Consider the following 67769-nt stretch of genomic DNA (forward strand, 5'->3'; position numbering starts at 1 on the left):
AGACGGGGCGGGGCCGGGGCAGGCTGTCACTTCGCCGACGTCCGGCGGGAACCTGCGGGTGGTGAGGAAGATCCGTCTCTCGGCCCGGAGCGACGAGGAGTCCGGGGGGGAAGAGCTCAAGCTAGCCTCGCCAAGGACCCAACACTGGCCCCCCAAACACGAGCCCGTGGACCGGGAATCCTCCCAGGACGAGGAGCTGGAATCTCTGACCTCAGAACCGCGTGGAGAAGACCTTTTCCTGGCCGTCCCCGCGTTGCTTAGCAACGGAGATTCCGAGGGGGAGGAGCTAGGGTACAGGTCCGGTAGCAGCGACGGACGACGTCGCTCACTCAGGAACCAGAGAAAACCCCGTGTGCTAGCCCTGGTCTCCGGCCGCAGTCCCTCCTCCCCTCCAGAAGGGGGCAGGCTGGAGCACAGGCCCCTGAGCCAGCGCTGGAGCCTGGACAGCCAGGATGGAGACAGAAGGAGAGTGCCTCAGATCGAATCCCCCCGAGGCGTGGGCAGATGCAGCCACCCGGTGCTGCGTTCTCCCAGAGCCAGCCCCAGGGAGCACCTGAGCAGCCTCAGCTGCCTGGACCTCACCTCCCAGGGGGACCGCCCGCGCTCCCGCCTCAGCGCATCCTCCGACGACCCCGCCCCGACGACCCCCGGCCGCGCCCCGTCCCCCGCCGACAGCCTGGACTCCTGCTACACCTACACCGTCAGCTCCCCTCGCGGCCACGCCCTCCGCGGCTCCCTCAACCACGACCCGCGCCTTTCCAAGTCCGCCGCCGACCTGACACGCAAGACCCGCCCCCTCATCAACAGTGGGAAAGGAGAACACATGGGCGTGTGGAAGGTTAACCGGAGCAGTCTGACCTCCTCGCTCGCCTCCTCCTCTCTCACGCTGGGCAGAGGACCCAGAATGGGGGAGGTTGGACGGATGCCTTCCTGCCCAGGGCCCAGGGACTCCAGCGCCCGCCGCCCCCAACACTCTGGGATGGTGGGGAGCCCCAGCAGGGTGTCCAGGTCTGTCTCCATGTCTGTGATCGACGGATCTTCTGAGGAGCCAATCAGAGGTACGGGAAGGGGCGGTGTTTCTTGTATTGAATATGTATCTTTTTATTTCAGTTGAAGGGGTTTTTGGAATATGAGCGTGTTCTTGCTCACAGGTAGTATGGTTCGGTCTCCACATCTGTTCTGCTTGACATGAACGTCACCATAGAATTTATTCTCTCTCTCTCTCTTTCCAGGAAGAGGAGAAAGGGGGGAACCGACGTTGATAGAGACGGAGGAGGAGGGTGACCCTTCATCCCTCCAGCCCTATGCTGGCTGTTTGATTCGTCAGTTCGGCAAGCAGGGCTCCGGGCGTGCTGACTTCACCCTGCCCAGCGGGGTGCACGCCACGCCCCAGGGACAGCTGTTTGTGGTGGATTGTGGGAATGCACGCGTCCAGGTGACCGACTCACGGGGCAACGTCCTCCAGCAGGTGACCTCCGCCACGTCGGAGGGTTCGTCACGGCGCTGCCGGAACTACTTTGACATTGCCGTCAACGCCAAGGGCCTGCTGGCGCTGAGCTGCGCGGCGGAGCGGGCCCTGCTGGTGTTCAGCCGCCACGGCCGCCTCCTACAGACGTTCGGGGGGTCGGGGATGGGGGCGGCGAAGGACGAGCTGGAAGCGCCGCGCGGCGTGACGGTGACGCGCCTGGACGAGTTCCTGGTGGCCGACATCCGGAGGGGCACTCTGGTCGCTATGAAGCTGGACCCCAAGACGGGCTCCCGGATGGAGCGCACGGTGGTGACGGGCTTCCACCGGCCCTACCTGGTGGCGGCCTGCCTGGCCTCGGGCTTGGTGGCGGTGTCGGAGAGGGGCAGCGAGACAGGACGCGAGCCCTGCGTCAAGGTGCTGGAGCCGGGCTGGAACACGGTGAGGGTCCTGGGGGTGTGCTCGGGCATGGGGCCCGTCCTGGTCTGCCCCTGGGGCATCTGCATCGACGGGGAGGGGAACGTGTTGGTGGCGGACTGGGGCGAGCAGCACAGGGTGGTCCTGTACTCTGCCCAGGGGGCTGGCAGGGTCGTGGTCTCCCAGAGGCTGAGTAGCCCTCGGGGCTTGGCTCTGCTGCCCGAAGGACACCTGGTGGTGTCGGACAGCATGCACCACTGCGTTAAGATCTACCAGTACAAATGAAGCCGACTGGATTGCACTGTGGACTGGATGGGTCTACTCAGGCCACGCTTGCAGTGCTCGTCAATATGAGAGGACAGGATGAAGTCAGGGTTTTGGAGGGGCAAGTGAGGATGAGCCAGCTCGAGGACTTGCTGTGATTTGAACTAAAATGTATTTAGGTTCATCATAAATTAATACGTTTTCCTCAGCTAAAACAGGATTCTTACTTGGAAGTAACTTTTGGTGTGTTTTTTTGACCCTATGTTCCTATATTACTGATACTAGACACTGTAATACCACTGGTACTGTAAAAGTAATATTCCTGTTAGTACTGTTGTACCGTATGTAATCTAAACATTACTTTCTCTAGTTGGGGCAGTTCTATGCTCTATTTTAACCTTGTAAGAGATGATAGGCTGAAATATTACCTGTAGGGGTCAGCATTGAGATAACAAACACTGTCAGTCATGAAAACAGCGGGGTTTGAAGGACATTCTTGCTTTGGCCCATAACGTAACTCCATGTGTATTTACACACACACACACACACACTGTGGTCAATGGCTCATTTGGTATGTAACAAATGTTTATTGTCAGTAGTCAGTTATTTCATGTTTTTTTCTGTTTTAACTTCTGACATTTTAAAATGTATTTTATCGTCCATGTAATAGGATATTATCACTGTTGTGTGAGTGTAAAGAAATGCTGTGGTTGTCTGGGCTGTCACGGTCCCCAAGTATTTCTGGAATCTTGGGGACCGTTCTAGTATGTTAACACCAACTGTTGACTCAAACTAGACAGTCCCCCAAACTCAATATGACTTTCTGTCACAGGAAACAAATTCTCCATTCAATAAAATATTCATTTTGACGCTTCATTTTGACGCTTGTCAGTGCTCAAATGAATTGAGGATGCGACTTCTCAAATGGCTGCCTACATTCTCTCTCTTACCAACGGAAACAGCTGAATCATGCTGTTGACTGACGAATCTCTCATTGAGACATCTGGATGGTGTGTTTATCCGTGGGATTATTGGCAACATATTCTCATAGCTATTAATTGTACCCTAAAATAAACCTCGCAGTGGTATGACACATAAATAAGCTGATGGTGTTTTGAGTTCACCGTCTGCCTTCAGAAGATTGCTATGTGTTTCCTAAGATAGTTGTGGATTACCCCCAAGACTTCGGTTTTGTGTGGATACTGAGTTTGCAAACGCCCCGAGGGCTAGCCTACTGAAGCCGTCTGTCTCCCAACGGTTTTCTCTCTCCCCGTTAATCACCACACTACTTTGCTACAGCACTAGCAGCGTGTGAAAACTAAGAAGTTGTACAGGCCAGAATACGCTAGTTTTTATTTAGCCTACTTTACCATGGTTGGAATAATTTATATCTAGTGTATATAAATGTTTCTGAGTTTCATTCGGTTAATATTATTTTAAACATTTACCTAAACTGAAGGATTTCCGTCATCATGTAAAATAAATATTTATCGCTGCATACGCAGTGTGGCTTGAAACGTGTGACCTTTTAATTTGACAATGGGATTCATTTTTGTCGCAGGTTGAAGCCTGTTATTATTCAGACGGTGAAGTGTGAGGTGAGAGCGTGAGAAAAATGTGTGACAGTGGTTCGGCTGCTACGGTTACATGCCTGTGAAAGGGGAAGAACTCATTAGACAAACCGGTCTCACCTGTTGCTACACTTAATGTTTACTGTAATCTTCGTACAGTAGGGCCTTTTTTCAAGGTATTTCACATGACTCCTCTTTCTCGTTCTATCTCCTCTGTCAGTTTTTGTATCCTTAATTTAATTAGGCCCAATATGTAATTTATTGTTCGTAAATAACTTTTCTCTGCACTCTGCCACCAATGGATGGCCTCCATAATGGTTTGATATTCAGTTTAGTTGATGAATTATGTACGAATTGAGTTCACCAAACCCTGATTGACCGTCAATAGTTACATAAACCACGTGATGTGCTGTCTGACACTTTATACGTGTTATATACCCTATTCTACCCGATAGGCATATCGTAAGTTGCCTTTTCAAATACACATAAAAAAGTCATCTGTATGCATTAGATGCCAATCTGAATGATTCATGTCTAGCTTCCCAGTGGGTGCACGCACACACACACACATATATATACACACACACACACACAAACACACAAAGATCAAACACAGCCTCCCAGCGAGAAATTCCCTGCAATAAACATTTCAGTACTCTATCTCAAATTCAGACTTTATAGCCTAGAATTTAAAGTGCAATGATTGCACTTTATCTGCCACACCATGACAATCACTGTCTGCGGGGTAGGGAGGGAAACAGATTTACAGGAAATGGGAGATGCACCAATTTGCCCCAGGGGGCCTGTGAAGTCCTTCTGTGGAGAAGTGGCAGGCAGTTCCCAGAGGCCTGTGTGTAACCCTCCTCAGCACACAGCAGCCTCTGGTTCCTGCCACCTCACATCCTAACTGACAACTCAACAGCATCGCTCGTACAATATTTGCTTCTCACTCCCATATAGACTTGAGAAAATGGGTTTTGAAGTGTGTGTGTGAGTGTATAATGGACTAGTTCTCCTCGCCTTCCTACACGCAAAGGAGTGGAGTTGGCATGTCTGGAGTCGAGTGGAAAGCAGCACGTGTTCCCCCTTGTCTAGTTGTCGGCGTAAATCACATAATATGTGTGTGTGTGTGCGTTTTAATGAGAATAAGTAGGAGCATGTGTATGCGTCAGCATGTTTACAGTAGGTACAGTGAGTGGGCGACGGGGGTGGGTGCCTTCGTAAAAGGAACTCGCCGAAGGGGATTTGGATGAGCTGTGAGGAGAGCGGTTGAAACAGGGTCATAAAGTAGCAGCAGCTTCACAGTGGGTTGCTCCCAGACTCGCCGACTTCAGCTAATAAGGGCCGAGGACACAGAAAGGGGCTGTTGTGGTGAGGAACGCCTGACGTTTTCACATGTACACAAACAGAGCTGCTATTCTGCCTGCAGCCTTCATGCAACTACACTGTCTGAGGTCTGGAGCTGGGGGGGAAGTCATGTCTATACAGTCAAACACTGCTCCTGGCTGTCACGGTCTTGCAGCAGAAAATCTAAGTGATGCTGGTGGAAGACACAGCCATGTTTGTTGCTGTTTTTAGGTTCCTATTCTCATTGAATAATTGAAGTGGCCAATTTGTGTTGATGTGGGATTTGTAGTTTGTCTCTCATGTTCACCTCAGAAGTGAGGACAGTCCTCTCTCCTACCCCCCCCCCCCCCACACACACACACACATGGACAGGGAGGCCAGTTCCTGTAACAGTTAGAATCAATCCTCTTCTTGACAGTCTGGCACCAGTCACGCCATCGAATCAGCCCAGCTCTCCTCTCCATCCCTCTCATGTCTCCTCCCTCTGACACAGTCCTGAGGTTGGGGGACGGGTGGGTCTGGATGGGGGGGTCTGGATGGGGGGGTCTGGATGGGGGGGTCAGGGGGGTCTGGATGGGGGGGTCTGGACGGGGGGGTCTGGATGGGGGGGTCTGGATGGGGGGGTCTGGATGGGGGGGTCAGGGGGGTCTGGATGGGGGGGTCTGGACGGGGGGGTCTGGATGGGGGGGTCTGGATGGGGGGGTCTGGATGGGGGGGACAGGGGGGTCTGGGTTCCTGCCTCCTGTCTGTGCAGCTGGTCTGGGAGCTAGCCCCGTCTCTCCTTTCATCTCTGCCAGGGTGACGCACACGCGCTATCTATAACACCTACAGCTTTTTCCACAGGTGCAAGTAGCTTGATGCAAACACACACGCTCACTAACAAGCTGAAAACCCTCTCATATTCCACACACACCCAAAGTGTAACTCCATCAGAAATAATTGGTCACAACGTCAGTATTAAACATAAGTTATGGCTCCATCTGCCATTTTAATTAAAGAATTCCATTAAATATTAACAAGTGAAAAATAACAGCAAAAAATTAAGCACTTAGGTCAGACATGGGGTTTAAAGTTATGACGATGCACTTATACCTCCCTCTTCTCAATGTATCTTAGGAATTTATGGTCCAAGTCATAATGCTTCCATTCCAACCCATCTCTGTCACACTGCAGACTGTGTGCTGGTGCATTTAGCGCCTGCATCTTTTATGGTTTACGTTGTAAACCCAGAGTTCAGACGTGGTCATTGATTACAGGTCAGGTTTTCGCAGGCTGGTTTTCGGTTGACTGTTTTTGATTGGCTGGAAGCCAAAGATAAATGTTGACACAGCCTAAACTTATGAAAGCAACAAACATCATATGTTCAGGGTCCAAATACAAGATACTCAAAGGTTTGATAAAGGTCAAGGCCACAAATTAGAACTAATACTAGGATAATAATAGTTTTAAAAAGTCCCAATCATTTCAAAAAGCAGTTCTTACAAATCCAATTTGAAGAGTTTTGCAGTGTTCCAGTTTGATCGTTCAGTGAGAGCCCTTTTAGAACAATCTGTTACAGCTCTTCAAATGTCTGCGAGACACAATCATGTAGAAAAGTTTTCCTTTTGTTGAGAAATAAGTAGTTTTCCGGGTTTACCATCAAACTTCCGCTGTGAAGCCAGGCCGGGTCATGTGAATTGAGAAACAATACACAAAGGTGACAAAATAATGGGTTTTCTTTGACAGGGGAAAAGCGAGTATCATGGGGTTGTCAAACAGTCTGTGGCTGGCTACTGTTCCAACACTCTCAGGAGGGAGGACGGGTGCTGTGGGCGACATCACCACTCCCCTTCACTTGTTCATGGACACAATGCCAACACACCACTGCAGACAACAGACTCTCTGTGTGTCTGTGAGTCTGTCAGTCTGTTGTGTTTGACTGATCGAGGGAGGGAAAGGGTTGTCTCCAAAAAGTGTGCATATAAAAAGCTTGGTGTGTGTGTGTGTGTGTGTCTGTGATTGAGTATGGGATGTGTGTGTGTGTGTGTGTGTGTAAGCATATGTCTGCTGACAGCTGCCCGGCACACAAACCAGGCAGAGGAAGGAAGCTGAAATGTAAACAGCTGTGATGTCTTTGAGTTCCTCTATTCTTCCTCTGGTCTGCTCAGGGAGTACAGGGTGGGGTGGACTGAGAGATCCCTTCCTCTCTCATCTGCCCCTGAAGAGCGATTATCCATGCCCCAAATGGCCCCTTGAACTCCAAAATGTCCACCCTAAGACAAGAGAAGGCTGTTATTAAGATTCCAGCGGGTTTTCCCAAACATACCACCGCCACGGACACTCTTTTAGGGGTCACTGCCACCCCAGGACAAACTGTCAAATATGAGTGATGTTGAAACTAAAAAAGTGAAAAGTTGCACATTGGTCTGTCTGTGTCTGGAATACAAATACAGGGTTTGGAATAACAGAGACTATCGTCTTTCTGAACAGACAGCTGTCTTTCAAGACATGCAGATTTTTTAAGAGCCCAATTTGTACAAAGGCAAACATAAAAGTTTGATGTCAATTCTACATGTTTACACTTACTGCTTGGTAAAGTCATGAATTTTCGGAATTAATGCTTGATTGAGAATTCACTGTTCATTTTCTTTTTGCGCATTACAAGCCAAAGTCATACCGTGTAAAGCTTTGTTAACAGTTTTATAGGATTTTTAATGCAAAATCATTGTGACTCATTGTTACTGTACCCTCCCTGTAAGTACCTAACCATTTAAAAAATCCTGCTGAAGGAAGAAAATTAAAACGATGTTGACTGGATTATAAAAAGGTCTAGATCACAGCTACTCACTCACAGGTTCTGGGGTCACAATGGAGTTTCTCTCTTGTATAAGACTGAGCTGGTGGGGCCTTCAAACTGCAGCTTGATGGCCTGCTTCAGGTTGAGCTGTGGATCCATAGTGGTCATGGTAACCATGGCGTCCTCCAGCAAGGCATTGGAAGGTGACATGTCAGAGTTCAAGCTGAAAGGAGGAGGACAGACGCTCTTCTGCGGCTCGTCCCAGGCCTCGCCCTGGTGTGGGCTCTGGAGCTGGAGGGGGTATCCCAGCGGAGGGCTTTCCCTGATCTTGGAGGCCCTCACTGGACCATCGTGTCCAGGCATCACCCCGAGAGAGGCCATGACCGAGTTCCACTTGCCTGCTCCGAACTGAGCCCTTTCCTCCTTGATGAACTGAGCCCTTTCCTCCTTGATGAAAGTGCCGGTTTGAGGCTTCAGCTTGTTGGGATAGTCGAAGCACGGCAGGAAGCCTTTCTGGAGCGCGTCGGAGTTCTTGTCGGGCTGGTGAACCGAGGCGCTGACGGTGCAGCGGCTGGGGGGAGGGCTGGCCTTGGGGGGCTGAGCCCTCCGGCTGCTGCCGTGAAGGCTTCCGGCGGCGGAGCCCGGGGGAGGGAGGGTGGAGGGCCGACTCCGGCTGCGGGGCAGCGAGTGCTGCTGGATCTGCTGGGTGAAGCTCACGCTGTCCGCCGGCACCGTCTGCACCGTGGCCTGGGAGTGTCCGGTGGAGGTGGAGGTCTGGGAGCTCTGGATGGAGTGGAAGCGCTCGGTGGAGGAGCCCGGGGAGGACGCGGAGGACAAGGAGGCGCCCGCTCCTCCTCCGTTCTGCACGGGCGCTGCCGTGCCCGGGTCGCCTCCGTTGCTCCCCGATCCGGCCAAGGGCCGGGTCTTTGCGGCGGGCCACTGCGGCGACGGCAGGGGGCCCGTGAACGGCTTGGCGCCGTAACTCTCCAGCAGCCGTACGATGGTGGAATGTCCCCGCTTCCCTGCCACTTTGACGGGACTGCGTCCGTAATTGTCGACGTGGTCGGGGTTGGCCCCGCGCTCCAGCAGCATGGCGACGATGTTGGCGTGGCCTTCCTGTGCCGCGATCGACAGCGCCGTGGCGGCTTGGCGCCGGCAGGCCAGATCCACGTCGGTCCCACGGGTCTCCAGGAGCAGGCGGCCCACCTCCGCATGCCCCCTCCAGGCGACCGAGTGCAGGGGGGTCCGGCCCTCCGTGTCCTGGGCGTTGGGGTCGGCCCCGCGCCTCAGAAGCAGCCCCACGGCGTCCACGTCGCCCTGCCAGGAGGCGGCGTGCAGAGCCGTGCGGCCCTCGGCGTCCCGGGACTCCAGGGGAACCCCTCCTTTCTCAATGAGCAGAGCCGCCATGTCCAGACGGTTCTCCAACACCAGCAGGTAGAGGAGGGGACGTCCTTCTGCGTCTCGCACGTCCGTGTCGGTGCCCCGCCTCATCAGCAGCTCCGCCGCCTCCGCGTGGCCCTCCAGAGCCGCCGCGCTCAGGGCGGAGTGTCCGTCGTACGCCCGGTGGTCGATGGGCGAGCGGCGGTCCAGGAGGAGCCTGGCCGTGCCGCAGTGGCCCTCCTGCGCCGCCAGGATGAGCGGCGTGCGTCCCTCCATGTCCATCTCGCCCACCCTCGCCGTGCTGCCCCGCTCCGTCAGCGCGGCGCACACCGCCCGGTGGCCCTCGCAGGCCGCGGCGTGCAGCGGCGTCCAGCCCATATCGTCTTTGTGGTTCTCGTCCAGCCCTCGATCCAGCAGGGCGCACACCACCTCCAGGCTCCCGCGTGCCGCCGCCAGGCTGAGCGCCGTCCGGCCTTCCCCGTCGATGCCGTCCACGGCCGCCCCCCAGAACAGGATACGCCCCACAGTGGCGGCGTGACCCATGGCGGCTGCGGCTAGCAGCGGAGTCACGGCGGAGGCGTGGGGTCCGGCGCTCTCGTCCACGTCCGCCCCCGCCTCCAGGAGCAGCTCCACCACCTCCTCATGGCCCTCGTAGGCCGCTAGCAGAAGGGGCGTCATGCTGTCGCGGTCCCTGTGACCCGGGTTGGCCCCACGCTCCAACAGCAAGCTCGCCACCTCCCCGTAACCTTTGACCCCGGCAGCTGTGGGCACGCAGAGAGCGGCCACCGAGAGGGCGGTGCGGCCGTCATCGTCCGCCAGGCGCACGTCCGCCCCGTGGTCCAGCAGGATCTCCACCGCCTCCCGGTGACCCATGTAGGCGGCCGCGATCAGCGGCGTGCGGCCCTCGCGGTCCGCCACGTCCACCTGTGCCCCGTAATCCAGCAGCGTCAGCAGGATCTCCTCGTGGCCTCCCCACGCCGCCGCCCTGAGCGCGGTGCGGCCCTCCACGTCACACCCGTCCACGTTGGCCCCGGCGTCCAGCAGGAGGTGCACCGCCTCGGCGTGGCCGCCCCACGCCGCCGAGCGCAGCGCCGTCCAACCCTCGCTGTCCGCGTGCTCCAGCACCCTGATCGACGTCTTCAGGTCCTGGTCCCGAGCCCAGTCCAGGACGACCGTCAGGGCCCGGACGTGGCCCTGCCGAGCAGCCAGGGTCAGAGGCGTCTGCCCCTGGTGGTCACTAATCAACGGGTCCGCCCCCCTGGACAGCAGCAGGCGGACCACGTCTGCCGAGCCGGCGTGCGCCGCGCTGGCTAGGAGCGTCCGTCCGTCCAGGGGGTCGGTCCTGTTGACACTGACCCCGCTGTCCAGCAACACCCTCACAGAGTCCTGCCTCTCCAGAGCCCGTCGCACGATGGTGCCCCCTCCCCCCGCGCAGTGTATGCCCACACTGGGGCTTCCGTCCGGGGGGCACGAAGGAGGAAATACCCCACTTTTCATCAGCAGCTGGAGGACGTCCTGTCGGACCAGGACGGGGGGTACGGAGGCAGGGGAGGGGATGCCGAGCCTGGGGGAAATAGGGTGCTCCCTCGGGATAACGTTGGGGGCGAGAGGGGGCACTCCTGTCCACAGCATCCACAAAGCCAAGAGACAAGTGTTGTCCTTATGCATTCCTGAGTTGATGAGGTGAGTTCCTAGCTGGCAGGTGTCCTCTGTGTTCAGGGACCGGCTCCTCAGAGTGAGAGCCATGGCCAGCATGATGTGACCCTCTGCTACACTACACAAGTATTTCTGAGTACAGTACTTGACGTCCGTCAGCCACTGTGCGAAGCTGGCGTGGAACAGCAGCTTACTTCCCCCTGGGCCGTCGATAAGGAGCGTGGAGAGGGTCTGGAGCTTCCTGTGGAAGTCCTGAACGGTGAGGGAGGTGTCCTGGCTCCAGACTGCCGTGAAGAGCTGCTGGGGGGTGACGGGGCGCGCGGAGGCCAGCAGGACGTTGAGGAGGGGGCGCACCTGGAGGAACAGGCCCCGGGGGAACAGCCTCTGGCACAGCCAGAGGTAGAGGCCGTTGAGGGTTCCCGGGATGTCGCGGATCTCCCTGAGGCCCACCAGGGCCCCCGCCACGCCGTCCAGGACGCGCTCCAGAAACAGGAAGCAGCCGCCGCTCTTGATGTGCAGCAGGTTGAGCATGTCGGCCGTCTCGGGGGTGAGCTGGCGCCGCAGGGAGCCCTCCTGGTCCAGCCGCCGCAGGATGTACTGCTGCACGTCGCGGACCGGAGGAGGCTTGCGGAGGTCGTCCAGGCACAGTTTGCGAAAACCTGGCGAGGAAAGAAAGGGAAATGTGAGAGGGGAGGATGGGCACGGCAGAGTGCTTTAAGAATACCTGCTTTACATTTTTGTGTTATGTAAAAAATACAAAAACACAAACATTTGCTACAAGCAGTACTGGTTACTGTATCTGATGTCTTCCCTGCCACCCACTGCATTAGACTGCACTGGAGGATTATAATTGTCTGTGTAAACCCACTGAGTTTCATTTGGTATCTTTCTAAATAGTCTTTTTTTAATTAAAAAGAGAGGTAACCTTTCCCCAATACTGAAAGTAATAAGTGAAAAGATAAAACGGAAAATATCTTAATTAAGTCTTTGGAGTACCTTGAAAACACAATTATATTAACAGGGGGAAATAAACTGCCTGAGCAATTTTGATATCCACAAAACACATCCATAGCACATTTTTCCAAACAGTACAGATAAGATAATGCTCTCCGGGGATGAAATGGTGTAACTATGTTTCATGTTTGTAATAAACAGCTCTGCAGAATAACGCCGTCGGCCAAAAACCCGGGAGGTGGACGAACGCCCGCAGAAATACCACCGTTTCCCACCGAGAGCAAAAACGATGTCGTAAACGAAGACCTGATCCCAGATGTACCTGAGAACATCTTGCAGACGGCTTTATTCTGGCGCCGTACAGAGCACACCAGGAGCAGCCAGCTGGGGAGGAGGTGCTGGTAGGAGGCCAGGAGCTCCGCCACGGAGCCCACCTTCCCAGGAGCCTCCGCGCTAACGGCCCCGTCCCCGCAACCACAGTCCAGGGCGTCCACCACCACGAACACGGTCTGGGCCGGAGGAGGGAGGTCCAACAGGGGCCCCAGCACTGCCCTGGGGAGAGAGAGCAGGGTTAGGAGGGTAGAGGCAGGTCCTGGGGAGAGAGAGCAGGGTTAGGAGGGTAGAGGCACTGCCCTGGGGAGAGAGAGCAGGGTTAGGAGATAGAGGCAGGTCCTGGGGAGAGAGAGCAGGGTTAGGAGGGTAGAGGCAGGTCCTGGGGAGAGAGAGCAGGGTTAGGAGGGTAGAGGCACTGCCCTGGGGAGAGAGAAAAGAAGAAGGAAGGAGGCTGAGAGCAAACAGATACAAAGTGGGACAACAGATACAAAGAGGGCAAACATATACAAAGAGTGACAAACTAGGAGAGAATAAGTTGGTGTGTGCTGACCGGAATGTTGCCGGCGTTGCGTCATGTATGGGAAAAGGATTCGCTGTGGAGGAGGCAAACCTAATTACATCAGTCCCTGTCTGAACAGTGCAAGAGCTTGACTGACAAGGCTGGTGATGAAATGCACACCAAAAAGGAAACGCGGTATCGCCGACGCCGTTTAGCCCAATGTGTCATGAGTGTGAATATGTGACTGAATAGGTGAGTTATTCCTCTAGATATTACTGCCCCGTTCACCGGAGTGCGGCTGTTTGAACCCATCCTGCTCAAACAAGCCTTTCCAACCCCCAGAGCCCTACAGCCTCCCGCCTCCTCTCTCCTCTCACAGAATAGGCTGGAGTGGAGTGATTGACTGGTGACTCAGGGCTGAAGAAGGTTTGGGCTTTCCTGTTCCTCCCTAGGTACACAGACACACACAGCACGGAAGCTCTCACACACACACACACACACACACACACAGACACACAGACACACACAGTATGGAAGCTCTCTCACACACACACACACACACACACACACACAGACACACACAGTACAGAAGCTCTCTCACACACACACACACACACACACACACACACAGACACACACAGTACAGAAGCTCTCACACACACACAGACACACACACACACACACAGTATGGAAGCTCTCACACACACACAAATACAGTGTTGAGCACCATTACACAGCACAGCAAAAATGAAAGTAGCTGAAAAGTAGAGGAAAGGTGGTAACACAGTTGATAAACTCAACCAATCAAAGACACTGAGGCTTTCCCTAATCAATATAATGATCCTAATCACAATTCTAAAAAGTGTTTCCCTGTGATTCTCTTTTCTCTGTCAGGGATGACTTGTGACTGATTTCTCAGTGCCTGCTTTGTACACACAGCCAATCAAAACAAATGACAACCATTGCAGGATTTATTTACACGAAATCCCTTCGCATGAATGAGATTGTTTCTTCTGCTGTGTTTCAGCATTCTGTTTCACAGATACTGCAGTTCACATAGAACCATTCCTGTTGGTGCCTGTAGGTCAAGATATCTGAGGAGAAAATCTATCAAAGTATAGCTAACACAACTTTCGCAACATGAAATCTGAGAGCTTACAGACAGATTAAGCCTTTTACCACGTTTATCAACGTGCATGTTTGTGTTTAGAACGAAACATGGAAGGCTTCTCTTTCACTCAATTCAAACTTTAAAAGGCAAAACTTTACAGAGGAAACAAAGATGTATCCATTATATTTCACATGCCTCTGGACTAATTAATTACTCAAGACCGCTTTTAAAACAACACCCTTGTCTTGGGCTTCATGGAAAAGCACTAAGTGCACTTTAAGAGTGGATTCAAACCTCCGGTCTGGGCCGCGGTCCAGAGCGTGTCTAGGTGCTGGGCTTATCACTTGTGTTGTGTGCTTTGGTAATGAGACAGAGTGGACACACCCTACCTGCCCACACGCTCCTAGCGTTGAGAGGAGGGTGAAGAGCCCTGTCATTGACTCACCGTGCCTCCTGCCCCATCCTGCCCTCGTGAGCCGCAAGTACACTTTGACCTTTGAACCCCCGCCTACACACACAGGGGCTCTACTGTGATTGGACGCGGATGTGGATAACGGAACTACAGAACAACTTTGCCTCCACAGACATAATCTCGATCCAAGCAATACATATCAAAACGAGCGCACTTAAAGAAAGCGTTAGCAGAGAATGGTCCTGTGGTTTTAGAAACTGACGCCAGCGTGCGATGGCCTCCCCTGCCTGGACGACAGCGAGGGGGGGCCAGACTTATTCTAAGTCCTCAGAGGAAGCATCCTTTGAGCCGTTGTACGTACCCCCCCCCCCCCCCCCCGTACAATAAACAACCCTTGTTAAACGTGAATGATAGTGTTTACCAACGTTAATGACTCTCTGTCTACAGCCATCTGTTTATAGCTGCGGAGCCCCCTGTACGGCCCTTTCAACGCTGGCTCCAAACTAATGTTTCATCTGTGTGTTGACCACTGTTCACACGGCAGTGTCTCAACCGCAACCACTTTCCCCCACTGCCGCTGAAACCACACAGCTCCCAGCAAGAGGGCTGGCTGGAGGACCATGTGGAATGTAGCCTTGTATTTCACACCAGGGATTAGCAAACACAGAAGGGGAGTGTGAGGGTCTACAACGCTTCGCAGAGTAAACACAACAAGAGTGAGAGAGAGAGAGAGAGAGAGAGAGAGAGAGAGAGAGGGGAAGAGAGAGAGAGAGAGAGAGAGAGAGAGAGAGAGAGACAGAGAGAGAGACAGAGAGAGAGGGAGGAAGAAAGAGAGAGAGAAGGAGAGAGAGAGACAGAGAGAGGGAGGGAGAGAGACAGAGAGAGAGAGAGATGGAGAGAGAGGAAGAGAGAGAGAGGGAGAGAGAGAGGGACCTCGTGAGACCAGCGACTTCGCTGAATGGTACGGAGTCGGCCGCGGGACACATTGTTCACGTCTTTGTCCTTTTCTCTCCTCTCGCGCTCTGAAAGGGCCATGTCGTAAATAGCATTGTGGTGTTCAATCAGACTGGAGGCCTATTGTAAGTGTGCTGAATGGCTTGTATTATAAGGGGAGAAATAAATAAATATAGAAGCCAAGGAAATGGGACAATCGCTGGCTTTTTCCTGTATGTGTCCGTCCTGGCTGTCTTTGTTGGTCTGAGAGCCACATGGGCTTGAAGTTTGTTGAATAGAGCGGATATAAAATCTGTTAATCGATTAGTGCTGACTCCAAACACCTGGAGACTAACAAGGCTGCTTTGATGACAGCCGTACGAATCTGTTGCCAGGTCTCTGCTCAAGCACATCTGTTTGCATCGACCGCTGTGTCGGGTGAGAGCAACTCTTCCACCCGCTGCGTGACAGCGCTACCTCTGAGGTGTATTCATCTGTCCATCACTAAGCACCACGGTAAAAACAACCCTGAAAATCGCTTCAGTGAAAGCCGGGTTCCACCAAAAGCACTCAGGATGAAAAAAAAGGATGAAAGAAGAGAGTACGGTAGAAAGACAGCAAATAGGCACAAACCTTTTAAAGGTGTCGTCGGGGTCCCTCTGGCAGTGCAGGGGCTCCAGAGCCGAAGCCAGGCCGGCGTGGCCCAGGGCGTCCCTGTAGGCCGGAGGGAGGAGCGGCGAGGCCCGCAGCTGCTCCACCAGCCCCAGGACGAACCTCCACAACGCCACGCTCTGCTGGTCCTCCCACTGGCAGAAGTGGGAAGCCAGGCAGCGGGACGCCAAGCCGGCCCCGCGACCCGCCTCCGAGGTGGGCCAGACAGCCTCGGTGCACAGGGCCGTCTTCCCAGCACCGGGGCCGCCGGTCACCAGCACCCCTGGGGGGCGGCCCGGGGTCGAGCGGCTCTCCAGGCAGTGCCGGAGCTTGTCCAGGGCCCATTCCCTGCAGTAGAAGCGCCGCCCCCGGAGCAGGCTGGTGCTGCCACCTCCACTCATCGGGCCCTCGCTCAGCGACCGCTGGGACACGACAACACGCCAGAGGCCGGGGCGCCGCTGCCCATGCTCCGCCCCAACGCCTCTGTCTTCCGATCCGACGTTTTGTGGGGGGGGGGGTTCGCCGACTTTGGAAGACCCGCAGCCCTGGAGACGAGAGTGTGCCCTCCTTGATCGTGAAACCCGGGAACTGCTGAGTCGAGCTCCTCTTAGAGTTAGTGTTTCTCCAGGTGTCCAATCAGAGCCTCGGGGTCAGGGGTTAGTCCGAGGGTGAGAGGTTATGGAGACTCGTCTCTCTTCTCACACAGGTGCTTCCAGTCAGCTAGAGTGCCTCTGTCATCTTGACCTTGTCCTCGGGTTAGACATACCGCACAAAAGAGCAGGTCCACGAGTTGAGCTGCCACACGCCTACTGACTCATACACACTGCCGACACTACTCAGCCTGAGAAGGAGAGAGAGAGACACAGAGAGACAGAGAGAGAGAGAGAGAGAGAGAGAGAGAGAGAGAGAGAGAGAGAGAGAGAGAGAGAGAGGGATTAGAGGGAGAATGTTTCTCTTTTCCTAGAGATAATAAACTGCTTGTTTTATCTCTCTCCTTACTCCCTGCATCCCAAGACTGTAAGTGATTCTTGCTCGTTTCTCTCTTCCAGTTTGCCTTTAAGTTTCTTCCTTCTCACAGTCCCTCCGTTCTGTCCAAATGGAATTCCCTCCTCTTTCACACTCCCTCCCTCCCTCCCTCTCAGCTGCTCTCCGGTTTTTCTCGTCCTCCTTTCCTCCTCCCCTCGATTTCTTAGCATGTCAGGACATGCACAACAGCAGATAGGCATTTAAACTGAGAGAGAGAGAGACAGAGAGAGAGACAGAGAGAGAGACAGACAGAGACAGAGAGAGAGAGAGAGAGAGAGAGAGAGAGAGAGAGAGAGAGAGAGAGAGAGAGAGAGAGAGAGAGAGAGAGAGAGAGAGAGAGAGAGAGAGAGAGGCAGCAATACTGCTTGTGAGATAGAGAGAGAGCGCGTGAGAGAGAGAACATATGGAGTGTAAGGGATTCAAAACAGAAGGTTTGAGAAGGAGGGTCTGGAGTCAAAGACAAAATGTTTGGAATCAAAGTTAATCCACAAAAGCATGCCACAAACGAGGCTTTGGCGCTTCTTCTTTGGGACCTGATATAATAGTGTGTATGAGCTGACCTGTTTAAATATGCTTAATGGTGTCATTACCAACCAGATGTGCTAAACCTGTGCCTTGCATTACTGCATGGTGGGGTAAAGCTGCAGAACCCGGGGCTCTTTCTCAGCTGCTGACGAAGGCACTTGCTCACCGTGTAGCATAAAAAGAGGCTGACTGTGCTGTAATTTCGTCTACTAAAAGCAAGTCGGTTCGAGCCGTTTGAACAAGCGTGCGCAAGACGCAATAGAGTGATCGAGTGATTTCACACAGTCGGCTATTCAAGCTGACACCTTGGACTGGTCTGTGCCATTTGTGGAAAGGTTAACTGGTAGGTGACAGGCTGTAAATTAGCCCCATGTATCACTTGCCCTTCTATCCATCAAACTAAATCAATCGATAAAAGACACGTTACCAATCAAGTATTGAAACGCAGAGTTGGGGCCGAGGGACTCTGGAGTGAATACCGCAAATTTTTGGGATTACTGAAAAGAGGCTTCTGAAGAGCCGAGACTGATAGTCGCCCGACATTCTTGTCGTTTCTCTTGCCCTTTACACGACCCTGCTATTTCTAGTGTTCGTTTCTCTCTGGCGTGTTAACGACACCGCACTCCTGTTCAACTGAGGTAAAGGATGGACACCACAAATAGATTTCGGCTGAACACGTCTCGCTTATCTCATTTACATATTTGTGATCCACCTCAGATATTTCGAGCCAAAAACCGTGCATATCATGTTAACTGTCTTTGACACCAGTATAGTAATACATGTCACAAGCTACTTATTTCGAGATACATTATTATTAAACTGAATTACTTGTAGTATGACAATGCATTGGTCTCAAGCAAAAGTTGCGCCTACGGTACTATCCGAGGGAAATATCCCAGCTTGCATTGAATTTCACAGGCGGGCTACAGGTGCTACATTAAGTGCTGACATAGCGATGGCCAGAACAGTTCAAACGAACTGCAACAATACGCTACAATGTTAGAAATCCTAATTAAAAGGTGAAACCTTGACAGAAAATGTGAGTACCTTAATAATAGGCTTGCTTCTCGGAACCGTGGAGACAATCTATTGTATTGAAGCGCGTGGAGAAGCAGTTCCGTACACCTTCTTCGGTTTTTCCGAAACATTCCACGAGCGTTCGGTTAAATGACGCGCTACATTTGTGTTGAATTAGGTTATAGGCTGTTTCAAAAAGTAGTCTACGTGCATGCTATAACATATTCCTTCGCCCTCTTCGACAACCTTACTCGTATGTTATAGTGTCATAGATACGTACAACAGTTCCCCCTGTTGAAAAGAAAGCCGCTGGACAAATCATACACATGTAGCCTATTTCCCTGTATTGTTTTGGAGAATACCAACTGTCAATTTAAATGACCATATTCGTGAAGTAACAAAATGCGTTTTTGTTTGTTCGTATATTTTCAGGTGTGTTTGGATGCCCCCGTGCGTGCGGGTTCATGGCATCCACTGCTCTGCCCTCCTCCCGGCTCTTTAACCATGTAAAAATACCCAGATTATGTCACACAAGGAAATCCTCTGTTTTTTTTCTGTCCGTGTGAGAGAGACAGGATGTCAGGCATGAATAGAGAGATCCGTGGAATGGAAAGATTACCCCCAGTCTTCCTACACTTACAAAGGCAAACACACAAATGATTGGGGGTAATTGTGAGTTCCAAATAGGCTACACTTAAACCAACAATGACCCAAACCTCAATATATAATGTATACGGTATACCTACCTAGACGATTTGGACTTCCAACCAGTTATATGTTGTGTTCTAGTGTTGTGCCTTAACATTTATTTATGTATTTATACATCTATGATTCATCAACAACAGCTCTGCCAGAGAAATAGATGTAGGAGCAGTTCACATAAAGTCTTTGCTCATTTGCATAGTGTCCATTTGAGCAGTTCGATATATTTTTATGTATCTGCCTTGGGTCTTGTTCCAGCCTGTTGATGTACTGTTCTGGAGTGAGCTTGGGTATTTTAGAAGGATGATTTTAAGGATTTCTGACAATGAAATGCAATGGTGTTCTAGGAGAGCTCAAGATGGGCTTTCATCCTCCATAAAACATTTTGATTTCATTAAAATTCTGTTTGTTATATTAAACTTTTTTTTTTTTTTTTTACAAAAAATCTGAACTCTTCAGTATATCTTAACTTTGCCTTCAAAGCTCCCTTGTTTTCGAGGACAAAGGAACTCGGTCATGAAATGGATGAAGCCTATACTCTGAAAAGTGTGATACTATATGTTAAATAATGTTTGCATTATATCACAGAAGAAAAATAAAGAGCTTTGAACCTGTGGGCTTGGTCATGCAAATATGAAGGAGATAAGGATCTTAAACTGCATATCAGGTCAGTTGTGAATGTTTTCTGTTGCCTCGCAGGTCATGGCCTCTACATATTGATTGTGTGCTGCTTATGAAAACATATAGAAAAAGAGACAAACTCAGCCCTTAGTTGTGTCTCACTCGGATACTCCTATTTAGATTTGAACAGTGCATCGTTATGTTCTGTATAATCTTGTTGTTATCCCAACTGCCATTTTATTTTGTATTCTAAATCCCCTTAGTATTTGCTAGACTTTGTACATAGTTTGTACACTTTGTATATAGTTAAACCACATATTTAAGTTTTAAGATATGTCTATATGTTTAATGTATGCACCTTCCTGACAAAGTAAATTCCTTGTCTGTGCAAACTTTCATTTCCCTTTCTGATTCTGAATGAGAAAACTGTAGCATACAGTAATAATTTGAATGACTTGATGATACATTAAGCACTTCAAATGCAGATGTTTGAGTCTACCAAAATGGAAGAAAAACAATCCGCAGCCAGAGGCAGAGTGTCTTCACTACACTGCCATGTTGCGACAGTGGGGCAGAATCTTCTATGTCATCTCTCACACAGCTTTCATCCATACTTGACTCTGTATGTCACGGTCACCTTCAAAGATGCACACTGTGTAGCAGAGCTGGTAACCATGGGAGCACTCTCCTCTACTGGAGTCAGACCTGGAAGAGGAAGGGTTTGACTTTCAAACTGGAGCTGAATCTGAGGCGATGACTTCAGTCTCTGGGACAAGACGTGACGCTCCGGAAACTGATCCGATCAAGTCTTTCAAAGGTTCTTTTTCACCCTTTATGTTTTTGCCATTCATCAGCAAAGTTATTTAAAAGCGGTCATGACGCAACTATCCTTACCTTCTCCCCCGAGTCCACCCACCGACCCTTTCAAACAAAAAACACTCGATTCCCTTTCAGATAACCTCTGACACGAGGAGCCCCTCTCGTCAGTGAGACGTCAGTCTCCACCCAGACCCCTGACCACAACCCTGAGCCTTAACTCGGGTATAAAGGTTCATCTCCCAGTCAGCACACCCTGTATCCAGTTCAGCTCTCCAGGCCTCCTAGACCCAGAGACTCGTCCACCATGCTGCTCCTCCAGACTCTGTGTCTGGGCCTGACTTGGGCTCTCTCCCTCGCCGCTCCGTAAGTTGACACATCCTCCTGATGCAGTCACTGACATCTCTTTTAACAGTTTTCTTCTCTCGCTCTCGCTTGCTTTCCTCGGTATTTTTCTCTGGCTCAGTAGTAGAGAATATGTGCAGATCGAAAGTTTGCAAGGTCAAGAATCTCTACTCAAGTGTCTTTGGATAAAAGCATATTCTGGATGAAAACATTCTTGATCACAATTGAAACTTTCTCATGGGTCCGTTTACAGACTGTGTGTATATACATATATGTACATGTATGTTGAGCCATCATCATTTGTTGGTCATTGGAGTCAAGTCTATTGACTTTTCAAGACTATGGACTGTCAACACTTCACTCTGTGTCCTGGTTATTCAGACCAGGATATTGATTGCTCATGTTCTCTCGACAAACATGCCAACATGTTTAAAGCGCAGAATCGTTCTGTGTACAGTTGTATGCATCTTATCTGGTCAACTCTTCATGACTTGCAGTACATGAACAGATAACTGGGTAGCATTTAACATCAAAACACAAAGCAGGGAACATAACAGTTTTTCTATCAAAATTATCTAATGACTTGGACAGATCATTGCAGAACCTTGTGTAGGTTATGTTTTGTAATGATGTTCATCATATTTTGTTTCCCTTAGCAACCATGACCTTTCCAGGCAAGGTAAGACCTGGTGAAACCATTTACCCATGATACAACACGGTAAAGCTAATCATCATAAGAAAATTGTAATTTTGCATGGTTACATGAATGTGGTTAATGGGATTGTAAATGGTTACATGATTATGGTTAACTGGATTGTATATGGGGGCAAGGTGTCTGATCAAGCAAGATTTGTGCAAAATACCTGCGTTGTCCTTACACGACCACAAGGAGGCGGTATTGTCCCACTCATGGCCACAAGTACACAAGATCATTGATCATTCGACAATAAAGGAGGAGGCATCTACTTTGTTCAGTGTGTTTGAAGACCACAGGAGGGTGTATGGTGTTATGTTTGTGTGGTTTTGTTCTGGCCAGTTCGTGAGGTGCTCCCCAGTGACCAGGTGGACCGATGTGAAGGCATCGAGTTTGACGCTATCGCCCCAGATGCCAAGGGAATCACCTTCTTCTATAAGGGTAACGCGAGCGCCTTCATGCTTAGTGTTGTTCATTCTGAATCAGTCACAAGCCTCAGTTTATTTCTGAAAATCAACACAAACATGAATGTACTATCAAAAAGAAACATTGAAGTAAAACGCATACCAAGGTGTATGTGTTTGGGACTTTGAGACTCACCGATGTGACACCACGTCACAAACCCCATGTGTTTACATTTACATTTAGTAATTTAGCAGACACTCTTATTTTTGCATGGCACGGAATCGAACGGCAACCTTCTGATTAAAAGCCCAATTCTCTAACCACTCAGCTCATCTGATCCCCAGGTCAGTTTGTGTCTCGTTGTAATGCTTCCTGCTCTGGACCATGTGACCGGCAGGTAAGCACATGTGGACAGGCTTCCATGGCCCCTCGGAGCTCGTCAGCTCCTCCTACAAGGAGCTGGAGCAGCACCCCCTGCTGGGCGACATCGACGCTGCACTCTGCCTGCATCACGCCGACGATGCCGACCACAAGCACGTCTTCTTCTTCCTGGTACGATGACCTCATTTCCTGTTTATTTCCGCACTCCTTTCTTAAGCCATCAGTGCTCTAACATGTTACTTCATCTCATCATGTGACCTTCGGTTATCAGTGAAACCATAGAAGAACAGATGATTACATGATGGAAAAAAACGATTCTGCACATTCCCAGTGAATGTTGAAAGGTTGCTGCTGTACAGTTAGTGTACTGCCTTCACACCCCCCTCCTCTCTGTGCCCCCCCCCACCCCCTCTCCTCTCTGTGCCCCCCCCACCCCCCTCCCTCTGTGCCCCCCCCACCCCCTCTCCTCTCTGTGCCCCCCCCACCCCCCTCCCTCTGTGCCCCCCCCACCCCCTCTCCTCTCTGTGCCCCCCCCACCCCCTCTCCTCTCTGTGCCTCCCCCCACCCCCTCTCCTCTCTTTGCCCCCCCCACCCCCTCTCCTCTCTGTGCCTCCCCCCACCCCCTCTCCTCTCTTTGCCCCCCCCACCCCCTCTCCTCTCTGTGCCCCCCCCACCCCCCTCTCTCTGTGCCCCCCCCACCCCCTCTCCTCTCTGTGCCCCCCCCTACCCCCCCTCCCCTCTGTGCCCACCCCCACCCCCCTCCCTCTGTGCCCCCCCACCCCCACCCCAGGATGACAAGGTGTTCAGCTACCATGACCACACCCTGGAGGAGGGCTTTCCCAAGGACATCTCCCAGGTGTTCCCAGGGATCCCCAGCCACCTGGACGCGGCCGTGGAGTGCCCCAAGGGAGAGTGTGTCAGGGACTCTGTCATCTTCTTCAAAGGTGAATTGAACATTTACAACATTTACTTCATCAGAGCGAATTATAGCAAGTACAGGGACATTCCCCCCAAGGCAAGTAGGGTAAAGTGCCTTGCCCAAGGACACAACGTCATTTTGCAAGGCCGGAAATTGAACCGGCATCCTTCTGATTAATAGCCCGATTCCCTAACCGCTCAGCCATCTGAACCCATCCCCCATATAAAACCGTTCTTGTTTAGCACACGCTCCGTAGATATGGAAGAAGAAATTAACTTTCAATGGAAACGTTTTACTATTGAATGTGTTTTTTTGGGGGTCCCATTTCAGTCAGCCTTTGTGCTTTTCCCAGGTTCGGAGGTGTTCCACTACGACACGTTCACCAAGAAGGTCAAGACCAGCCAGTGGACTCATTTCCCAAACTGCACCTCTGCCCTGCGCTGGCTAGACCACTACTACTGCTTCCATGGACACCAGTTCACCAAGTTCCACCCTGTCACAGGGTCTGTGACAGGGACCTACCCCAAGGACGCCCGCGACTTCTTCATGAAGTGCCCCAACTTTGGTGATGTTATATATACTATATGAGAGAGAGAGAAATATGTATACAAAATCCTAGCTTCCTGTTGGTCGCTGGTGTGTAACAGTGTCCTGTCCTGCTGCAGGTCGCCTTAGTAACCACACAGAGAGGGAGCGCTGCAGCCACGTCCACCTGGACGCCATCGCCTCCGATGGCCTGGAGAGAGCGCTCGCTTTTAGAGGTCAGTGCAACCCCTGTGTGTGTGTGTGTGTGTGTGTGTGTGTGTGTGCAACCAAGCCCGCCTATAGGGGGGGTCAAACAGGTCTGTTGTCTCGGGCCTGTCAGCTGGCCTGAGTACAACCCCTGTGTGTGTGTGTGTAGTCTCACACTTCCATGAATTACCTGTCACAAAACAAACCTGTGTGTGTGTGTGCGTGTATGTATTTGAGTGTATGGTCACCTACCATTAACTACTTCCATTAACTGCCAAGCTGTCCTCCCTGCTTGCTCCTGGTCTAGGTGACTACTTCCTGCGGGAGGATGAGAGGACTGGTGACGGCTGGCATGCATTCCCTATAGCTGAGTACTTCAAGGAAGTAAAGAGCGACCTGGAAGCTGTGTTTTCCTACGCCAGCCAGCTGTACCTCATCAAAGTGAGCAAAGTTCAATAGTGGCAAAATGCCCTCACTATTGCGTTCACTGCTAAATCTCTACTAAATGAATCTCTGACATGAGGGATATATTTTTATTATTTCAGAAGGCCTACATCGTAAATGTTTGCACTGTAAAAGTCCTAGCCAATCAGAATCTATTTGTATCTGCTTTTTGAAAGCAGCTTGCTAATATAGCTGACTGCATGCTAATGTTCTAAGTTAAGAACATGCCATCTTCGACTTTCTTCAAACAGCATGTTGAAAACACTCTTTAACGATTTGGGCCATATATTGTTACCTATCGTATCGTCGTTGTGTAATCTGTGTGCCGCGCTCTGATGACAGGGTGACCAGGTGTTCCTCTACTCGTCTGGAGAGAAGTACGAGCTGGTGGAGGGTTACCCTAAACCCCTGAAGGAGGTGTTGGGCATCGAGGGACCGCTGGACGCGGCCTTTGTCTGTGGAGAGTATTCACTCCTGCATGTGGTTAAAGGTAGGCCTAGGTCTACTTTACTTCCGTTTATATGTCAAGAAACATAATGTCTGAAGAGCGCTATTATGTATGTTAATCTTAAACTCATACTTATTATATTAAGTTAAACTGCTGCAGAATGTGACACCTTCTGGAATCCCCTCTTACTTGTCATGGGCAGAGTAAAAAAAAAAAAACACTTAGAGAGGATTGCGGGGAGATTGAAGGGCAAAACTGTCACCGTCACGGTCACCTAATGATCTCTCTTGTCTGTCCACCTGCAGGCCAGCAGATGTTTGACATCGAGCTGACAGCCGTTCCCAGGGCGGTGGTTAAGGAGGCCAAACTGCCCTTCGCCAAGCTAGATGCTGCCATGTGTGGCCCTGATGGCATCAAAGTGTTCGTTGGTGCCGAGTACTTTCAGTACGCCACTCCTATGCTGTTAGCCTACAGCCGGATCAGACCTGAGCCACACAAGATGTCCCTGGACATGTTTGGCTGTGACCACTAGAGGGCGCTTGCACGCTTCAACGTTTGCACTATGATTTGCAAACGTTGATCGGTGCTGTGGTGAATAAGAATAATCTTGCAGTTATTTTATTTGTAGTTTATTCTTTTTTCAACAAGGGAATACAGAGTCATACAAGAAAATAATGAGGCTTCAGTTTGTAATTAAACATAGTCATTTATCTATACATCAATGACTTTTTTCAACAATATAAATGTCCTTAACATTTAGCAGACGCTCTTATCCAAAGCGACTTGCAGTAAGTAGGCTACAGGGACATTCCCCCGAGGAAAGTAGGGTGTAGTGCCTTGCCCAAGAACACAACGTCATTTGGCACGGTCCGGGGAATCAAACTAGCGACCTTCTGATTACTACCCCGATTCCCTAACCGCTCAGCCATCTGACTCCATGCTTTGAAGGCATTCTCAGCATTACCCAGTCAACAACGTTGGACGTAGAATGAGCCTAGACCCTGAGCCATAGTAATGAGTCCTGTAAAGGAGTGAACAGTGCCTGATTAATTGGTATGGTTTTGCATCATTTGTAAATGTTTCAATGTCATTGTCAAACTACAACAGATACTACCTCCATCTATCCATTTTACATCATGTGTTTTTCAATGCATTTGTTTTTCAATGTTTACTCTCATGAATATCACTGTCACACAGTCAAATACATGAAAGGTTTTTCAGTTGTTTCTGTCACAATAAAACCTTTAACACTTTCATGCCTCTAACCATTTTCAGACTTGGACAGATTGCTAGGGTTTGGTATCAAAGGTTAGTGATTTAAAGGCAGGGTAGGCAAGGTGCGCAAAGCGAGCTATTTTGCTTCTTTTTGACACAATTCAAACCAAAGGAGCATTGAGTGGAGGGGCAGAGTGCAGACAGGCAGACAGACAGGCAGACAGACAGACAGGTAGCCCATCGAATCATTAGTCAGGGTACCCTTTAATGATTGGTCGTGTCTATTACAGTATTGTGACGCCCACAGATGTCGGAATGATTTTATATTACCGTCAGACCTTTTGATATATTGGTTGGCACTTTCGGCAAATATGACAAAAAGTGCTTCTCAACAACATTGCCTACCTTGCCTTTAAGCCTATACATTGGAAATGCCTTGAATCGTCACCACTTGAGTGGACTGGAGTCCTCGGGGAAGGTCTGGTCAGAAGACCAGTGATATAAAACTAGTGTAGAGTATGTGGGGCCGTCCTCACACAAACATACATGAAGACTTTTGATTGTTATTTCTAAACCCTCTCAAAACCTTTGTTTTCTAACTGTTTTATGAGGAAAGAAAAAAAGAATCCACACACAGTAAAAGGAGAGGACTTTCAGATCTGAAATGTACATTTATGGATCAGAAACAATCGCTAGCAAGAGCAGTTACACCACAACCCACAGGCTCATAGCGCATGACAACTCATAAAAACAGTCTAATCCTGTTGATTTTATCCAATTTCTTGTGGGACACTGACTCAGCCAATCATATCTCAGGAGGCGTGGTCATCGTGGGGATCTGGTGATGTTCATAGTTTGCAGCCAAGTTGCAGGTTAGGCAGTAATTATTTGGCTACCTAAATGTAATAAATGGTCCCGTATCCAGCTGAAGTTCAGCATTTCAGACAGCATTTGTGTTTCAGCAGTTCACGCAATGTGATAAACCAGATTAATCTAACCTGTGTAATTGAACTCTAAAATAGGCTACAGTACAAACTAACAGCCTTTATGTGGTGTGAACAATCTAAACTCTGTGTTGAGACGTTTTTTTCTGCATAACAACATAAAACGAGCATATTCTACGAATGGCTCATATTCAGGCAGACCCAAGTGCATGGATTCTGACCACTCGACTGAACGCTCTTTGATTATTGTCTGGCAGGTGTAAGTGATGTTACCTGAGCTTGAACTTAGGTCCACAGAGCCGCAGAAAAACCTCCTGGTCATTGACTCACTTTACGTGGAAGTCAGTTACACGTAAGACTCGAATCTCGGTCTAGACATGTGGACATTTAAAACACTGACATTAATCTGTGACGACAAATGAAAACCACTCATAGCCAACATATTCTGTCAATGTTTACCTAATCTTAGTTATGTAACATTGATATAAAGGGGTCTTAAAGTACAATGGTCTGAGTTTAGTATTTATTTTTGCCTCAGCACCGTGTTATTTACCTTGCTAGGTCCTGGATGCAGACCTGACCTTACTCACTCCCTGTCGATCTTCTAGAAACTTCTTTCCAATACAAACATACACAATGATTTTCCCTCAATGCAAAATTGGACAGCATTGTATCCAATCCCCTTATCCTCTCTTTAACATATGTACATAACAAGGAAAATATGTCCAACCTGTTCTATACATAGGTTCTATAGTTTTATATTTCTTAGTTTCATGTGGTGCTTCAACATGTTACATCAAATTGTCTACATGAAGCAAAAAATCCTTTTTAAGATTAGTATGAGAAAGGAAATATTTTTTTTATATGGTTTTCACATTTCCTGCCAACTCGATACGTGCTTTGGTCAACATTTTCCAAAAATATTGATTTTATTCTCTCTGTGAAAGGAGAGTTAAATTCCTCCAAACAAGTTTCACCTTGACCACCACTCCACTGTTTATTGTTTTCGTGGGTGTCTGTTGGCTCTGCCCCGCCCCCGCCCCTCCCCCCACCCCTCCCCCACACCTGATGCAAATGTGATGGCCCACCTCAGTTTGTGTATAAAAGGTTTGATCCAGACCCAGTCAGCACACCCTGTATCCAGCTCAGCTCTCCAGGCCTCCTAGACCCAGAGACCTGTCCACCATGCTGCTCCTCCAGACTCTGTGTCTGGGCCTGACTTGGGCTCTCTGCCTCTCCGCTCCGTAAGTACACACATCCTCATGATGCAGTCACGGACGTCTCCTTTAACAGTGTTCATCAAAAGTCGATGGGCTCCAACCGTAGATAGATCACATTTAATTTGAAGTGCGCAACTGGTCAAGTGTACATGCAGCACCTGAGCATGTGGCTACTGCAGTTCAATATGTGTAGGGAGATTTAGATTCTACTGAGACTACTGTAGTTCCATACTGCATGTACCACAGAGGACTCCATTCTTGTGATAACAGATCAGACTGTTTATGATTATATGTTCATTATGTTTTTCTTTCAGACATCATGAACCCGGTCATGATGGTGAGTAGGTCTACCCTTGGTACATGGCTGGTTTCTGGCTAAAATAGTTAGAGTTGTGTTCATAATTATGTTTTGCTTTAAGTCCTTTTAGTCCTTTTAAGTCCTTATTTAAGTCCTCTAAAAGTTTTTTTTATCAGGTGAACCTAAGAAACACGATCATGCTGAACATGCGGCTGTCCTCGACCGCTGTGAAGGCATAGAGATGGACGCTGCGGCTGTGAACGAGGAAGGAGTCCCCTACTTCTTTAAGGGTAGGCTACAAACTGGAACTGAAATCTCATTCATTTTCAAGGACTTTTTCCGATTCCGTCTTGTCACCGGTTTTTGCGTGTTTAGGGACAAAATTAAATTTTTGATATTAGCAACTTGCTTGGTCTTGTTGAGATATACTAGGGAGATGCTCTAAGACCATGTCGCTGTTCTGTGCCAGCTGGCCATCTGTTCAAGGGTTTCCGTGGCAAAGCTGAGCTGGCGAACGCCTCGTTTGCCGAGCTGGATGACTTTCACCACCTGGGCCACGTGGACGCTGCGTTCCGCATGCACTACGAGGACGACAAGACCCACCACGACCATATGTTTTTCTTCTTGGTGAGGCCCTCTTGCTGCTTACATCCTGCTGATAACATATGAGTACATCGCTTGTAAGTGAACTGGTCGTGTCAGTGGTTTTCTTGAGGGTTTTGGCTGGTCGATGGTGCGGATCTGTGGGCATCTGTGAAGCCCGTTGCGACATTGCTCCTAAAAAAAGGTCTGTTGTTGCAAATAAAATGTGATTTGATCTGACATCCCATTTCATGAAAGGTTTGATATATTTCCAGGGTTGAATTTGAAGTGGGGTATGACTCAGCCCGTCCTTTCGAAATGTATTTGACAACAACCTTATCGGGGCGACATCAGCGTCTTATGCCTCTCACCTTCTGCTGCCATACAGGACAACAAGGTGTTCAGCTACTACCAACACAAACTGGAGGAGGGATATCCCAAAGATATCTCAGCGGTGTTCCCTGGAATTCCCGACCACCTGGACGCTGCAGTGGAGTGCCCCAAGGCCGAGTGTGACGAAGACTCCGTCATCTTCTTCAAGGGTAGGTCACGGACAAATGGAGGGGGAAAAAACGATGGTTGTAAAATGTGTCCTGTAAAATCTCAGTATCTCTATAGCCTACACCCAACTGTATAACATAACTTTTTTTTTTACTGTTTAACTTTGTTAGTTTTAGGGATTTTTTTAATACAAATATTTAGCAGGTTTCATGAGCAGGTCGTAGAGTTGTAAAGTTATGTTTACTGAGTGTATATAAATATATATAATCTACATATTTATATATACCCAGATGATGACATCTACCACTTCAACGTGAAGACCAAGGCGGTGGATGAGAAGGAGTTCAAGGGCATGCCCAACTGCACCTCTGCCTTTCGCTTCATGGATCACTACTACTGTTTCCACGGACACCAGTTCTCCAAGTTCGACCCCAAGACCGGCGAGGTGCACGGGAGGTACCCCAAGGAGGCTCGCGACTACTTCATGAGGTGCTCCAAGTTTGGTGAGGGGCTAAAAGAAGGCTCCGTGTGTGCGCTTGTGTGTGTGTTTGTGTGTGTGCTTGTGTGTTTGTGTGTGTAAAAGAGTTTTAGCGACAGGAGAGATTCAGAAAGTAAGACACAAAGACTAATCCAACAACCAGAGACGATTGAGGAAGGCAGAAACGTATAAAAGACTCTTAACCCTTGTGTTCTCTTCGGGTCATTCTGACCCATCAGTCATTGTGACCCACCGTCGTTTGCAACAACTTTACTGCATACAAAAACAAAATGAAGCATTTTCTTTTAACCGTTGGGCTGTCTCAGACCCCCCACATTGCGAAGGTTAAAAGAAAATTATTTTTATTTGCTTATGTATTGGGTAAAATTGGGTAAACACAACGATCGTTCGTTTTGAACCTTTTGGTCGTATGACCCGAAGGCAGCACAAGGGTTAACCAATCAGACGAGCCAAACCTCAGTCAGGTGACGTAAACGGTTCCCTCTGTGTGTCTTCAGCTGACGGTGCCGACCACGCTGACAGAGAGCGCTGCAGCAGAGCTCACCTGGACGCCATCACATCAGATGACGCAGGAAACGTCTACGCCTTCAGGGGTGGGTGTCCGTGAGTGGGGGGGTGGTCAAGCTTCACCTGCAGAATCGTTACATTTCCTTATTTCAATTGTTATGTTTCCTTACCTAAACAGGAGGAAAATGTCCAAATGTTAAGTTTCTGCAGTGATTCTTGCAGCGTACCAGCCTACATGGTCTGTAAAGCAAACATGTAACTTCTATGCTGTTTGACCCTCTCAGGCCACCATTATCTGCGTCAGGACGTAGGAAATGACACGTTGCACTCTGAAAGCATCGAGAAGGCCTTCAAGGAGCTGCACAGCGAGGTGGACGCTGTCTTCTCATACATGGACCACCTCTACATGATCAAGGTGAGTTTCTGATACACACGTGTCATGCATGTCATGCTTTCACACGGGTACACCGGCACACACACACACACTCCAGCAAGCACTCTTATATGCGCACAGGCACACAAACATATGCAAGCATACGTCGCTGAACAGAGTCCTGCGTGTGTGTGTCCTGTATGTGTGTGTGTGTGTGTGTGTGTGTGTGTGTGTGTAGGATAAGGTGGTGTTCGTGTACAAAGTTGGGGAGCCCCACACCCTTCTGGAGGGGTACCCCAAACCCCTGAAGGAGGAGCTGGGACTGGAGGGTCCTGTGGACGCTGCCTTCGTCTGCCAGGATCACCACATCGCCCACATCGTCAAAGGTAACTGGAACAGACCGACTGGCAGATACCAAGGCCAGCTCTGGTACAACCAGCTGCAATAGCAGAACAGCAATCGCAAAACAGAGTGGGGAGCACTTTACATTAACGTTAACGTTATAACATTAATTGTCATGTCACCACCCCACAATATCTATTATAGTGACATTGTAGGTACATAGAACTGCGATCCGGAGCAATGACAGTTATGTATATAACGATGCTGATATGTAAACATGACCTGGGTCACCACCGGGTCTTCTAAGCCCTCTTGCTGCTTCCTGATGACCATCCTCTTGCTCCTAACAGGTCAAACCGTCTACGACATAGACCTGAGGCTTAGAGTCCGTGTTCCTGTGGAAGAGGGCCTCCCTTTCACCCTCTTCAAGAAGGTCAACGCCGGCATGTGTGGTCCCGACGGCGTCAAGGTCATCGTGGGAAACCACTTCTACCACTTTGAGAGCGTCAAGGTCATGCTCATGGCCCGGGCCCTTCCGGAACAACACAGGGTTTCCCTGGAGCTGTTTGGCTGTGACCACTAGCTGGTGTCCACAAAACAACAGACCTATCATGGAAACGGGTCTTAGTGTCACTGTCTGTCAGGTTTCTTTCAACACATGCACCCTGGTGTTCACATACAGGAAATGCTGTGCCTAAAACCTGCAGTAGAGCTCATGTTATGCTCTGTTACCTCTGATCTGTCTCATGCCTCCATCATACTGTTTCTGCGTCTCTTGTCTCTGGCTGTCATGGAATGCTCTGCAGGGTTCTAGAGTGCTTGTTTCATGGAATGTTCTGCAGGGTTCTACAGTGCTTGTCTCATGGAATGCTGTGCAGGGTTCTAGAGGGATTGGGTTTGTGTGGTCTTTTTAGTAGATGTATTGAACCTCCTGGAGAGTCTAAAAGGGCTTCTCGTCTGATCCCACTGCTGCATTGTGCACCGTGTTACACAATAAAGCTGAAATGGCAACAATGAACACCCTTGTCTGAACAGGTCATTTGAGTTTGTGTCATCAGGAAATATTGTGTAATTACAGAGACTCTGCCTACAGTTGGTTTAGTTGAGGCTGTTTTTGTACCCAGTGGGCATTAGGGGAGAGTGGGGTGATTTGTGCCAGCGGGGAAGTTGTGCCACCCGCTGTTTCTAGGGAACTGTAGAAGAAATTGGTCATGTTGTTGGTCACACATTCTTGAAGAGTCAGTCATTTTACTCATCCTGCAAAGAAGAGAGCCTCATTGCATGAGGGGTAAGCACATTTAAATAAATAAAAACTAGAATTTTTATGATCACGGTTTTTTGATTGTTGTGTCTGAACAGTTATAGACAAGGTTAAAACATTTCACACGTTTTAGTGCTTTGGTAAGCTACACAATGAGTCAGTATAGCTAGCATGATTTTAGCTCAAAACTGCTGGATGATGCATTTTTTTGAAAAAATGGGATTGCCGTGAATTGTGCCAAAGGGCCTGGGGTAAGTTGTGCCAGATCTGTGAAGAGAATTGCAGTCAATTTGGTCTTCATTTGAAAATTATTTTGATCTGAACATGTGTTTATGCAAATTACCATTAAATAGAATTGCTTTTTTTTTCATTTGAACTCAACTTTTTAACATTTACATTTAGCAGACACTCTTATCCAGAGCGACTTACAGTAAGTACAGGGACATTCTCCCCGAGGCAAGTAGGGTGAAGTGCTTTGCCCAAGGACACAACGTCATTTGTCACGTGCAGGAATCGAACCGACAATCTTCTGATTACTAGCCCAAGTCCCTAACCGCTCAGCCATCTGACTCCCATCCCGTGGTTCTGAGGTGTTCATGAAGCCCCAGGCCGTTTAAGAAAACTGACCTTTGATGTGCTCATGTGGCGCATAGGCTTGAAGAAAATCAGCCAGTGATGTTGTAAAATAACTTTAAATGAACCTTAAATGAGTAATTTTTGTATTAATTTGTTTAGCTTTTATAGCATCACAGTTTCTGAGACGAAAATACACTGTTTTACTTCAATTATCAATGGCATCATTCACCCCAATGTATTCTCTCTAAAGGCACAACTTACCCGCACCTGGGGCAAGTTGTGCCGCAACATCACTTTTTTTCAGAAAGCTATATTTCTTAAATACTATATTTCAGGTCCAAAGTGATTGTTCCCAGGGATGCACCACATCCTGAAATATATGTACATATTTTAGATGAAAGCATTACTGTCAAGGCCTCGCTTTAAAGTAATTTTAAGTAAAAACTGGCACAACTCACCCCACTCTTCCCTAATATTTTATGTCACTTTAGATAAAGCATCCGCTATTTAAATTAAATGTCAAATTAAATGCAAGAACTTCCCTTTAACCTCAAAGGACATGTCTGTTTTGTAATACTGTAGAAACATTATTGTTCAACCAAACTGCACACACAACCAATGATGGTCCACATTAAGATGGTTCTGATGCTTCCTAATACCTGTTTTTGGTTGAAAATGTACATTATTTGCTGAACAGAACTCACAAATGCAACAGGAAATCTGTAGGAATATCTTTTTGTGTACAGTGCACAAAATAATAATAAGTTTAAACATTATTGTCTTATTTTTTAATTAAAAAAAGATATGGTGTGTTATTCATGATGATTCATTCAAAATCATTTTCATTTTTATTTTTAAGATGAGTCTCAAAAATAACAAAATGTGGAAAGCTTTTGTCAAAGAAAATTCTTGCTGGACTGTGTAGATTTAACATAGTCGAAGATGGTGGTTTCAATTTAATTTATTAAGACTTTAAGAGCCAAATTCATTATTTCATGTGTAATAATAATTTAGTTTCAAAATATTTAAAAAGGTAACTGAAGATAAATAATTTCGTTATGATTTGAAAGAATGTTTAGGTTAAACTATATCATTTGTATTTTCAAAGCTACATTCAGAAGGTTTCAAGGAAGCCGGATGTTCTTTTGAATCAAATACAACTGTTTTATTAAACTTTAAGCAGGGTTTTCAAAAGGGTGTGTAATGAGCAGACAGTGCTGGCAGAGAGGCACAGTCACAATACAGTCCAATATTTATACTGAAATATTGTCTCTCCCCACAAGAATTCCAACAGTTGATCTGAAACTCCCTATCACCGTTCTATCCTGATACACAAATGTATTTAGGGAGTATCTGTCCTTATAAAACCTTTCCATGCTCAACTTCTTAATTGGAGGTATTATCTGACTTAATTATTAATTATTGTTTTTTTTTAAGGGTAGTGTTTGTATAGGTCATCCCTTGTAGCATTCCCAAGTTGTATTAAAGGTCATTCTCGAACTGATGTTTCATGCAAAGCTTTATTGCCCTTAATGCTATGCAATTTCACACCGTAAGAGCTGAAATATAAGAAAACCGCTGACAATGAAATTACAGTTAACAATTTCCCATTCACACGTGCCTTTGATACCACTAAACAATGCATAGACTAACACAAATGCTAAACCAAATCTTAATAAACAAACAAACCTTGTTCTCCATTCAACTTGTGTGCAAACAAACAGCATATTTTTGTGATTTGTGTACAACTTGGAATTTGAGTGAGACCGCGTCTTGTTTTGACGTAGCCGCCAGACTCGGCTCACCCACTGGCAGTGTGTAGTAATAGGCTACTGCCTTCAATGCCACAGCTACAGCTAAACTTTATTATGTCGAAAGAAACGTTCTAATTTCTTGGCGCTTTCAAACAATCAGTGAAGTGTGGCTAGCAACAGCAGCTAGCTTGCTTCTAGCAAACTGCTTTTGAATTAGCCATGTCCCCCTAAATTAATATCAAACTTATTTACGTTTTGGGGGGCTTATTTTCAGTTAGCAGATGGTACTGTTTGAATCGCAATTCCATCTGAAATACTGACGTTGTTACAGTAGCTTGTTTCAAAGGGTGTTCGCTTATTTCAAAGGGTGTTCACTTGTTTCAAAGGGTGTTCTTAATGAATTATGCAATATGAGTAGTCTAAATGCTTGAAATATCACTAGAAGGGAAAACAAACTGTTAAGGAATATGTGTCGCTGGGTAGTGGAGAATAATACAAGGTTATCGGACCAGGTTACTTGTAGTTTAATATAAGTAATGATGCAATCACAAGATACACAATGAAAACAACACACCAGGATGTTCGTAATCCAATATAATGAATCAGATGATGCAACTGAAGTAGACTACTCATATTTTATTGAAATATTTCCTTTTTTTACGATAATTTCCAAGTCACATCAGGGCTCCAGACTGCAACCAAATGGTCGCATTTTGCGACCTGTTTTTGAGACAGTGCGAGCATTTTTTACAAGCACTCGCGCATGTGCGACCTACAAATTTTGAATTCATTGGGTGTGCACAATGTCAGCACACGTTAGCAACAACGCATAGATACCACGTTCTAGTAAGACAGCGATATCAGCTTTCCTATATGCAAAATATTGAATAAAAAAACTAAGATGTCCCTATCTTCATGAACTACCAGCATCAAATGATAATAAACAATATATTTAAGAAAATATAAAACAAATATTAGGAGTAAGTGAGCACTCCTAAAAAGGATCTAAAATTGCCACTGAATTTTACCCTCTCCAGTTACATTAATAAATGCATTGCAGGTCAATATTGCAGGTGTGCCCCTTAATTTTCTGCTTGCGCTCCTAACATTTTCAGTCAGGGGCTACTGTGCTCCTAGTAAAAAAAGTTAGTCTGGAGCCCTGCACATTCAGTTGCAGTGTTGAGGAAACGTCAAACATCAAAATCATGCTGCAACCTTATTGATTGTATGAAGACCAGATCTTTATGCGTCTGTGTCTCAACCGCAGTGTTGGGCAAATTGGCAGAGACGTACGTTGATGCCATCAGCAGCGGGAAGATCCCCTGCCTGGACAACGCCGTGCTGGCACTGTCAGAGATTGAGAACTCCGGTGCTGTTGAGCGTGCCAGGGTGTTCTACCAAGAGAACATGGCATTAACGGTGGTGTTTCCCACTGAGACCCAGAAGGATCTGTCTGAGATCCACTACCAGATACAGAAGAAGGCTCTGGCCATCTTCATGAAGAATACCTTTAAGGATGAGAAACAGAAACACCAGAAAAGGCTTGCGGTAAAAATAATCACATTTTCCTTTCTTTTTTTTCTCACAATAGGCCGGGAAAATATATCAATTTATTTGACTTTTTTTTATACATAATTTGTGTATTTCCCTGTCCAAATGTAGCATTACTAACACATGTCTGGGAATCAACCCAACCCAGTGTTGTCTTGGTTCTCATTATCACTCATGACTTTCCGTTTTTCAGCAACTGCTTCAGACAGAGTACCAGCAGATCTGGGAGAAGAACTGCCAGGAGTCCAAGAGGGTGTGTGAAAGCATCATCAAGCTTGTCTTCGGCGCTCTGGAGGAGGAGGGGAGCTCTGTCTACACTGTCCCTGGTGGATACAACAAGTACTGCACTGACCTCCAAATGATGATCCAGAAATACAAAGCTACAGAGGGCAAAGGAGTGAAGGTATGTTGGTGAGAAGTCGTGCTTTTACTTGAGTTCAGATGAGAGTTAAAATAAATATCACCTAAGTGAGATATTAGAAGCTCGAATATGAATGTAAAATCAATTTCCAGATGTGTAGAACTTAAAGTTATCATCTCTCATATCTATCTCTCTCTTTGTGTGTGTGTCCCAGGCAGAGGAGGTTCTCAAGGTGTACCTGGATGGGCTGGCCAGCCTAGGACAGACTATCCTGACAGCAGACAAAGCTCTCTCTAAAGCTCAGCAGAGGGCAAAAGGTGACACGAGTATACAAGTATACTATCACTATAGTCCAGCATATTTCAGGAAGTGTCTTTCATGTAACCTGCTGTGTTTCTCTCTCTCTCTCTAGAGGAGGAGGCCAGGAGGGTGCAAGCTGAACGAGAGCGGCGTGCAGCGGAGGAGGAGTCGAAGCGTCAGAAGAAGCTGCAGGAGGACCAGGAGAGAATTCACCAGCAGCACCTCGCCCAGCTGAGGGAGAAGATGGAGGTCGAGAAGAGAAACGCCGCTGCAGAGTATGAAAGGGTTCAGGCGGCCAAGCTGGAGGTGAACCACAGTCAGAACCAGGGTCGTTGGTTTCATAATACATTACTGTGTACCATCCACATTTGAAAACAAACTTGTGCCCCCTCTCAGACCTACACACAGTTTAATTCACAGTCGTAGTAAATTCATCAACTTAATTTTTTCTCCATCCCAGGAGCTGAGATTGCTCCACGAGCGAGGTCTTAAGGACAGAGCAGAAAAAGAGCGGATACAGTTGGAGAAATTACAAGCGCAGATGAGAGCAGACGAGAGGAGAAGAGAAGAAGATATGAGAGAAGCAAACAAGTCGTCTTGCATTTTACTATAAAAACCATATACATGACATGGAAATAAGTCTGGGCCTCCCTGCTTAGGTCGCTGCCCCCGCGACCCGACCCCCGGACAAGCGGTAGATGATGACATGACATGAAATAAAATGAGTACTCAAAACAAACCCCCGTTCCAAGCCTGATTTTGAATCCTTCCAAAAAATGTCTGCTTCACTTTTGTGAGCCAAAAAAATATAACTCACAGTTCTGAGGAATGGCGCGTAAATGAATTTTCAATCTTACTCGCTACATGCTCTGGGTCAGCAGGTCCTGCTTCCACATCCTCAGCTAAGTCTAAAATGTCTTTCACCAACTCCCTAGAAAGTTCATGAAGATCCTCCATCGTCTCTATCCAGGCACTCTACTTCAGACCTACGCAATGGATCAGACTAGATTCATGTTAGCCCACCCACTGACTTTGATGGGCGAGTTTGACAGATAAATTACATTCACGAAGCACTGCAACACGTTGTGACATGAAAATGTAATCGACTTTGGGTGCTGTTTAGCGTATTGCATTTGAATATTGTCCACACAGTATTAGAGGACCATGAAATACTTAATTAAATAGTGAAATAATTATATATGTATTTTACATGAATTGGTATTTAAATGAATTCATGACACATTTAATAACGCATTTATGTATTTAATTCCAATTTTAATGCATTAATGACACATTTAAGTAATTATATAATGGTGTTTTTATTTAATTCATTTTGGCACTTTTAGTCCTCCATATCTATACACCAGTCTCACTTTGTAGGTTACATATGTGCTAAACGTGTCATTAAACATGTAAGCTACAAAATTACTTCAAACCACTACATGTTTCTTTGGTTTTCACTCGGTTTTCCAAACTACCAATTCCTTTTTTTCACATCCCTTCTCTCCCCTTCCTCCAATTTCCTTGGCACACACCCCTTACTCCTAATTGGCCATGCATTACAACAGGTAATTAAAATAAAACATTCATAACACATTTAGATACACATTTAGACACTTCAAATAACATTGGATTATTCAACACATTTCAACAGTATGGCAATATTATACAACTGTACCAAAATAACTAATAACCCAAACCATATTTTCAACTGGGTTACACTCAGTTTCCTGTATGTAGGCCTATTTTTGCGGTGGAATGTGTAGGTTACTTGCAATTTTCATTACATTCTTCGATTTATTTGCTCATGAAAGCGAATACTTTTAAGAAACAGTAGCCATGTTTGGCTTGTGCTATATCAAATAAACAAGTGGCGTACATGTTTGTGATGGACCATGGCAGAGCAGCAGTTGTAGAACCAGCGGCTGTCCTAGCACATTTGGCGCCCCAGGCAAGGTTTTCCCCTGCCCCTCTGTTTTGGCGAGGTTCAGCTTGAGGTGGTGCTTGGTCATCCAGGCGGAGATGTCTGTGAGGCAGGCCTCGATTCTAGCTGAGATCTGCGGATCAGTCAGGGGGAACGACAGGTACAGCTGCATGTGTCGTCAGCGTAGCAGTGGTAGGAGAAGCCATCGGAGGTGATGATTGGTCCAAGTGAGGTGGTGTACAGAGAGAAGAGGAGGGGTCCAAGGACAGAGCTCTGTGGAACACCAGTGGAGAGCTGGCGAGGGCCTGACAGTTTGCCTCCCCAGGAGACCTGGTAGGATCTTCCCAACAGGTAGGATGAGATCCACTGAAGTGCAGTTCCAGTGAAACCCATCTCAGCAAGTCTGGCGAGCAGGATTTGGTGGTTAACCGTATCAAATGCTGCAAAAAGGTCCAACAGAATGATGACGGATGACCTTGAAGCCGCTCTGGCAGACTGGAGGGCAGTGGTGACTGAAAGGAGGGCGGTTTCTGTGAAGTGGCCAGTCTTGATGCCCGATTGGTTGGGGTCAAGCAGGTTGTTCTAAAAGAGAAAGTTTGACAGTTGGTTAGATACAGCATGTTCAATTGTTTTTGAAAAGAAGAGTAGCAGTGATACTGGTCTGTAGTTCTGGAGCACGGCTGGGTTAAGGGAGGGTTTTTCGTTTAGGGGGAAGCAATGCCTCATCATTTATGAAATATTTTCTTGATCGTTGAAGGATCATGATCAGGTCCATGATGAAGAGTGAAAAGTGGCACAGCATGATTCATGCCATGAGAATAAAGAAAGGTGATAGATAGCTATACAAAGGGACCTTGTCAAACATCTCCTGTGAGACACTGTTATCATGTTCAAAATGTGCATAACAAATCATTGGTACATGTCGTAGGTAAGCAAATTATTTTGCTGCTAACAAATTGACACATTTACACTAGCTTGGGCCATGCTCTGACTCAAGGTCTGTGTTGGTAGTTGACAAACAGGCACGTCAATGCAAGTAATTGGTTGATGCTGCCTGAGATGGTCAGGGGGATGACTGTGTCAAACTGCTTGTGCTCCTTTACATTAAACTACTTTGTCCCAGATAAACACCATGTTTTATATCATGAAGAAATTGTTCATAGTGACAACTCACCCAACAGTATTAAATAGGACATTGGTTCTACCTAGTGGACAAATAGCGACACTGCAAGTTGTAGAAAAATACATATTTGTATTTGGTATTTTATTTGGGAAAGTGTTTAAACCAACAGGTCCAACCCAGTTGAAAAAATATTTATTGAAAAACTAAACATTGTACATAACAATGCAAGTGAAGGACAAATGTATGATGGCAATAGTCTGTCATGGTCTGACATGGAGAGTTGTGAGATATTTGGCAAATATTTTCCACCAGAGAATGACTCCTCAGAGTAATGTGTAAGTCTGTGAGGTATTCTTAAATCATTTTTACGTTTTAAACAGATTTCTTTTTTTTTTACTGAACATTTGTTGTGACAGTGGTTTGGAATTCCATCAAACTTGATTGATCTTCTTGGGTTGTCATTGATACAAATAAAGAAAAGTTTTAGCACCCTCAAGGTAAATCTTTATTGAGGTTATATTAAAAGACACAATAGTTAATATATTTTGTAATTCTCAAAAACAAAATGGAAATTATGGAAATGTAATTGTTGTCAAGATTTTACTGCAAACAAAACTGTCATCCATCACAGGGAATTAAAACATAGGTAAAGACAATGAATAAATTAAATGTGACAAAAGACTGTTGACATCTGTTGTCTTAAATCTGTAATGGATTCTAGTCTCATCTCCATGACGATGCAGTAACAGACAGGCTAGCAGTCAGCAGCAGGGTTAGGGTGGTCTGTGTACTTGAGGAGTCAGTTAAGCCAATTCACAAAGGTTAAACATGTAAAACTGCACAAGCAATCGGCGTACTTGCCTTTTATTGGCTGATAACGCCCGGAAAATCAACTGCAATCTTAATACATTTATTTTGATTTTTCAGCTCTAGTTATTCGACAGAGACAGTGAAAGAATGACAGAGAGGGCAGGAAGAGAGAGCAGGGAAGACATGCAGGAGATGACCTCCTGCTGTGCTGCCTCCTACAGGGCTTTTAGGAAATAACACATCTTTTTTTCGCCGCCTGAATGGGTTTCATAAACCTTTCCTTCAGCCCGGATACTTCCTGTTTTAACCCTCTTATTTCCATCCCCATTGCGTCGGCCTTCTCCTTGTGACCCTTCTCCAGAAGATCCCTCTGCTGCCTCAGCTTACATTCTAAAGCCATTTTTAACTCCTTCTGTTGTTGCCTTAACTCCTCATTCATTTTCTCCTCCATCTTCTTCATCTTCTCCTCCTGGCTCCTGCGATCGTCCTCCATTTTGAGCTCCATCTCTTCATATTTCTTCTCTGCAGCTTTCTTCTCCTGCTCCAGCAAAGCAGCTTTCTCCTTCTCCTCTGGTGGAATCCAGAAAGAAAACATTTAAGTTGACCATCACAGTTAAAGTGAGTTAAAGAACACAGCATAAAAGCGAAAATGTAAAATTATACGCTGAAACATTCATTTTGTTCACATCATTTCCGATGAACATCTCATTGGAAGACAGTTCCTATGCAGGCTAGTTTCAGATTGATAATTCAACTTTGGTTTGGTTTGGAAACATCCTTGTTGTGGCCCCAAACTCAGCGGCAAAGGTCTTACCCTGGATCTTCTTCTCGCTGTCAGTAAGTTTCTGGTCAGCTTGTAAGATGGAGTTGGACTCAACACTCTTCTCCTTCAGGAACTGCTCCAGAACCTCCTCAGCCTGCAAGAGACCAGACATGAGCATGCTGCTTTAACGATCATTTAGAAATCTGAGTAAATATTGTGGTACAGTCCCATGATAAAAGGTGATAAGCACAAGGTCCTATGAAGCATATCACAAAGGAGAGTTTAAGGTATCGCTTTTTCACATTTTCCACACAGGGATTCACATTCCTACCCGGATTCCTTTGTTAGGTGTGGAACGATACTGTGCCACCAGGTTGTCGTGGAGATCACAGTAAAGCTCGTAGCCTCCTGGTTTGGCAAAGAACCCGTCCTGGATCTTCTGTGAGACTGGAGCGGAGAGATCCCTCAGCAGATCCTGACACTTCTTCTCTGAGGCTTCCCCATTTTGGGTCAGAAGTTCCTCGTAGTGCTTTGTAATACCATTCTGGAAGAGGTCAGACAAGAACAAAACAACCACAACTAAAGTACACACATTGTATTGTAGTTTATCTAATCAATAATCATTTTGTATTGCTCTTACGTGCAGGATTTCCCCGAAATCCCCATTTTCATCTTTGAAGGAACGGTCCATGAACTCTTGGGTGGCCTGCTGGTCAGCACGTTGGTGTTGATGTGACATCTGGTCCATGTCCACTGGGAAGCGGGTCTTTAGCGGCTCCATGCAGCTCTGGTACAGCTTCAGCCCCTCCTCCACCGCTGCCTGGTTCTCTATCTGGGCCACAGCCAGCACCACGTTCTCCAGACAGGGAACTTTGCCCTGGGAGATGGTCTCCACATACATTTTGACCAAGTGGCCAAGCACTGCAGGCATTGACGATATTTCAGACTGACATATTCTTGAACGTGTATTGCATTAATTGTTTTAGAGTAGCTCAACTGATTGAATTTTCTATTGACTGTGTGTTGTTCTGTAGTAGCTATCTTATCTGACTTACTTCTACCAGTAACTTCTACGCCCCCTTTGATAGTTTTCACGTGGCTCATCTGGAAAATGTAGTTGCAGAAAGTGTCTGTGGTCTCCCTGAAGCCTTGGTCGAGATCCTTCTCATCTAAGGACTCCAGTCGGGACATGTTTGCAGAGGAAGTAGGAATCGGGAACACAAAGCACTTGCGTGTGGGGAAGTAATTGCGGATGCACTCCCGTGGGAGGTTGTAGTTCATGATCTTCGTATTTGTGGCCGTACCTGTGATAAGTATACAACATGTTAACTTGGTTGAAATAAACGATTTACAGCCCTGCCAAAGTAACTTAACAAAACTATATAAAAAAAATCAATATCCGTATTCAGATTTCAATTAAGCTTTATCTCAGCTTTCCAGGAACTGTTTTGTTGAAGGTGGCTTTTTGCCTTGGGTTCTCTCTTAAGTTTTAACAACAATCATATGCCCTATATCCCCTCAACCCGTAATTAATACCTTTCTTGAGTTCCAGAGAGTGCTCCAGATACCCGTCTGCAGTCACCTTTTTACCATCAATGTTGAGGTCCAGAGTGAAATCTCTGACTGCCCAGACAAAGTTAGGAAAGAACTGGACAAACTGGGCATCCCCTCCCTCCTCCTCTTCCTCCTCACTGGATGAAGCATCGCTGGGGGTCTTCACCTTGATTCTCTCTGACAGCTCCTTCACATAACTGGCATCTGGATAAGGGACTAATGATAGGCAATGTTTTAAAATATCTACACTAGTTTACACTAGCTCCCCCATGGCCCTGACTTTTGTCAGCAGTGGATCTTAGCTTCAGTTTCAGTCTGACTTGGTTTCATCATGAGACACAGGGAGCAGACGCACTTTCCAGACTGTCCAGGACATTGTGTACAAAATATTCTCTTTCAGTTTCATAATGAACAGACTTCCTCTTCATCAAACCACCAAGGGAGTTTCCAAAGCAGACCAGGGATATCATGTTTATAAACTGGAAGGATACTGGAGGTTCTCCACAGCCTGGTTGTCTATGGTCCCTCGACTGTTATAGACCAGAGTACTGCTGAGCAGAATAGCCAGGGAGAAAATCCAGGCATCGTTCTTGGAATCTCCCTGAGACAAAAAAAGCATTCAGTATTAGAGCCCCACACAGTGGCCTGTCTAAGGAAATCTTTTGTTTCAATTTTTATTAAATAAACTATGTTACACAGTGGGCCTGAGCCAGTGTCTGTATTGTTCTGCTAATGGTGAAACGACAAATAAAGCAAACTTGATATTGATTCCATATTTTCTTCACCAGCAATTCTTTCATAATAAATGTACTGTACATGTAGCTTAAACACATTTGGAGAACTGTTAATGCTTGTTTGTTTTGTCATTGTACATGGTTTAGTCAGTGTAATACCATTTTCTAATGTAAGGATGACAAGAAAGAAGAAACTCAATTTCCCCCCTCACCTTCTCTACGTCTCCTAGTCCCTCTGTGTCCAGCAGCACCAGAGTGTGGTCAGCTTGTTTAGGATGAGGCACACACCACATCCAGATGCCCTTAGTCTTGGACTGTATGGTGGATCCCAGGGCAAATCCTGAGATAACAATAATTTAGAAAAATATAAAAATACATACAATGAACATAAACAGACCCAGGCCAATTATATCAGGGGCCGTGTAGGACTTTAATACATTTGAACTTGTACAACTATAAGTGAATTGTTCATGGGTACACAATACTCTTACATGATTACCTTAGGTATAACCGTTTTTTTGTTATCATTTTCATTAGCTGGTCTGCACGATTTACTCACCGTCATTGCTGCCAGCCAGCTTGTTCATGAGGTAAGACTTGCCGGTGCGGTACAACCCGACCACCGACACTACTGCGACGGGCTGACTGATCTTCATAAGGTGGTCGATGGCATCTGGGACAGGTCGAAGCACACCATCCACGTTGTCGATGAGGCACATTGGTGAATCCATTGCTTAAATACAGATGCGAGATTCTCTAATCACACGTTAGATTGCAAACTTCGTACAGACAATTTGCTAGTACACCAGTTTGGTAGTAGACCTCTGCTAAGACGTCTGAAGCTGTGCCCAACAAAAAAAATTCCACTGCGGTTTTGTGGTTAACAAGAAAGAAAGTGAAACTAAAATTGGACAGGTCCACCATGTCAGAGAGGGGAATTTTGTGGTTTCAAAGTTAATGTTTTACTATCTTGGGCTCACCTGGCCGATGTTGATGATGAATGCTGTTTGTATGTCGCTTTGGAAACATCAAACTTGACCACAATATCTACTCTCAAAGATATTGAAATACTGCAATTGAAATGGTCTGTAGCTTTTGCTTTGAGTGTTGCGTGAAAATTAAATATTCCTAACACGGTTATTTTTTTTTATGTAAAAACGACTGTATCTTGGCTGGGGAATGACAACCCTTAGTGAATACACTACAAAAAAAGAAATTATGGGATGTTACATTTTATCATTAATTTAAAGTATCCACAGGACAAAATACCGATCCGACTAAAAACCTACGTCCACTTACACATGGTGGCGCTAGTACGGTATTCATGCAACACAATCCCAAAACGGCATAAGAATTTACCGTAATATGTCTACACTTGTGCATTTATTTATTTTACAATGTAAGCTATAGTGTACAACCAAAACACAGAGGTATCAATGTTACGACAATGAAACTTGACAGTTTATTCGATTTTTTTAAAGACATGTTAAATAATTTACCTGACAGTGCCAATAAAGGGAAATGTTGACAGATGCTTTAAATGTCTTGATTTATTTAAAAAAGTAATTGTATTTTTAAGGCATCGTACGTAAACGTGACCTTGCATGTGACGCTGCGGCCCCCTCGCTGACAGCAGTCCAACGTGTAGTGCAATTTTGTCTCACCGAAGTTGTACGGTTTGATCAAAATGTTTGCATTAAGATCACAAGCATTCAAATCAGCGGCATACCTGCTGAAAACACAAACTATACATGCGGGCTTCCACAAGGGCGCCACCTGCTACGGGGCTAAAGTCGCAGTTGTAAGTAGCCTACTAGCTGGTAGCCATAGTTAGCTGGATCCACCTACGCAACTGCTTGTACTGTAGTTAACTAAAACCACTGTGATTGGAGTACAGCGTTACTTGAATAAAACTATTTCACCCACACGAGTATATAATATTGACAGGTTCTGTCAGGCTGTGGCGTATATGATGGAACTGAAATCCACGAAGCATCAGCGTGAGTGACGGCTTTTTCTGATTATATTTAAATCACTTGCAGATCAGACGGTTGTAAATTACTGGTGGAAATGTGCCCTATTCATGCGACTACTTTGCGTTACCATACACTGCTAGATACATTCACCACAGCTTAGAGCAAACTTGACTCTCAGACGGTTTGTTTAGAGGCGGTTTGTTTCGTCTTTTTCAGGATCCTGGTGCATCTGAGCAGGGGTGGAGCCGAGGTCCAGATGTATGCCCCTGACGTCTCCCAGATGCATGTGATTGACCACAGCAAGGGCCAGCCGGCAGAGGAGTCCAGAAATGTCCTGACGGAGTCTGCTCGTATCGCCCGGGGCAACGTCACAGACCTGGCCAAGCTGAGCGTCACCAACCATGACGCCGTCATCTTCCCAGGAGGCTTTGGGGCTGCAAAGAATCTGTAAGTGTCTTAACTTTGTTGTTTTTGTGGCTCGATTCATAAGTCTAATTGGACTGATTTACCTCACTTTAAGTGGAGAAACTAGTGGAGAATTAGGCTGACGCTTGATTCCTTGACGTTCCTTCCTGGTCTGACCGTTGGTTGTTCTGCAGGTCGTCGTTTGCAGTGGACGGACCAGACTTTAAGGTGAACCAGGATGTTGAGCGCGTCGTCAAGGAGTTCCACAAAGCAGGCAAACCCATTGGGTAAGTGGATTATCATCACACTGCTGTAGCTCCCTCTCCCTGCGTAGGAACACAGGTGGAGGTAAGGACCTGTTAAAGACTGATATGCCATGTTTTGTACCTCAATTAAATTCAATAGTTTATTTATTGGCATGAATCAGTTAGCATTGTTGCCAAAGCCAGATATTGAACAAGTATATAAATTATTATTATTAAATTTATTTTTGTACTCCCTCCCTCCCTCCCTCCCTCCCTCCCTCCCTCCCTCCCTCCCTCCCTCCCTCCCTCCCTCCCTCCCGACCTCCCTCCCGACCTCCCTCCCGACCTCCCTCCCGACCTCCCTCTGCCCCCCCTCCCTCCCTCCCTCCCTCCCTCCCTCCCTCCCTCCCTCCCTCCCTCCCTCCCTCCCTCCCTCCCTCCCTCCCTCCCTCCCTCCCTCCCTCCCTCCCTCCCTCCCTCCCTCCCTCCCTCCCTCCCTCCCTCCCTCCCTCTGCCCTCCCTCCCTCCCTCCCTCCCTCCCTCCCTCCCTCCCTCCCTCCCTCCCTCCCTCCCTCCCTCCCTCCCTCCCTCCCTCCCTCCCTCCCTCCCTCCCTCCCTCCCTCCCCCCCCCCTCCCTCCCTCCCTCCCTCCCTCCCTCCCTCCCTCCCTCCCTCCCTCCCTCCCTCCCTCCCTCCCTCCCTCCCTCCCTCCCTCCCTCCAGTCTCTGCTGCATCTCTCCAGTGCTGGCAGCGAAGCTGCTTCCAGGTGTGGAGGTCACGGTGGGCCACGAGGAGGAGGAGGGGGGCCGCTGGCCCTACGCTGGCACGGCCCAGGCCATCAAGGCTCTCGGGGCCACACACTGTGTCAAGGAGGTCACCATATCCTTCACCTCTGGTCAGCCAGGATGACAGCTTTCAACCCGTCTGGCATTCTCACATTACAGCGTAGAGTCGTTTGAGGGGTAGGGTTGTTTCTGTGTGGTTGACTTGGATATGAGCATGTTTGAGTTTCTCTGGGGCGTGATGGTATCAATGCAGTGAAGTTTTGTATGTAGCGTTGTGTCGTTCACAAGGGGGTTATTGCCAAATCAGCCTGATCCTGGCTTCCTTCATGACCTTTGACCCTTTTCTCCCTTGTGTTTGTATGTTTGACCCTTGACCTTTGTTCTTCACGAGGTCCACGTGGACCAGAAGAACAAGGTGGTGACATCACCAGCCTTCATGTGCGACACGCAGCTGCATCACATCTTCGACGGCATCGGAGCCATGGTGAACGACGTCCTGAAACTCAGCGGGAAATGAAGCACGGAGAGAGACAGACAGAGAAAGAGAGACAGACAGAAAGACAGACAGACGGCAGCTCTGGTTCGGTTTCTAGGAGGACAGGAGATTGTCAGTTCATATCGACCAAGTCAAGCTCTGTTCTACAAGTTGGTTATACCATAAAACATGTTCATTTAAGTAGAATGAGTGTTTTGTCAGTTGCAGGTCTTGACTAAAGTAGTCTAATAAGCTTGATAATCAGTCGATTATGTGAATTATTTTGGTAAATTCTTGATGATCTGTTTTAAATTTGGACTTGCATTGTCTTCAGGAGTTGTGTATTAAGAAAACTAAATCCATCATGTCTGATATTGTGGTATTACATATTGTGTCCAGTAGAGGGCGATCAAAGACCATCAGTGCAAACTCGTTGCACGTCCTCCCATCATATCCAGTCCAAATCTAACGAGCCAGCAAGTGTTTCTGGGTAAATAAGCTATAAAGAACAGAAATGTTATTTCATGAACCACGTTTCCTTCAAGCAGGAAGTAGATTTGCACTAAGAGAAAAGCTTCTAAATGAGAGTGTATTTTTTCCTGATTTCAAAGACGACAGAGACTGTATAGGTGAACGTTTGAACAATAAAGCAGTGAGAACATAAACGTGTTAATGTATGTGTTTTTTGTTTACCTGGAGCTGTCTTTTGCACGACTACTGTAAAAAAGAGGATTAGAGTTTTTGTAGTCTTACTCAGGGGGTCTGACAAGATGTGTGTCTGTGTGTGTGTGTATTGGCATGCCCCACATTCCCACATGCGAAGCATCATAACCTAATTCTCACAAACAGAAATAGCATCAATGCTAATTTAGTTTGTCTGCTGATTCACTGGGTCATGGCTTTGAGTGATATTTGGGGAGGGGAAAGGGGAAAGGGGGGGGAATACAGTTTTTTTAAGAATACATCGTTCTCTGAGACGTCCGTTCATCGGATGTACTGTAATTCTCAAACACGACCGTCTGGAGTGTTGAGAATATCCAGGGAGTCAGTGGACGTAGAAAAGGCAGCTTTTCCCCCAGACTCTAGACCACTGCAGAAGAATGTGCCAGACTGTGTCCAGTGAGCGGACAAGAGCAAGGGATGATGGTCGTGGGCGGGGCCTCCAGGCGGTGATTGACAGGTGCTCTGAGGTGAGCTCACCCTCTTGTGAGGTAATGAGGACCTGTGAGGAGGGTGGGGGTCGCACCCCCTCCGCCTCAGCACCCGTCTCCCTTCTCCTAATCTCCCCTTCCACATCTGAGGCGGAACATTACGTGGTATTTGTGGGGAAAACTTTCGATTGCTCTCATGTAATGGATGTGCGAGAAGACAGTCAGACAGACAAACAGGAAATGACATACTCAGTATTCAACCCCTACTTGCTCACCAGCTGGGGACGTTTTAGCGTATTCGAGGACAAAGACAATCCTGGGAACACTCTGAACTTTCTTTCGACCGCAAGGGAGCCCGCGTTGGATTTCCATGTTTATCATTCAATAAATTATTTCATTTGAAATTCCAAATCCCATCAAGCATTTACCTGCAATGGTTCATTTGGGTGTTTTACCACCCCTCTCACATGGATGGTACGGTCCAGATAGCCCCCTGGACAGCATTGACATGTGGAAGCTACCACACGGTGCCCTTCCCCCAAGGGAGCTGATGTTGGGGGTCTCACCAGGCCCCATGGGGGGCGTGAAGCAGGATTAGCGGTGGAGGCAGGCTCCAGCACGGGGTTCGTATGGCACCACGCTACACTGGACCCTCTCAGACACACCCCAGCGACACTGGCATTTCCTGAGAGGTGCTCCCTTACACACACACACACACACACACACACACACACACACACACACACACACACACACACACACACACACCCTCAAGCAGAACAGACACTTCTTCACGCCCAAGGATCCACTCTCCGTCCGCCGATGTTGGGTGATTCTCCTCTTAATGAGTCCCAACAGGAGGTGTATTGGTTCCAACAGGAGGTGTATTGGGTCCATTCGTGGTCAGGACCCCCAGACCAGTCAGAAAGACGCCCCTGCCAAGCATGAGCAGGTTCACCCCCCTCCCCCGGAGTTAATCTATTGCTACAACAGAGGAACAGGGATTGTTTGAAGTTGTTGACGTTTTAGAGATAGTGATTTTCCCTGTAATAGCTCAAATTTGTTTTGATGGACCAGAATTACCATAGATTTTACCCTCCATAAAAAGTGTATCTGAAGACATTACAAGACTAGTTTTAGGTCTCTCCGTAATACAAACACGTTAACTCAAGAAAACTATTTCTACAACTCAAGTTTTTTTTTCAAATTCAAATTTTCAAAATTCAAGTTTTCAAACGGGCTGCGATGCAATGACCCAGCTAGAGGCGTCCTGTGAGGTCCAGTGTTAGACCAGGACACCTAGGCCCAGTGTTAGACCAGGACACCTAGTTACTCAGTTCCCATGAGCCAGGCTCTGGGCATTCTCTCCCTGCCCCCTGGCCCTCTTCACTAGTCCAGTAGAGCTTTGCAAACAAGACCCAGGGTCCAGCCAATTTGTCTGGACAAATGGGAGGATTTGGGTCCACCGCGGCCTTCACAGGGAGAGAAGTGTTAAGTGTTTGTGTGCCGAGCACCCTCCTACCTCGACGCCCCTGTTTCCCAAAGTTAGTCCATTCACCCTGGCCTTTGTCCTACGAGGTCGAAACTTGAACCTGACATGGTGGACCTGTCCAATAGCACTGTGAAGAATGGAAGTCTCTCTCTCTCTCTCTCTCTCTCTCTCTCTCTCTCTCTCTCTCTCTCTCTCTCTCTCTCTCTCTCTCTATCTTTGCTTTTTCTCACATTCTTACTCGCCACCACAATCACTCCATCGCTCGCTTTCTGTGTCTGACTTCCTCTCTCTCCTCTCCTTCCCCATCTTGTTGGCCAGTTATAAAGTACACAATAGCACTGGTCCCATTACATTAAAAAAAATATATATATTTTCCTTGCTCTCGTTCGTAGCTCAGAGGACATGCGGGGGGGTTGGGTGTTAGTGGTGGGGATTAGGCGGGGTGGGGGTGAGGGTGAGGGGGGGTATCCAGGGCGTCCCCTTTACCTCCAGCCCTTGGCAACAATAGGGAGGGCCGGTGCATTAGTGTACAAGTGGAGCTCTGACACAATCTACTGGCCAGAGAAAGAAAAAGAATGAGAGAGAAAGAGAGAGAGAGAGAGAGAGAGAGAGAGAGAGAGAGAGAGATGGTGAGAGAGAGAGAGAGAGAGAGAGAGAGAGAGAGAGAGAGAGAGAGAGAGAGAGAGAGAGAGAGAGAGAGAGAGAGAGAGAGAGAGAGAGAGAGGGAGGGAGGGAGGGGGTTCCTGGTAGTGGAGGGCCTCTCCTCTGGCATGCTGATCAGAGGATTAGGCTGCCTGGCGTCTGCAGTGGGTCAAGAGCAGGCTGGAGAAAGGAAAGGCATGCAGGGAAGATGAGGTACGCTCCGATCCCACACATTTACCCCTGATGCTCAGCCCTCACGCATACACACCACCTCACACACACGCATGCACCCTCCTCCTGTCCCCTCCCCAGATCTCCTCATCCTCCTGGAGAACAGGGTGCTGGTGGTAGCATGGTCCACACCGATCACCATCTGTGTGCGACCAGCCTTCAGGCTGCAGATCACAGTGTCAAGTCTAAGTAGACATCACCCACTTGTGGGATGTGCTGGTGATGTAGTGTGACATTCTGATGAAGAGTATGTCAGAGCACACACACAAAAAGGGTGTGGAGGGTAGGGTAGGGGGGTAGGGGGTGGAGGGTAGGGTAGGGTAGGGGGGTAGGGGGTGGAGGGTAGGGTAGGGGGCGGGGTGTGGAGGGTAGGGTAGGGAGGTAGGGGGTGGAGGGAAGGGTAGGAGGGTAGGGGGTGGGGGGTAGGGTAGGGTAGGGGGTTGGAGGGAAGGGTAGGGGGGTAGGGGGTGGAGGGTAGAGTAGGGGGGTAGGGTGTGGAGGGTAGGGGGCGGGGGTGGAGGGTATTGTAGGGGGCGGGGGTGGAGGGTAGGGTAGGGGGGTAGGGGGTGGAGGGTAGGGTAGGGGGGTAGGGTGTGGAGGGTAGGGTAGGGGGGTAGGGTGTGGAGGGTAGGGTAGGGGGCGGGGGTGGAGGGGCTGAGAGAGCGTGACCCACGTCCCTGAATGTAGCCCCACCAGCCCTGACCCCTCCTGCCCCAACAGCCCTGACCCCTTCTGCCCCACCAGCCCCTTGGAAGGGCCTTGTTGGGCCCAGCATGGAGTCTCTGTGGGGTGTTTGATTCTTCCAGTGCTGTTGATAGGAGTCTGGATGTGTGTGTGTGTGTGTGTGTGTGTGTGTGGGGAGGGAGGGTGGGGAGGGTGGGGTGGTGATGCTAGCAGCTGAAAAGCCTTCTCTCTTCATGCTGCTGGCCGGCTTGTTGGAGACAGGGAGGTGAGTGGCCAAGACGTGCACAAGGTGGCCCCAATGTGAGAAGCACAGGGTGGGGTGGGAGGAGGGGCGGGGAGGGGGGGTGGGGGCTGGGGAGGACCACAATATGGGCTTTAATTCATATAAAGACCCTCAATCAAGGACTAAGACATGTAGCAATTAGAGTTTGGGTAGGAGAGAGAGAGAGAATGAGAGAGAGAGAGAGAGAGAGAGAGAGAGAGAGAGAGAGAGAGAGAGGGAGAGAGAGAGAGAGAGGGAGTGAAAGAGGATGGGGGAAATTGTGAATTTGACACGTTAAATGGTGTGCGGCCATTAGCATAAGGTTGTGTGGAGTCGGGTTATTCATCGGCGCTGAATGGACGTCGTGTTTTAGCGTCTGTGGACCCCCCTTCTCCCTGCTTGCACCTCTCCCTGCTTGCACCTCTCCCTGCCTCTCCACCGTCTCCATGGTCACCTTTCAGACGGATTCATCCCCGCTTTTCCACTCTGGCTCCAATACCCGTGCCTTTTTCTGCCCAACATCAACGACATGTAAACGAATAGAGGAATGGGGGCTTGCAATGTCCCAAATCGATGAATAAACAATCCAAATGATTTGGATTAACTGTCCATGAAGATAGTGTAGTTCTTTTAAACAATATGGGTTTAACTATACGTTTTGGCCTGAGCGTTGCCAGATTTGGCCTGAAGGTTGCCAGGTTGGTGCTGAGTTAAGGAAGGTGTTTGTTTCTCTGTACGCCCTGGTCCCTCTCTGGGCAGGCTGTGATGACGTGCGCTAATGTGACAGGGGAAAGCTGGCATGGGGAGCCAGCCTCACAAAGGAAGGGGACGCTCGACACTGAGGCTGAAAACCTGCTCTTTTCCAGTCTCCCCAAGCAACCAGGCCAGGGGCCAGAGTCTGTGGAAATAAGTTTGACTGTTAAGTTATTAAAGTGATGACAGCCATGAGGTGGTCAGTTTGGTTTTCTCCCAGGGGTCAAAGTTCAGGGGCACAGTGCGTGTGTCCAGACCAGAGAGGATCCAGACCAAAGACACGTCTGGAGGAGGAGAGAAGGGCAGATCTGGTGAGGGGGAGATGGGGTTAGGAGAGAGGGCAAGGCCAGGTCTGGTGTGGGGGAGTCTAGGTGAGACACTCAGGGTCCATCTGACCTTTCCCTGGCCTCCTTTATGACATTTGACCCTGTGAAGCCATGAAGTAGTTTCCCAAGGCTGGCAGCCATTGTGCGTAGTCAACAAGATAAGGCTGTGTATGGCGGGGGGGGGGGGGGGGGGGGTGTTGCGGGGTGGGGAGTGGTACAAAATAAAATGTACTGATGTAACATATTTGGTGAATAATGCAATTCCATTTCCATGTTAAGCAGAATGGCATAGCTAGTGTGCTTAAATAACAGATGCAATGTGATGGAGAGAGTTGTAGCCATTATCCCATCATCCCTCGCCAGGTGTGAGTGTGTATGTGAGTGTGTGTGTGTGTGTGTGAGTGTGTATGTGAGTGTGTGTGTGTGTGATCAGTATTTCTATGGCTGCAGACTTGTGTTTGTGGACTGTGGTGAATGCTCCAATCACGGACAACAAAACATGTCTGGACATTTACACAATACCTCACTGGAGAGGGAGTGGATTAATGCTCTAATGGTGTGTGTGTGTGTGTAGAGGCAGACCTAGAAGATGTGGATTCTTGGTTTGCGTGTGTGTGTGATCTTCAGGTTGTACAGATAGAGTACAGACCAGATGTCTCTCTCCACAAGAGCTGTTCACACTGCTCTCTAGAAGGAGAGCTGTTCACACTGTCTCTAGAAGGAGAGCTGTTAACACTGTCTCTAGAAGGAGAGCTGTTCACACTGTCTCTAGAAGGAGAGCTGTTCACACTGTCTCTAGAAGGAGAGCTGTTCACACTGTCTCTAGAAGGAGAGCTGTTCACACTGTCTCTAGAAGGAGAGCTGTTCACACTGCTCTCTAGAAGGAGAGCTGTTCACACTGTCTCTAGAAGGAGAGCTGTTCACACTGTCTCTAGAAGGAGAGCTGTTCACACCGCTATGAAATCACAAATTCAAAAGTAAATAAAACGTGAAAGTGAAGGATCAGTTTGGAAGAAAGCTGTAAATGATCAAACAGGGACTGTTGTAACTTTGTAAGTAAAACTTTGCAAGTTGAGGTTGAGGTTTGAATTACAAGACTAACCACCCAAAAGGGTGCTTAGAAACAACACAAGTACTTGGGGGTTATGTTGGGGTTGAGGTTAGTAGCAACCAGCTACTAGAGCCAGAAACCAACCAGGATGACTTGAGGGGCTGGTTCAGGCGTCAGTCTAACAGCAACTAACCCATCGCTCCAGTCCATCAAGTTCTCCAACGCTCCTGCGAACCCTCTCCTCCAGACAAACCTTCACCCCCCCCTTCCTCCTCGTCCCCCCCTTCCCCCCTCCCCTTTTTTAGCCCTAGTCCGGCCTGTCAGAGAAGCACAATGTCACTCCATTAGTATGGTAATGAGGGCCGAGGCCGACAGGTGGCCCGCTAGACGGCTCAATTAAGCTGCTCGTTAAAGAGGCAAGCTAACGAAGCAGGCAGTGCCTCGGAGAAGCACGGACCAACCAGAGACAATGTGATGTCAGAGGCAACAAATTGGTGGGGAGTGGGAGAGTGTGTCTGTTTGTGTGTGAGAGGAAGATTGTGTGTGTGTGTGTGGGGGGGTTGTGTTTGTGTGTCTGTGTTGTGTTTTTACGGAATGTATGGCGCGTACGTACATGAGGGTGTGTGTGTGTGTGTGTGTGTGTGCGTGAGGGAGGGAGCAGTTAAAAATGTTTGCTGTAAGAAACATTCAGGGAAGTGACAGAGCGCTGATGGACATGACTAACAAGGAACACTAATGCTTTATCTGCCGTGGAGATAAGATGAGAGGAGGAGGAGGAGGAGGAGGAAGGGAGAGAAGGAGAGAAAAAACATGAAGTCACTCAAACTTGCCCTTTCTCCTTCCCCTCAGACAGGCTTGGACGTGCCCATCATTAGCTTAGCTGAGACACAGACAACAGCAAACAACCAACCTCCTACAAATCAAACTGTAATTCACTACACCACAGCGTTTTGAAATACACTCCTTTAAAAACCCACAGCTACATTTTAGGCAACTAAAGTCTCTTGGATGATTTAATAGAGAGGATTTACTCACCGTCCACTATCCTTTAGCTGCATTTCAACAGCAAGACAGTTAGAATGTCTCTTAACTGTCTAAAGGGAGTGAAACCTTTAGGAAAGGTTTGCTGCCACTTTAGTACTTCGTTACTCAACCTACAATCGATTTCCGTCTTGCAGAGTCTTCATACAAATACACATTTAACACCAAGTATCCTTCCTGAAAGTTTGCGAAAAATATTTAGTGAAAAAAACAAGAGGTTTGTTAAGTTAAGGAGAGACACAAATTGGGGCATTGGGGGGGGGGACCTGGAGGGGGAAGGGGGCTATTGAGTGCATTATATTTTAATAGTCGCCCATTGTTTATTGTGTGTGCGAATAAAGTTGTAACATGACATGATAATCAGTTTGTAACCCCAAACAAATGTAGTTGGTTAATCCGGGGGTGTGGTCGCTCAAGTGTAAAAACTGAGCTGTTTGTGTGTCTCTCTCTCTCTCTCTCTCTCTCTCTCTCTCTCTCTCTCTCTCTCTCTCTCTCTCTCTCTCTCTCTCTCTCTCTCTCTCTCTCTCTCTGCCTCTCTCTCTCTGACACAGAGGATCATACAGGCTAATGGGGTTTGGAGACGGACGACAAATGAGGTTACGTATGGAGGACAACAGAAACACAGGGAGAAAACAGACCCGTCTGATTCGCTCAAAGCTGTCTGAAAGCTGGCCACCTCATGAATATGCTAATCCACCTCAGAGTTTGTCACCACAAAACAAAAAACAAAACTCATTAATTAATAAGAACAATGAGCCCTTCTCTAATGACATGGCTGCCGCTGTTGGGGAGGGAGAAGAGGGAGAGCGAACGAGAGGTCAACTGCAAGGGGGTCATGTGACGAGGGGGACGGAGACCGTTTGGTGTTGTGACAAGTCCTCTTCTCTTCCTGAGAAGGAGAAGGTGGGAGATGTGCTTTGTTGCCGTGAGACGGTGATTGACTGACAGACGCACAGACCAATGAGTGATCAGGGAGGACAGACGTACATGTTGGCCAGGCATATGGGACCTGCCGGTCGACGTGTGGGCGAGGAGCTGTGGTAGACTTGTTTACTAACCTACATAACGTGTCTGTTCAATATGTGTGCCCTGGGGCCTGGAAGAGATGCACAGGCCAATGAACTAAGACGTACAGAAGGCCTTCAGTCAGCCAGACGTTTGTGTTTGCATTTGTGTCAAAAGTTTCTGCAACTTTTTCTAGTTTCTGCTGCCTGTAGCAACTTGACAACACTCCCTTCCCCCAACCAAACACACTCACACAAACCTTCTACACACTGGCACTCACACTGGCACACACACTGACACACACACACACACACACACTGCTCTCTATGGCACTGGAGCAGACTCCCAGAACGTCTTAATGGACAAGAACAAACAAGAGAAGTTCAGCACTCGCCATTCCTTCCATCCGTCCATACCTCCATCCCTCCATCCCTCCATCCCTCCATCCCTCTATCTCCACCCCTCCACCCCTGGCAGTGCGTGGCAATCATTAGGACAGCCGATCAGCAGGTTGCAGCCTGCTGCCCTATTATGTGGCTAATTGGTGGCGTGAGGGAGCTGGCCAGGGTATCAAAAGGCAGGAAGGGAAGAGGGGGGGGACGGGGGGGGGGGATGAGGGGGGCAAAAAGGAGAGAGAAGGAGAGACGGATTTGTTCTCATTAGAGGAAGGCGTGCCCGTTCTGTATGTCAGGAGAAGATTAGGTTGACAGAGAGGTGTGTGTGTGAGGTGTGTGTGTGTGTGAGGTGTGTGTGTGTGTGTGAGGGAGTGGGGCAGGGAGCCAGGGGGCATTATGGAGGTGAATGTATTCAGCGTGGACAACAGGACTGACGGACAGTGGACCTGTGGGAGCTGGGAGCGTGTTTCCGCAACGGTTGTTGGGCGAGCACCTCTTATGTCTGCCGGAACTCCACTCGAGAAACAAGCGATGAAAAGTTCCTCAGGGCTTTTTGTGGTCGTGTTGGAGTCACTGCGGGGGGTGGGGGGGGTGGCGGTGGAGGGTGGGGGGGGGGGGTGGAGGGTGGGGGGGTGGGGGTGGAGGGTGTGTGGATTGTGTGGGTGCACTAAAGAGAAATTAAAAAGTATGTACAGGACACAAAGAAGTTGCTGGAGATAAATAAGGGGGAGAGATACAGAGAGAGAAAAGACATGCATATATATATATATATGTATATATCCTGGCCCCTCCAGAGGTACAGTCCCATGGAGTGGAGAGCCAGCTTGGCTCCCTGAAGAGGCCTCGCTCCTCTCCAACACAGCCTCCAAGTCTCATCTGATACAGCAGCTCGATTCTTCTCTCCTCGTGGGGTTGAAGACCCGGGGTCGATCTCCTTCTGAGCTTCGGTCAGACCGAAGGGGGGGGTCGTGATGGAGGAGGAAGCGCTGGCTCGTTTGGGATTGGGCGTCTTGTGATGTTGTGAACTCTACTGCTACCTTGACTGAGAGCTTTTGTGAGCAGAGGACTTTGTGATATATATATATATGCATATATATATATATATATATATATAGAGAGAGAGAGAGAGCATTCACAGCCCTCCTTCCCTGTGTGAGAGCCGATGCAGCTGATTGGTTGCAGTGAGAGTGTGTGTCCTCTCTATCCCAGCAGGCTTCCATCCAGCGGCCTCATCATCAAGTCCCCGCTTGGGTTAACTGGATCTGAGTGAGCCAGGAACGCACCAGTAATACTATCATGTCTCGCCCTCCCCCTCTCTCCCTCCCTCATTATCTCTCTCCCTCGCCCCTCTTCACACCCCCATCCCTTCATTCCTGCCCCTGGGGGGCATTTCCAGCAAGCTCATGTATCCTAATCGCCCCCCCCTCCTTCCCTCTGAGAGGGCAGAGGGAGAGACGACAGATTTCATGTTAATCCAGGCTGGGACTCGGAGGAGAAAGCCAGGCTGAAAGGCAACGTTTTCTGCTTACATGAACCCTTTGGGGGCGGATCAACCAGACGCCGATTGGACATCGTCGAGGCTGAATGACCGACGTGGGTAGTAACAGTTCCTCCTGTCGGGACAAAAAATATGTCCCTCCCCCCCCCGCCTACTCCCTTCGCCTGACCAAACCCCCCCTGCCCCAACCCCCCTGCCCCAACCCCCCTGCCCCCCCCTGCCCCCTCCACTCCTCAATCCGGGGGGTCCCACACCTCAGCCTGGAGAGGCCCCCAGACACACGGTCAAGACCACCAAGCCCCCGTCCACCCGCCCCCAACCACACACACACACACACACTGGGCTTCCATGATCTGACCCCCTCTGACCCCCACCCCTCTGTGAAGCTGCCAGGCTGGACCACAGGGACCAGGAAACAGGCTTTGGAGGGACGCTGAACAGGACAGGGGCCGTGGTGGACGCTCACAAAGTCCTCTGCTCACAAAAGCTCTCAGTCAAGGTAGCAGTAGAGTTCACAACATCACAAGACGCCCAATCCCAAACGAGCCAGCGCTTCCTCCTCCATCACGACCCCCCCCTTCGGTCTGACCGAAGCTCAGAAGGAGATCGACCCCGGGTCTTCAACCCCACGAGGAGAGAAGAATCGAGCTGCTGTATCAGATGAGACTTGGAGGCTGTGTTGGAGAGGAGCGAGGCCTCTTCAGAGAGCCAAGCTGGCTCTCCACTCCATGGGACTGTACCTCTGGAGGGGCCAGGATGGCCGGCATATGGGACAGGGTCAGACAACGGGATTATGTCCTGGATATCTCCTTCTCCCTCTTCTCTTCCTCTGGATAATCAACCGGGGGATGAAGTCTCTGGGCTGCTAAGCCTCTACAAAGTAGCCCCAATCCCCTGCCCCCCCCTCACCCCCCCTCAGAGAGAGGGGGGAGCACCAGGGGGCTCCTGGAGAGAGAGAGGGGGGGAGAGAGAGACAGAGAGAGAGAGAGGGGGGGAAAAGAGAAGGGGGGAGAGGGAGAGTGCAGGAGGACCACCAGTGAGATTTACATATTCAACAGCATCGAGATCAAGCTTCTTATAGCTCCCTCTTTCTCTCCCTCCCTCTTTCTCTCGGAACAGGGGGTGGTGGTGTGTGGGGGGGCTGAGGGGGGGGGGTTGTGTTTAGTTACTCACAGTCAAACACTCAGACCTTGTAATGGAAAAACGAATTGAACTAAATGACTTACCTGTGTGACTACATACAAATAGCCCCACGCAAAGACATGTTTAATACCTGTCTATCTGTCTATCTGTACAACCACGCATACACACACACACACACAAACGTGTTTGAGCGCCGTCTGTTTTATATATAAATATACATACGCACACTCACACACCAGTGGTGCGATCTCCTGGCCCCGTCCCAGCATGCTGCCAGATTAGACCCAGCACAATGTCTTTCTCAGGGCCGTGAATGGTCAGCGAGACAGCGGACCGACACGGACACACATTCACCACATCTTCAAAGATGATCCCTGCGCTCCCAGAATGCAGGCTTTGACAGGAACAACGGGCCATACAGAACCTCAGGCAACTTCGGATTAGAAAAGCAAGAAAACTGAAAACAGAGTTTCATTCGCATTTTCACTGCTCTTTTAGGTTGAGCTTGGCTTGCTGAATGGTGTGAATGAACTTGTCTGTGCGCCTTCCTATCTGCCTGCCTGCCTGCCTGCCTGCCTGCCTGCCTGCCTGCCTGCCTGCCTGCCTGCCTGCCTGCCTGCCTGCCTGTCTGTCTGTCTGTCTGTCTGTCTGTCTGCCTGTCTGCCTGTCTGCTTGTCTGGTCACCTGTCTGGTCACTTGTCTGCCTGCCTGCCTGCCTGCCTGCCTGCCTGCCTGCCTGCCTGCCTGCCTGCCTGCCTGCCTGCCTGCCTGCCTGTCTGTCTGTCTGTCTGTCTGCCTGTCTGCCTGTCTGCCTGTCTGCTTGTCTGTTTACCTGCCTGTCTGCCTGTCTTCTTGTCTGTTTACCTGCCTGTCTGCCTGTCTGTTTACCTGCTTGTCTGCCTGTCTGTCTGCCTGTCTGCCTGTCTGCTTGTCTGTTTACCTGCCTGTCTGCCTGTCTGCTTGTATGTTTACCTGCCTGTCTGCCTGCCTGTCTGCTTGTCTGTTTACCTGTCTGTCTGCCAGCCAGTCAGCCTCTCTCATCTGTCCTCTCTGGCTTCCATACATCTCCCAGTTACTCTGTGTTTCTGTCTTTCTGTCTTCTTTCTCTTTCTCTCTCTCCCCGTCTGTAAGAACTGTCTGTCTCACCCACACCTCTATAGAGAGAGTGGGCGGCTATTGTGAAAGTGGTGCCAAATACGAATTGTATTGAATGTCCGATTAGTTCGAGCTGTTTGTCCCCGTTGTAGTATGACAGATGGATTGAAAAGAAAGGACTGTAAGAACAGTAGAGGGTAAGAGAGAGAGAGAGAGAGAGAGAAGAGCGAGGTGTTTGAGGGGGAGTGTTCCGTGACAGAGGAAGTGGAGAGGGGTTGTTGTGAGGTGAGGAGGTGAACGAGGGAACGAGAGGGAGCGACAAAGAGACACACACACACACACTCACACTCACTCACACACACACTCACACACACGCTCACTCACTCACTTTCAGGAATGCCTGTTTAACGAACAGCGGGCGTGACAAACTTTGTGATTTGTCATCCCTGGCTGGCAGGCCTCACCAATCACACCCAGAGAACAGTAGCCTGAAGGAGAGAGAGAGAACGAGCATGACCATGAAGAGAGATAAAGAGAGAGATAGATGAAAAGAGAGAGAGATAGATGAAGAGAGAGGGAGAGAGAGAGGGTGACAAGGAGAGAGAATGGAGACCAGAGATGACCTCGTCCTTAAGTCTCCCCTCCGTTTGAACTCTGACCCCAGCGTGACCTTATGGCGACTTCCAGGGGACACCCTGAGTTCGAGGGGAAACCCTCCCTGTGACCTCATCAATTACAGCTCCATCGCAGCAGGTTCCCGCTCTTTCTCTAACCGCCACTTATTATCTCTTTCTTTCTTTCTCTATATCTACATCTCTCTCTCTCTCTCTCTTTCTCTCTGTCTCTCTGTCTCTCCCTCCCTCTCTCTCTCTCTCTCTCTCTCTCTCTCTCTCTCTCTCTCTCTCTGTCACACACACACACACACGTATTACACTCCCACACATTCCAACACACACACACATGCACCCTCTGTGGCTGGGTGGAGAGAAGCCATGGCAGGGTCTGGATCTGGGCGGGAGGGCTGGGGGAGGAGCTGCAAGGTGTGAAGGTAACCTTTCCAGCAGTGCTAGAGCCACTCTGTAAACACACACTGTAATTACTGCCCATTAGAGGCTGTGTGGGCCCATTAGAGGCTGTGGCTGCAGGCCCCTCTCTGGCACCTCATTATAGACTCTGGCACAGACCTCTCATTACCACCTGCCTGCCAAGCACACACACACACACACTTTGCAGGTGGCACTGTTGAGCTGGTACTCTGTGTGTGTGTATCCCACTATGTGTGTGACAGGGGTTCACAAGTTTCTATAACAGTGCAGACCCAACCATTGAAACCCAGACTAAACTGCCTGGCAGCTAAAGACAAACAAAGGTTGGCGGTTGGTTGTCCTCCACGGTGGGTTAGTATCACTTCCCATGATCCTCCCTGCCCTCATCACAGCCCTGCCTGTGTCCCACCGCCCGCCTGCCCTCATCACAGCCCTGCCTGTGTCCCACCGCCCGCCTGCCCTCATCACAGCCCTGCCTGTGTCCTCCCGCCCGCCCGCCCTCATCACAGCCCTGCCTGTGTTGGCCCGCCTGCCCTCATCACAGCCCTGCCTGTGTCCCCCCGCCCGCCTGCCCTCATCACAGCCCTGCCTGTGTTGGCCCGCCTGCCCTCATCACAGCCCTGCCTGTGTTGGCCACACTCCGGCCCAGCTACCCGCCTGCCTCTCAGCCTCGACCAAGCCAAGCGATTTCACATTCCGGTCCATGCCGCCCTCCGTGCCCCCCTGCCACACAGACAAAGCCCCCGTCTCTCTCCCTGGCGGCGGGCAGAGAGCGGGCAGAGAGCAGGGTGCAGCTGTCCATGCAGGTTCTGCTCTCTACCAGCCAGGCATGGAGCTTCTTAGACCTGTCTGTGCTGAACAAGCCAGCTGATTTACAGGGGGCACAGAGAGACTATTTTCTTCCTGAAAGCAGACCCGCACCTCCCTCCCTCCCTCCCTCCCTCCCTCCCTCCCTCCCTCCCTCCCTCCCTCCCTCCCTCCCTCCCTCCCTCCCTCCCTCCCTCCCTCCCTCCCTCCCTCCCTCCCTCCCTCCCTCCCTCCCTCCCTCCCTCCCTCCCTCCCGCACCTCCCTCCCTCCCTCCCGCACCTCCCTCCCTCCCTCCCTCCCTCCCGGTCTCTTAGCAGGGTTTGTTTGGGTGGCATGGCAGCACTGCTGTGGGTGTAGTGGTGGCACGCTCCCATTCTCTCTCTCTTTTTCTTTCTCTCTTTCTATCTATTACTCTCTCTCCCTCCCTCCCTCTCATTCTCTCTCCCTTTCCGTCTCTCTCTCTCTCTCTCTCCATAACTCTTTTAGCCTAATTCTTTCATTCTGTCCAAGTTGACTGTTTTGGTGTACCATGGCAGCACTGGCAGACAGAACTGGTGGCATGCTCACTCTCTCTTTCCTTCTCTCCCCCCCCCCCCCCCTCTCTCTCTCTCTCTCTCTCTATCCTTTTCTCCCTCTTTCTCCCCCCCCTCTCTCTCTCTCTCCTTTTCTCCCTCTTTCTCCCTCTCTCTCTCTCTTTCCCTCTCTCTCTCTCTCTCTCTCCCTCCTCTCTCTCTCCCTCTCTTTCCCAAGGTGACTGTCAGATAAGGACGCCAGGAGGAGCAGATGGGAGAGGGAGAAAGCAAGAAAAGACCAAAACGAAAAACAAAGCAGCAGGTTGAGAAGAGGACCTGTGGAGAATACTAAACTATGGGCGAAGAGAACGGAAGGAGGGATGAAGGAAAGGAGGTGTGGTGGCTTGGGCCCAGCAAAGGAGGGATGAAGGAAAGGAGGTGAGAAGGAGGTGGAGAAACAACAGGGCTGAGACACTGGTTAACCTCAGAGGTCATTATAAAAGAAAGAGGAGTATGGCTCTACTCCAACAGTAGGCCTTCCTTCAACGTGTGTGTGTGTGTGTGTGTGTGTGTGTGTGTGGGGGGGGTACAGGCAGTTGACAACATTCCTCCATATGTGTCCGTTAGTCCCAACTGGCAATGCTGTGGCTGTGCAATGGGACGTAAACAGCTAGTGTGTGTGCCTGTATATGTGTGTGTGTCTATGTGTGTGTGCCTGTATATGTGTGTGTGCCTGTATATGTGTGTGTGTCTATGTGTGTGTGCCTGTATATGTGTGTGTGCCTGTATATGTGTGTGTGTCTATGTGTGTGTGCCTGTATATGTGTGTGTGCCTGTATATGTGTGTGTGTCTATGTGTGTGTGCCTGTATATGTGTGTGTGTCTATGTGTGTGTGCCTGTATATGTGTGTGTGTGTCTATGTGTGTGTGCCTGTATATGTGTGTGTGTCTATGTGTGTGTGCCTGTATATGTGTGTGTGTCTATGTGTGTGTGCCTGTATATGTGTGTGTGTCTATGTGTGTGTGCCTGTATATGTGTGTGTGTCTATGTGTGTGTGCCTGTATATGTGTGTGTGTCTATGTGTGTGTGCCTGTATATGTGTGTGTGTCTATGTGTGTGTGCCTGTATATGTGTGTGTGTCTATGTGTGTGTGCCTGTATATGTGTGTGTGTCTATGTGTGTGTGCCTGTATATGTGTGTGTGTCTATGTGTGTGTGCCTGTATATGTGTGTGTGTCTATGTGTGTGTGCCTGTATATGTGTGTGTGTCTATGTGTGTGTGGTGGGGTCCTCTTCAAGGTGCTCCAGAAGTGGAGTACAGCCCCTCCAAACTCAAAGAACGCTGGCCATTCACCAACCTGGCAACCCGGCTGAGAAATGGAGAAGAGATGGGCGCTGAACAGGCAGGCAGTAAATTACAGCCACAGAAGGAGAGGACAAGTTATTTATTTTTAGCATTGTGCAGGGCCTGTGAGAGGGGGGTAGGGGGGGGTGAAAAAAAGTGTAAGGGAGGTGTGGGGTGGGGGGGTCGTCTCTGGGTTTGTGAGGGGCATCTTAGGTGGTCAGCATTGACCCTGTGTAACCCCCTGTATCCTGTCTCATTCTCCGTCCCCTCACACTTGTCTTGTACCCAGGCTCCGCAGGCCTCCCTCGTAATTAGGGACAAGTCATACCGCCCCACACACCCCCCCCCCCTGCCCCGCAAGGGCAGTAAATTTTCTTCTTTTCCCTGCCCACAGTCACCCCCCCCCCCCCTCCCTGGGTTTCAGTCTCCGCCCCCTGTTTTGTTTTGCCGTCTCCATCCATCAATCTTCCCATTAACCTACCGTGTTACGGGAAACCCCCTGCCCCGCCCCCTTTACACCCGCGCTCTGAGCCTGTCGCCCCCTTCTGCCCCCTGCTGCCCCTCCCCCCGCCAATCCCACGCTGCCTCCTCCGCCTCCATCCCTCTTTCCCTCCCTCTCTTCTCTCTCCATCCCTATCTTCTCTCTCCATCCCTCTCTCCATCACGGCTCTCCCTCTCTGCCTCCATCCATCCATCTCTACTTCCATCCCTCTTTGCCCCCAACGCTCTTTCCCATCATCCCACTCTCTCTCCTTTCCTCTTGCCTGACATCCCTCTCTCCCTCCATCCCTCTTTGCCATCTCCTCCTCCTCCTTCCCTCTCTCTCTCTCTCTCTCCCTCTCCCTCTCTCTCTCTCTCTCTCTCTCTCTCTCTCTCTCTCTCTCTCTGTCTCTCTCTCTCTCTCTCTCTCTCTCTCTTCTCTCTCTCTCTCTCTCTCTCTCTCTCTCTCTCTCTCTCTCTCTCTCTCTCTCTCTCTCTCTCTCTCTCTCTCTCTCTCCCTACATCAGACAACAAAAGCTTCTTTCCGTTCACTCTCCAGGATACCTGACTCCTCACATCCTTCCACCCCACACCAGGCCTCCTTTCCTGGGGGCGTCCCCCTTAACGTTACCCCCCTCATCCCCATCTCTGAGGGTCTGAGGGTGTGCAACCCCAGCACAGTCCCAGACAGGCTGGCCTGGCCTGTGGGTCACTCTGGGGGAAGGGGGAGAGAGCCCTGGGACGGAGCAGGAGATTGAGGGGTGGGTGGGTGCTGGCGGGGGGACATTCTGGGTGGTATGGTGCCTGTGAGGGGTGAAGACAATGCCCCCAGTGTTCAGGCGGGCCCACAGGACCTTGTTTTACAACAGGGGAGGGGACGGCATCAATGCCCCGATGATGTGAAGCACCCTGGGCTGATTCACACTGACAAACAGGCCCCCTCTACCCGGTCACCCCTCCCTCCGTCACCCTCTCCTGTTCTCCTCCTACTCCTTCTCCCTTCCCACCCTCCCCTCACCTCCTCACAGGAATCTGCCCATTCTTGACCCAACATGGTGGAGCCAGACCATTACAGGAGTAGTGGGGGGTGGGGTGTGTGTGTGGGGAGTGTGTGTGTTGGGGGGGGTGGGTGTTGGGGGGTGCACAATATCTTAACAGACTGGAGTGAGGCAGCACACAGGGAAAAGGGAAAGTGTTGCCTTGTTCAACCCTTTGCACACACACACACACACAACTTCTTTCTTTCTCCCTCCCCTAATGAAGACCCCCACGTCCTTAACGGAGTCTGAATTGGTATTACTTTAATTAAACCAGCCAGTGCCTCTCTTGTCTTGCTCTCCTGCTTCTCAAAGCCGCAAAATGGCTTGATGACAACGTAATTGCCAAAGAATTGAAGGAGGGCTATCGCAGAGTTGCTAGGGGGCCAAAAATCTCTCCTTTGGATCGCCTCGCCCGCAATGTCCCCCACTGGAGAGAGATCCTGCTCATTCTCCTGTTGTCCTCCTCTCCTCTCAGAGCCGGTAATATGTCTCCAGTATACAACCTGCTCACACCATGCCTATTTTAGCAGCCACTCCTGGGCCACTTGTTGACTGACAGAAAACAGGCTCTTAAAGAACCTGGCTCGACGGGGTTGTACCCTCTACCACAGTGGAGAAGGCTTCGGTTCTACCCTCTACCACAGTGGAGAAGGCTTCGGTTCTACCCTCTACCACAGTGGAGAAGGCTTCGGTTCTACCCTCTACCACAGTGGAGAAGGCTTCGGTTCTACCCTCTACCACAGTGGAGAAGGCTTCGGTTCTACCCTCTACCACAGTGGAGAAGGCTTCGGTTCTACCCTCTACCACAGTGGAGAAGGCTTCGGTTCTACCCTCTACCACAGTGGAGAAGGCTTCGGTTCTACCCTCTACCACAGTGGAGAAGGCTTCGGTTCTACCCTCTACCACAGTGGAGAAGGCTTCGGTTCTCTCAGAGGGAGGTCAAGCTGGCCATGGCAGACTGACCAAGTCCAGTAAACATTCTGTGAAGCATGTGGAAGTCTAAACTATACGACTGTTTAAAAAACATGTCTGTATTACGTAATTTGAGAAATCGAGTAGAGCTGAATGTTTTTCCTGATAATAATTTCACTTCTAAAAAAATGAAAACGTGTGATCAATCAGAAGTACACAGACACTGCAGATGAGGTCATCAATGTGTTTTTACTGGTTAACAACACTGCCAGCAGTGAGAGGGTTAGAGTGATTTAGAGAGCTGGTTAAAAAAGGGGCTGAGGGCTCTAAGTGGCCAGACACTGAAGAACAGCTCTCTCGCCACTCTCTCTCTCTCTCTCTCTCTCTCTCTCTCTCTCTCTCTCTTTCTCTCTCTCTCTCTCTCTCTCTCTCTCTCTCTCTCTCTCTCTCTCTCTCTCTCTCTCTTTCTCTCTCTCTCTCTCTCTCTCTCTCTCTCTCTCTCTCCTCTGACCCCAGTCCAGACCTCTTCACTGCTGATCACATCTACATTGTACTGGTCCCCATCTGTCATGTTAGAAGATGTGTGTGTGCGTGCGTGTGAGTATGTGTGTGTGTTGTGAGTGTGGTGCGCATGTGTGTGTGTGTGTGAGGGGCTGGGGCAGACAGGCAGGCTGTGAAACAGATCTCCTGTTGCAGGCTGAGATATGGCTCCCAGGGGTAAAATCTCCACAGTGACGAACACAAACGGGTCTCCGTGACGACAGCACATTCCACTAGGTTTGTCAAGAAGGTAATTATAGTCTCCCAAAATATTTGTGTTGTGAAGATGAGTCTCTCCGGTCCTTCAGATGAAGACACTGCCCAGCTGCGTGTGTGTGTCAGTGTGTGTGTGGAAGTCTTTGAGTGTGTGTGAGTGCATGTGTGTCAGTGTGTGTA

The 67769-nt window shown here is 48.9% G+C and overlaps 7 protein-coding genes across 10 annotated transcripts in view; 5 read left to right on the top strand and 2 right to left on the bottom strand.

Annotated features, from left to right (window-relative positions):
• LOC146233611 (uncharacterized) overlaps positions 1-2167 on the top strand; it is a 2883-nt gene extending 716 nt beyond the window's left edge. Inside the window, exons 1-2 of the mRNA XM_084689729.1 lie at positions 1-1058; positions 1233-2167. The exon at positions 1-1058 is cut by the window's left edge and continues 716 nt beyond it. Coding sequence (XP_084545855.1) covers positions 1-1058; positions 1233-2167 — 1993 coding nt within the window. The remainder of the gene's footprint in view (positions 1059-1232) is intronic.
• A 3854-nt stretch (positions 2168-6021) lies between these two features.
• ankrd50l (ankyrin repeat domain 50-like) lies at positions 6022-16581 on the bottom strand. Of its 2 annotated transcripts, none has more exons than XM_084689594.1 (4): positions 15752-16581; positions 12153-12382; positions 7896-11535; positions 6022-7316 (listed from the first exon to the last, which is right to left on the bottom strand). In XM_084689594.1, exons 1-3 carry the CDS (start codon positions 16168-16170, stop codon positions 7907-7909), a joined length of 4278 nt encoding a protein of 1425 aa, XP_084545720.1. In that variant the 5' UTR covers positions 16171-16581; the 3' UTR covers positions 6022-7316; positions 7896-7906. The 2 variants fall into 2 exon arrangements, with proteins under 2 accessions (XP_084545720.1, XP_084545721.1); XM_084689595.1 differs by having other exon boundaries at positions 7892-11535.
• A 4901-nt stretch (positions 16582-21482) lies between these two features.
• Positions 21483-26041, top strand: LOC146233613 (hemopexin-like). Its single transcript, XM_084688453.1, has 9 exons — positions 21483-21500; positions 21815-21956; positions 22318-22472; positions 23092-23245; positions 23573-23785; positions 23886-23981; positions 24260-24393; positions 24739-24886; positions 25150-26041. Exons 1-9 carry the CDS (start codon positions 21483-21485, stop codon positions 25374-25376), a joined length of 1287 nt encoding a protein of 428 aa, XP_084544579.1. The 3' UTR covers positions 25377-26041.
• Positions 26042-28120: 2079 nt separating this feature from the next.
• On the top strand, positions 28121-32343 carry LOC146233614 (hemopexin-like). The gene is made up of 10 exons (XM_084689596.1): positions 28121-28247; positions 28538-28560; positions 28698-28811; positions 28991-29148; positions 29492-29645; positions 29895-30107; positions 30601-30696; positions 30895-31025; positions 31222-31369; positions 31676-32343. The coding sequence occupies exons 1-10, from the start codon at positions 28189-28191 to the stop codon at positions 31906-31908; spliced, it is 1329 nt and encodes a 442-aa protein (XP_084545722.1). The 5' UTR covers positions 28121-28188; the 3' UTR covers positions 31909-32343.
• Positions 32344-36128: 3785 nt separating this feature from the next.
• LOC146233615 (guanylate-binding protein 7-like) lies at positions 36129-37867 on the top strand. The gene is made up of 5 exons (XM_084689634.1): positions 36129-36464; positions 36661-36870; positions 37043-37145; positions 37241-37434; positions 37589-37867. The coding sequence occupies exons 1-5, from the start codon at positions 36144-36146 to the stop codon at positions 37739-37741; spliced, it is 981 nt and encodes a 326-aa protein (XP_084545760.1). The 5' UTR covers positions 36129-36143; the 3' UTR covers positions 37742-37867.
• Positions 37868-40656: 2789 nt separating this feature from the next.
• Positions 40657-45317, bottom strand: LOC146233616 (guanylate-binding protein 2-like). Of its 2 annotated transcripts, XM_084689631.1 has the most exons (10): positions 45017-45317; positions 44596-44769; positions 44249-44376; positions 43794-43903; positions 43285-43499; positions 42804-43052; positions 42389-42669; positions 42080-42292; positions 41800-41902; positions 40657-41555 (listed from the first exon to the last, which is right to left on the bottom strand). In XM_084689631.1, exons 1-10 carry the CDS (start codon positions 45063-45065, stop codon positions 41212-41214), a joined length of 1866 nt encoding a protein of 621 aa, XP_084545757.1. In that variant the 5' UTR covers positions 45066-45317; the 3' UTR covers positions 40657-41211. The 2 variants fall into 2 exon arrangements, with proteins under 2 accessions (XP_084545757.1, XP_084545758.1); XM_084689632.1 differs by lacking the exon at positions 45017-45317 and having other exon boundaries at positions 44596-44935.
• Positions 45318-45650: 333 nt separating this feature from the next.
• gatd3 (glutamine amidotransferase class 1 domain containing 3) lies at positions 45651-48586 on the top strand. Of its 2 annotated transcripts, XM_084688924.1 has the most exons (6): positions 45651-45837; positions 45984-46036; positions 46229-46459; positions 46612-46704; positions 47384-47539; positions 47834-48586. In XM_084688924.1, exons 1-6 carry the CDS (start codon positions 45724-45726, stop codon positions 47961-47963), a joined length of 777 nt encoding a protein of 258 aa, XP_084545050.1. In that variant the 5' UTR covers positions 45651-45723; the 3' UTR covers positions 47964-48586. The 2 variants fall into 2 exon arrangements, with proteins under 2 accessions (XP_084545050.1, XP_084545051.1); XM_084688925.1 differs by having other exon boundaries at positions 47384-48586.
• Positions 48587-67769: the final 19183 nt, after the last annotated feature.

The sequence above is a fragment of the Hypomesus nipponensis genome, chromosome 23, assembly GCF_054491055.1.
Source record: "Hypomesus nipponensis isolate SF chromosome 23, ASM5449105v1, whole genome shotgun sequence".
Lineage (NCBI taxonomy): Eukaryota > Metazoa > Chordata > Actinopteri > Osmeriformes > Osmeridae > Hypomesus > Hypomesus nipponensis.

What these genes read in the sequence shown, in the direction of transcription:
- ankrd50l (XM_084689594.1), bottom strand. Translation starts at nt 16,170, where the DNA reads ATGAGTGGAGGTGGCAGCACCAGCCTGCTCCGGGGGCGGCGCTTCTAC. An exon ending in CCCGACGACACCTTTAAAAG is followed by an intron (nt 12,383 to 15,751) that starts GTTTGTGCCTAT and finishes CTCTCTCCCCAG; the next exon opens with GGCAGTGCTGGGGCCCCTGT. An exon ending in CGTCTGCAAGATGTTCTCAG is followed by an intron (nt 11,536 to 12,152) that starts GTACATCTGGGA and finishes TTTCCTCGCCAG; the next exon opens with GTTTTCGCAAACTGTGCCTG.
- LOC146233613 (XM_084688453.1), top strand. An exon ending in GAGAGCGCTCGCTTTTAGAG is followed by an intron (nt 23,982 to 24,259) that starts GTCAGTGCAACC and finishes CTCCTGGTCTAG; the next exon opens with GTGACTACTTCCTGCGGGAG. An exon ending in ACTCCTGCATGTGGTTAAAG is followed by an intron (nt 24,887 to 25,149) that starts GTAGGCCTAGGT and finishes GTCCACCTGCAG; the next exon opens with GCCAGCAGATGTTTGACATC.
- LOC146233614 (XM_084689596.1), top strand. Translation starts at nt 28,189, where the DNA reads ATGCTGCTCCTCCAGACTCTGTGTCTGGGCCTGACTTGGGCTCTCTGC. An exon ending in ACCATATGTTTTTCTTCTTG is followed by an intron (nt 29,149 to 29,491) that starts GTGAGGCCCTCT and finishes GCTGCCATACAG; the next exon opens with GACAACAAGGTGTTCAGCTA. An exon ending in CATGAGGTGCTCCAAGTTTG is followed by an intron (nt 30,108 to 30,600) that starts GTGAGGGGCTAA and finishes GTGTGTCTTCAG; the next exon opens with CTGACGGTGCCGACCACGCT.
- LOC146233615 (XM_084689634.1), top strand. Translation starts at nt 36,144, where the DNA reads ATGAAGACCAGATCTTTATGCGTCTGTGTCTCAACCGCAGTGTTGGGC. An exon ending in AACACCAGAAAAGGCTTGCG is followed by an intron (nt 36,465 to 36,660) that starts GTAAAAATAATC and finishes TCCGTTTTTCAG; the next exon opens with CAACTGCTTCAGACAGAGTA. An exon ending in TTCAGGCGGCCAAGCTGGAG is followed by an intron (nt 37,435 to 37,588) that starts GTGAACCACAGT and finishes TCTCCATCCCAG; the next exon opens with GAGCTGAGATTGCTCCACGA.
- LOC146233616 (XM_084689631.1), bottom strand. Translation starts at nt 45,065, where the DNA reads ATGTTTCCAAAGCGACATACAAACAGCATTCATCATCAACATCGGCCA. An exon ending in CAGGCTGTGGAGAACCTCCA is followed by an intron (nt 43,500 to 43,793) that starts GTATCCTTCCAG and finishes TCCAGATGCCAG; the next exon opens with TTATGTGAAGGAGCTGTCAG. An exon ending in CTCTCTGGAACTCAAGAAAG is followed by an intron (nt 43,053 to 43,284) that starts GTATTAATTACG and finishes TACTTATCACAG; the next exon opens with GTACGGCCACAAATACGAAG.
- gatd3 (XM_084688924.1), top strand. Translation starts at nt 45,724, where the DNA reads ATGTTTGCATTAAGATCACAAGCATTCAAATCAGCGGCATACCTGCTG. An exon ending in AAAGCAGGCAAACCCATTGG is followed by an intron (nt 46,705 to 47,383) that starts GTAAGTGGATTA and finishes CCCTCCCTCCAG; the next exon opens with TCTCTGCTGCATCTCTCCAG. An exon ending in CACTGTGTCAAGGAGGTCAC is followed by an intron (nt 47,540 to 47,833) that starts CATATCCTTCAC and finishes CTTTGTTCTTCA; the next exon opens with CGAGGTCCACGTGGACCAGA.